Below are 71,002 nucleotides of genomic sequence, written 5' to 3' on the forward strand. Positions count from 1 at the left end.
ACAGGACAAGCAATAAGAGATGTGAGAATATGGAAGCTGAAGGTGTAACTGCCACAGACTTCACCTATGTTCTCAAAACCCATTTATGTCACTGGACAGTAACTTTTCTCACTTCTCTTGGTCCTGTGGCTCAGCAAATGGCCCAAATTCAAGAGTGTGCCGTGGTTTCAGGCAAAGGGAAAAAGCGCAGAGATGACAGCACAGTCGCAGAGCTATTCAACAGATGGTCCTGCAGGATTGTGGCCACCACACATCCTGTAAGACAAAAAGGAGTAGTGATCTGCATCAGGCAGGGCCGTCCCTCCATGCATTTTAGCTTGAGAGCACTGAACAATTTTCCAAAGCTTGTAAAGCAGAATTTCTACATGCTACTCTTTCTCCTCGGCCCCACTCAATCTATCTGTGTGGTGGGATTGCACCAATTCCTATGATACAGTCCTCTATAGATATGAAAATGGGAATGTGTCTTATTGGAAAAGTGGAAAAGAAAGAGGTTGGACATAGATAAAAGCATGCAGAATGATGTCCACCACAGTTATACACATCACTGTCTTGACAGAGTACATAATCTCACTCTAATCTCGGGAAATAACTCTTTTCATCATGTACCTATTCACTAAAGACCATCATAGCTGGTGTTTCACAGTTTACCGGTACTCAGCCTTTGGAGATCCTGTAATCCAGAAGATGAAGGGTATAATCAAGACTATCCCAAACAATGCCATTATCCTCCTCAAAGCTAATCTGCTTCTTCAGATTTGAATCACTGTGTATGAATAATATTCTTTTGCTTTAGTTCCCTGCCCCAACTCTTATCAGGCCAGATGAATTCTAGTATGTGGGAATGAATGATTGAGGTCAGGAAGGAGAATAAGACCATTCCTTTAATGTCATCAAGCTGTTAGGTCAGTTTAGCTGTACCAACCAGTTGTACCCAAGCATAATTACACATAAGACATACGAATGTACCAAAATAAAGATGAGATGCACACTGCATTTTTTTCCATTTCTAAATATGTCCATTAAAAAAAAAAGTGGGATGGGTAAATAAGTTATTCATAAAGGTATGTGGAAAATGAGTACCAGCAGGGGCGAAACAGCAAGTTTCCTGTTCTTCGTACCTTTCTGCCTTAAATTCTGCATCTATTAAGTACTAGAGTCACCATTAGCAAACACAGCTGCTGCTTTTCTCAAAGCGCAAGACTTTCTATCGTTTGGATCCCGCAGTTAATGCTCGTTTCCGACCAACCTCCACCTTTCCCTTTGCACGCAACTGCCAGCATTTCATAGTTAATCAGGACCTAGGGCAAACAAAAGTCAGTGTGCAAAGGGAACGCACTGAAGAGAGGCAGAAACGATTTTAAGAAGGGGGGGGGGTGAAAGGGTTGCAGGCCGGCGGAGCGACCCCTTTCGGGACACGCGGCCTGACAAGAAAGCCCGCGGTGCCGGCGCCCCTCCCGGAGGAGCCCCGCGGCTGGCGGCCGGGCGCTGCCCCACAGAGCAGGGCGCGGCAGTGTCCGTTGGAGCTCGTGCCGCGCGGGCACGGCCGCCGTCACGCACGCAGCCGTTGCCGCTACCAACGGCCGCTCCAAGCGCGAGCAGCGCGGCGCAGCGCGACGCACGCGCAGCACCGCGACCGCCAGCCAATCCGCGCTCCCCCTTGGCGCCGCCGCTTAGCCCCACCCCTCCCTTTGAACCTCGCCTATCGCTGCGGCCTGTTTGCCTCGGCCAATCGCCGCCTGGGTTCCCCCGGCGCCGCGCCTGCGGCGGCCCAATGGGCGCTCGCGCTGCCGCCCGGCGCAGAGCGGCGGGCGCTGGCGGGGGGGGAGGCGGCATGACGCAGCGAGTTTTTTCCTCGCGGCGCCTCGCGCCGGCTTTTCGGCGGCGAGGTCGCCGCTCCGGCCTGTGACGCGTGACGCACAGGTACGTGAGGGGCTGGCGAGCCCGGCGGTCACGTGAGGCGGGCGCCGCCGCTGCTGCCAGGCGCCGCGGGTCGCGCGCGGTTGGCCAGTCGCTCCCGCCGCCGCCCCTCCCCCGCCGCATGTCGCTGGCGGCGCTCCGCGCTCCCTGTCACCCGCCCGCCGCCCTCGGCCTCGACGACTCCCGCCCCCGCCGCCGCTACTACGACCGCCGCCCCAGCAGCCGCAGCCGCCGCCCTTGATGTGGTTCGGGGCCGGGCGGGGAGAAGATGCCGCCGTCCAAGTCCCGCAAGATCGCGATCCTGGGCTACCGTAGCGTGGGTGAGCGCGGGGGGCGGGCGGCCGTTGGGCGGGGGGGGGGGGGGGCGGCGTGGCCGGCCGTTGGGCCCGGCGGCCGTTGGGGCGGAGGTGCGGCGCGCTGCCCGGCGCGGGCCCCGCGGGGGAGCCCCCGGCGCCGCCGCAGCGCCCTGCCCCCGCGGCAGCAGGTGCAGCGGCGGCGAGGGCCCGGGTGCGGGGTCGCCGCGCTTTCCGCCGCCCTGCGCCGGGCCCCGGGGGGTGCCGGGGCGCCGGGAGCGCGCAGCCGCGGCGGGCGGCGCCATGGCGGCGCCGCAGAGCGCTGCGGGCCCGGGGCTGCGGGTCGGGGCCGCCGCGCCTCTCCCGTGCCCTTAATAGGAAGTTTAACTTTTCTTCCTCCCGCCGCCCGCCGGTGTGGCGCGTTTCAACACCTGCGTGAGAAGGCAGCGGCGCGCTCGTGGCACATCGTGGAGAAGCGTTTCCATTTCCCTTTATTTATTTATTTATTCCCCCGAGAGCTTCCTGTCTCGCTGAGAGGAGCGCGATCGTCAGCCTGCTGGCAGTTAGGGCATCACCCCTTTTGGCAGGCTTGTTCCAGTTCTCAGCGTCACCCCCCCCGCTGTTGTGTCTAATGGAGGGATCGGTTACGCCAAGCCCTTTTAGTACTGGTAATTGTGAGCCCTCGAGACAGATAATGGATGCAGTAGATATCTAGAGTGCTCCAGTCCTGCTGGTTCAGAGAAGCTGTGATACAACTCTCACTAATTCCCCCCAGATGCTTCTATACCTAGTATCTAGAGCTTTCCTTGGAAGTGCTAAGGGGAAACCAGCCTGACCTTCTTCTTGTCTGGTGCTGATTTCTGGCATCTTTCTCTATAGAGATCCAGTTGTATGTAGATGCTGCATATCTGCATCAGTAGTACAGCAAAGAAATAGCACCGTAGACCTGGTTGTGCTGATTAACGCTATGGCTGTGGGCTTGTATTGAATCTGCGAGATGTCTGTTCACTGAGCGTACAGCATAGGGTCATGTTGCTCTTGCATGCTGCTTCCAGTGGAATCCAATTCAGACTAATCGAAGTGGGAGAACTTCCTGGAACCATCCAGCATCAGTCTATAGTAGCTGGCAGTTTTTCTATAATTGCCCACACCTGTGATTTTCTCTTCTTACATTCATGAGGCTTTGATGGAAAACAGTTTCAGATGTGTCAACATTCAGGTTCTTAAAACAGAGGTAGATAAGCCTTAATACAGCTGTCTTAATCAAATTTGAAAACATATATCAATACTGAAGATAATGTGTGGTTGGAAAAAAGTGTGTGATTGAAAAAGTTAGTGATGCTATTGTACTGCTGTAAGAGGAGTTTCTACAGTAAAATAACGGCTAAATTAATGAACTGTCTTTGTATACACTCAGCAGAAAAGAACCCTGAAAACTAAGCTTTTTTTCTGAGATAAAGTAAGTAGAGGTGTTTCTTTGATGTTTTGTATGAAACTGCACAGTGACTTTGAGATGCGATGATGTAAAAAGGGTGCCGAGTTTGCTTTTAAAAGTAACAGCTAGTAGTAGACTGGTCACTTTACATAGTATGTTTGACATCACTTATTGCAGTTTCATTGTTTACCTTGTGTTAGGTTTTCTGTTCCCTTTTTTCTTTGAGCACTGATAAAAACGAGTAATGGGCAGAGTAAGTGGGAAGGAAAAATTAAAGTTGGCTTATGGGACTGAGTGTAATTGGAGCTTTGTCTTTCAAAAATGAAAGTCCAGATTTCATCTTTCAAAGATGGAAAAAACAGAGCTTTGGTTTTTCATCTATTGACAATGCAAAGCAGCAGTCAAATAGTTAGGTGATACTAGGATATATAATCAATGGAGAAAAACAGGGGAAGTAGTATGTTATTGCTGATCTTGTCAGTGGCGCAAGCTAAAATGCTTTAAGCAATAATACTTATACAAAAAAAGCTTCTAGAAAGAGATGGGCAAGAAGCTATTTAATGTCTTTTAAGACCTACTACTGAACTTCCTCAACTAAAGCTTTCTCAGAGTAGCATGGTATTAGAATTGATGGGACAAAATCAGTTTTATTAGAATGACTACAAGTCATAGGTAAAAAAGAATTATCAAGGGTAATGAAATAAAAACTACAGTCAACCAGAGATTTTTTTTCCCCTCTATTTCTGTGTTCCTAACTTGCTCATCTTGCGTGTTAAAGCAACTCTTAAATATAGGAGCAGTAAATTTCTAATCAAATACTTGCATAAAAGTCCAAGCAGCAGAAGCAGATCATTGGGGTCTTAACTTTCATCTTGTAAAACTATTTGAAAACCAAGAAACTTAAACTATAAGATATAGATCGGGTCCTGTGTGTATCATAGCATGCTTTTTAAGGTCTAGGAAAATGGCTGCTTAGTTGGGCTTTGAAGAAACTTTAAGTAAACCTTGCTTTATATGATGATGATGGAAAGAGTATTATTTGAGCCCTGGTTAAGCAAAGATCTAATCTCTTCTCTTAAGAAGCTCCTTGAGAAAACAGGGGGCATCAGTTCTGGAGGAAAATGCAACTTTTGAATAGAGCTAGTTCTCATTAAAGTGGGTAATAATTCTAAAAGCTGAAGGACTGTTGGAGGAAATGTTGTCTAAATTTCCTTTTATAAATAGAGAGCTACATCCCCTCACCACTAACATTAGTCCTTACGCTGAAGAAACAGAGGCTAACTCAGATAAGTTGTAAAATGTTTACAATTGTATAGGTTAGAATAGATGCTTAGGTAACTCCATGAGTGAAACTGCATGCTATGTGTGTAATTTGCATATCCAGTATGGTGCTTTACTTACTTGTGATTAGACTAATCAGAAAATGGAGACCTTTATTTCCCATGTTTCTTTCATATATATATTGAAATAACCAAGTTTTGATGACATATTTCAAGTGGTGAGCTGTTCCTTATGGTTGATGATTCAACAACTTGGGGGAACTTTCAGATTATGCATGTGTATAATAGTGGACAGGCATATCCTCCACAGGGGTTTGTGAAACTTGAGTCCAAATCCTTTATTGACTTCGTTTGAAGCCTTCTACTTATATTGAACTTTATCCCAGTTCTGTCAGTTAGAATAGCATTTGGGAGTGGTATCTGATGCAGTAATTTCATATCTGAAACTAGTACACATTACTCTGAAGTGCTAATCAAAGAGATCACAGAGGCAACCTTATAAATTTCCATGCAGATGTACTTTCTGGGGGAAGGGAGGCACAGGCAGAGTATTTGTCAGAAACTTGAGGACTTGTCTTTGGTGGAGAAGGCCAATTATATGAGGATATAGAATATAGGTTGTGGCATGAGGCTAGACTAAAAATCATACAAGAATGTCTCCTTTGTGCTTTGCTCAGGCTTAAATTGGTTTTAAAGGAAAGTTAGTTTCCATTATGTAGATATGTGTGTGTCAAAAGTCTCTGGTAGTAGAAATCAGATGGATTTCTCCCCAGAATCTAATAGTTTTGCAATGGGAGGAGCTTGACTTTGGTTGTTGTTGTTCGATAAGTGGCCAGAATGGACCAACTGTGTGAGATTTAACTTGGGGGGGGAGGGAGGGGGGAATCTGTCTCACACGTGATGAAACATAAGATTTTGAAATGTTGCTGCCATCACTAAAAGGAATCTGCATATTTGTGCTTTGATTGTAATTTGTATTTCCCAAATATAATTGGAAATAATGGATTTGTGTGAAAGTATTCCAAGCAAGACTAAGATTTTGGTGTCTGGATCAACTTTTCTGAATCTCTTCAGAATAACAGCCACTTTAAAAAGCAGTGTATAGTTGTCTAAAATGCTTCACCTTCAGTTCGGCTCATTTTTATTTATAGAAGAAATATGTAAATTCTGACAGCAAATGTCCCTATCAAAGAAGAGGCTATTTAGATCATCATGTAAAGTAGCTTCCTGGGATTCTCTGTGTTATATTGAACTGATGGATTTAAGATACAGCAAGGTGTTGTTTGGATCAAATTCTTCCACAGCAGGTTGCTATCTCTGCCTGATTCATTTTTTTTGCTGTGCATACAAGTATTGCTGCTGTATTATAGATAAACTTTCAGAAATCAGAATTCTGTTTCTGAATTTACACCTTCAGACTGCTGATCTGAAAATGCTTTTTAGGTCTGTTTACAGCTCTGAAAAGAGAGTTCAGTTAAGTTATTGGTAACTTACCTATCTTCCAGCTAAATAGTGCCTAGTGGCTTTCAGGTCTATACATCAACCTTTTCGTGTAGGTGGAAAGCAGTCCATACTGCAGTTTGCAGACAGAAGTTATCATGGTCTGTGGATGCAGCAAGCACATAGACGGCAAAAAAACTGTAGTTGAACAAAATTATCTGTCATGTTACAAGTTTGAATTTATTTTGCTCAATACAACTGCCTGAAAGCCTTTCTAACAAACATTCTCTCCCCAACCCAAAGGCAAGCAAAGGCAGAAAAAGCAACATCTTCAACGCACAGTCGTAAATAGTAAGAATAATTAGAACATTAGGACAGAAAGTAGTTACTGGTTTTGTAATTGTTTGAATATTAGGAGTTTGTATTGTGGCAGAGATTTGAGGCTTTGCTTTTAAGTTTCTTCTGAAAGAAGTACATCTGTCAGCACGGTAGTATACCACTCTGAGGAGGTATCCCTTTGATATAGGACAGAGGGAAGTGGTAACTTCAGTAGGCCAAAGTAACTGTTGAGAGGAGAATGAAGAAATTACTGCTGTTATGTGATGTAAATTGATTTACAGAACTGGTTGCATCTTTTAGGATCTAAAGTCCTGAGATTTAGCAGCAGAATTGAGTAGTTCAGGATCCATCTGATATCTAAGGTTAAAATTTTGCCGATTCCCAAATGGTGCCAAGATTATTTTCTTAGTGCTTCCCTCGTTAGGACTGTGTTCATTCTGCTGGGATGCAGCAATGTTGCTAAATGAAATGGCTGCAACTACCAAGGGACTGAAATGAAACTTGAAATGCCAGTTTTAATTGCATTTCGTTTTGACTGGCTTTACTGTGAGCAGTAAAAGTTGCTACAGTGCATTTGATAGCAGTAGCTGGAAGCACTAGAGGCAGCATGTTCAGCTGTAATATCAAGCCACAGTAGGGTTATTTGAGGACACTGTTCTAGTATTAACTCTTAAATTGCCTACTCCAGTTTATTTTAATTGTAATGCTTGCAGTTTTTGCTTGTATATTTGAGTCTTTTAGTACTTGATTACTCAACTTAGATTTAACATCGAAGGAAGAAACTGAATAACATATAGATCCTGTAATTTATAAGCTATGTAAAGTTGAAGCTCTTCATTTAGGTATATTACACTGTCATAAGTGTAGGTTCTGGATAAACTAACCACCTGTGGTACGCACTGCTATGGAAACTTAGTATAGCCACACATTTGGAATTAGAAGAGCAGGCTAAAACATGATAAACTAATGATTATAATTAACTTCCTGTAGCTCTCCTGAAGGTGACATTCAAGGGCTTACTTTAAACACTACTTGACTTAATTGTGCATTCAGTCTAAAATCTAAACAGCTGCTTGAGTTTATTAGGAAGGTCCCACAGAGTTCTGCAAATACTGTATGAGTCAAAATTAACCTGTCCAGGTATCAACCCAAACTATCCTGTATCAGAAGTTGCAAAAATGAGATGCAGTAATGAAACATCTAACTGCCCTCATTGATCATAAAGCTATCTTCTGAAGCACTTGAGGGGCTTTCTTGTGTTTTCAGAGGCCTACATTTGAAATGAACAGCTTAATTGCTGTGAATTTGTTATCATGAGAAACCACAATGTTGTTCCTGAGTTCAGAGGTGGTTGTTGCTTAAAATTTCCCTCTTCCATCCCTAGTCAGGAAACTTGCTTTCACATACTGTGCTTGCACACTGATCAGAGCAGTCCTGCAAATTGTGGGGTTATGGGGAGGGGGGAAGAACATGGAGAAAATCCAAGTTATATGTTGCCTAATAGACCCCTTAGTGAATTATAAGTATTAATTTCAGCAAAAACACATAGGAATGTGTGCCACTTAGGATTATATTCACTGTTTGAGAATTATGCAGTACAGTGGGAGGCTGAATTGTTCTGCGGGGCGGAGGGGGGAGATGCTTGCATTGAAGTTGTAGCAGGGACATAAACTGATGTAGTTCTTCGACAGAGTGCTGAAACTGAGGTGTTTGAAATGCAGCTTTTATCAGGAGACATAACTGCCACTTTCTTTTTTAATTGCCATATAATGAAGGCACATGCAAGTGAACTGTGCAGGGTGGGGTTTCACTTGGCATAAGCTAATCGTACACTGTCACTGGAAGTTGCATATTCCTGCCCTCACCTGTGTGCTGGCACTAGCACGCTTGCAGCCCTCTTACCAGGTCAGAGAGTTGATTTCTTTGAAAACTAATGCAATGAGAAGAGAAAGTTTTTGTGTAGCTCAGCTGCATCAGCTGGTTGGCTGTGCAAATACCAGCACTGGCAGGAGGGAATGGGGTCAAGAACATGGGCTGTTTGGGGAAGGGTGGAGCAGCCTCTTTGTGGCAGTGCAGACTTTGAATCAATCTGACCTATTCTGAAACCACATCTGTAAGTATTTTCCTCTGCTACTTCAGATAAACATGAACATTTTTTTTGTCAACTTTCAACAGCAGGCCTTGTGGACTTGAGTAGATCTCTTGCCAGGAAAAGGTAGTCTTGTAAAGCTGGTAAAGTGTGCGTTAAGGAACCATGAAGAAATCCAGTTTTTCAGGAGTCTTGTTTTAATAACCTTTTCAGTCAAATCTAATCCTTTCATGCAGAATCAAGGAAAGGTAAGGTATTTGTCCTATGGTAAATCTAAACCTTGTTCTGAAGTTGCCAAATTCAGATGATTCTTCAAGTGATGTGACTTGCTTGGAATCTTGTGGAAACAGCTATTTGACAGTAAAGATGCCACAGAGGATCAAAGCCAAAGGTCCAGACTAGCGTGTGCAAGGCATTTAGAATCAGTGGTTCCCCCTTTACTTTGAAAAAGGGGTGGAAAAAATCTAAAGGACTCTGTGGCTCTTCAGAATTATATTCAGTTTTTGGTAAGTTATCCTACAAAATACCTGGTATCTGCAAATACCAGTTGACTCCTCTTTTATATGTAGGTATTTATCAACACTCTTGCAGCATGGAGTTCTGGTTCTTCCTTGGTTTACCATACGCTTTTGATCACTGTACCTGCAAATTTTAGGTACTGTGGTACGAAGGATGCAGGATGAGACAATGATGAAAAATTTTGACTTATCAAGCAAAATCTGCCAATCAAGATGAAGACAGAACAAGCAACAAATACTGTGTGAGCCTTGGGAGCTCCAGCAGGAGGGAAGAGTATTTGGAATTTCTTATGAGACTTCCTAAACCATTAGAGAACTTCTGACTAGAACATGAAGAAGAATTTATAGTTGTTTAATTTGGATGAAATCCTTAAGAGTTTGTGGCTAATGGCCAAAGATTAATCTTTTGAAGCATAAGAGTGAGTAAATGATTTCTGATGGCCTTTTAAGGAATGGAAGACTGATGTGTGACACTCGGAAGGCTTGTTCAGAGAAGTTGCAGTGTTTATATATTAAGTAATTTGAACTGAAGAAATTATCACTATTCCCTGTTGTGGTTTAACTTACATTTTGAACAGTGAAGTTTTCTTTTGGCTGTCTTTTTAATATAACACTGAAGCCTTAATCCATGTGAGGCTAATATTTCTGAAAAGATTATCTATGTTCTAAGTATATTAAATTATGACAACCAGAACAGCATACATGCCAAACCTTAGCTAATTATTTGTATTCTGTGGAGTTCAGAGTTGAACGAATTCTCATTTGAAAAGAGAGAGGGAATACATAAGTGGTCTTCAGTGTGTGGGGGCGCACATTCGTGTGTAAGTGTAATATCAAACCATGATATGAAGAAGTGACTCTTGACAGCATTGTCTCCTGAGTTAGTGGGATGCATCTGTGTAGCTTCAACAACTTGTCAGTTTGCATTGCCAAAACATCATTCAATATGTAGGACCTCCTTTAAATGTACTCTTGCTATGTGCAAAAGAGCTAGGGTAGATAACATGTAGGAAAACTCCATTAAATCTTTACTACAAACTAGCAAAATCAGATGCCTGAAAATAATGTGGTAAAGCATATTTTGCCTTGAGGTTTGGTCGTCCATTAATCATAAATTTTTAGTGTTCTAAAATGTATTTCAGAATAACCATTTTGAATTAAAACTGGAAGTTTCTGCTTTGAAACTTACATATTAACAAGCATTGTGTTTCCTAGTTTGCTGCAGTACTTTTTGCATTGCTTTCTTGGAAATGCCCATTTCTAACAGATGTTTTACTTCATCCATATGGTTTGGTGCTGGTGTGTAAATTCTGAATAAAGGTGTTAGTCATACTGTTTCAACTTAATCTTAAAGAACATTGTTCTCTTCATGTTTGGAGAAAACATTGTCAAATTTTTTGGTAAACCTTTTGTTGGTTGCTAAACTGTAGTCTAAAAATTGTTTAAATACAAGATAAATCAAGTTTTTCTGAGCAGTAAAGGTAGAGATAATGAGAAATTGTCTGAGTGTTTTAAAATCATGTTCGTAATACAGTGTATATCAAAGATTCTTATGCTACCTAAATTTTTTTTCTGCTTGTTTTTCCTTGGCTGCCGAGTAAGATATCTTTTATCGCTAGGTGTGATGGTAGGACAGAGGAGAAAAGTAAGAGTGAGACTGCTGGAACTGTTTCAGTGATGAGCTTGCTTAAATTTCTGCTCGGATGTTGTTCCTAAGCCTAGCATTGAGTGGTTGTGCTTTTGTTGCAACAAACTGCTATAAACGAGTACAAGTTAATGATAGTACAGAAAAATAAGATGATGCCTTGTCTCTTAGGGCTTCCAGGCAAAGAGATCTTAATCTTAAAAAGCCGTTATCCCATATGTAATTTATAGATAATGACAGAACTGTAGAATATACGTTCCTTTTTTTCCAAAGGTAATAAGAATATCCCATTACTTTGGTATCCAGACACCTCTGTGGGCATGGGCTGTATGTCCTGAAAGTTGAAGGGTTTTAAATGTGGAGGATGATAAAGAGACAAAGGACAGTGTGAAAAGGGAATGTGCATGGACCCAGGTTTTACAGACAGCTCATTGTGGGGAGAATTGAACCACTCCTCTCCAGTTCTTGTAGCGTGGAAGTGTGGAAACCAAGAATGAAGGTATGGCTTATTTCCCAAATAGCCAGGTTAAAGAAGTAAGCCACTTCTCAAAGGCTTTGCAGTACCTAGGGTAAATCTTGGCCTTTAATTCATATTTTATCCATTCCTGTCAAATAGATGCTGTCAAGAATAGGCTTGAACATTGAGTTATCATTTAACTGAACAATAGCTGAGTAATAATCACTGCTACCATCTAAGGATTTAATTTGTGTTGGTATGCAAGACTTGTACAGCAGACAAATACACTGAGCTGCTCTGTTTCTTGAGAAGGTCAGCTTGAAGTTAGGATGTCTAAAATTGTAGCCTGATACTGAATTCCTTGTCCAAGTTGCATGGTTGTGCTGAGTCTTGGGAACTGAAGAATCCAGCTTCTTTTGGCAAATACTTCCTCATGTACTAGACCTGGACTGACTGGAAGACGTTTCACTTGTGAAAGACCATCTAAATGTAAAAACAGTTTAATGTAGGGTTGCAAGCATCATCTTCAGTTATTTCCTGGGCTTTTTCAAGTGTGTGCATGTGTGGTGTGGTGGGTTGTGTGGGGGTTTTTTGTTTGTTTTGGTTTTTATTTTGTGCATTGCAAAGGTCAGAGTTCTGTATTGTGACCTTTTAGTACTAGCTGGTATAAAAACTCAGAGTAGAAGAGTATGATTCCAGCCCTAGAACTCATAACTTGAAACACCTTATGAGCCAGCAGATGGATACACACTGGTGTGGAAGGTGAAAAAGCCAGTTGGCTGACATGACAAGCTAGGATTTTATAGTACATTGTAGGAAACAAGCATTGCCTATTCTATCTTCTCTGCCTTATGGCAAGATCAACTGTGTCATGTCATATCTGGCAGATCTTTGGCTTACATTCCCTTAAAATTTCCCAAGGTTGAGGACTCTAAAGATTTCTCTAGTAATCTGTATGGAACTATCCTTACTCCTGCAGTCTTTTTTTTCCTATTGTCTGTCATGCTGTGATTTTAGCATACTGTTACTTCAAATATTCTTTACTGTTAACAGGTTGTCTTTTGTACTCAGTGACTGCTGTTATGTTGACCTTCTAGACAAAATCCTTTCTCAATCAATTTTGTAGGTTTTACAGTGGAGAGTATATCGTACAGGTGTGAAGGAAAACCTAGAAAAAGCATATATGTACAAGTGAAGGAGCCTTGCAATAAGAGATAGTGCAGGGCTGGGTGTTAATGACTAACTTCAGTGATATACAATGCAATGCTGTGAAGGTAGCATTTAACCAATTGCGGCTTTCTTCAACCCAGAAGAGTCAATGAGGGGAGGAACTTCAGGTGTTATGTAGAAGGATCATGCAAGATGCACATAGAGTTTAGAAGATCTAGAATTGTATTGGAGGAGAGAAACTGTGGTAACTTGTCAAAAGGTGGTCTAAAGCTGATGGGGAGAGACAGTATTTGTAGAGGAAAGTACAGTTTCGGGCTTGCTGTTTTTAATGTTGACATGGTTGTGTATGGATTTACAGCAGAGGCTTATACACATTATTAGTTACAGAATTTTCACTCTTATAGCAGCCATGGCAACGTGCTTTTGCTATGCCCAGCTGTTCCTTGTGCTAGTGCAGGAGAATTTAAGTGATCGAAACTCAACTGTATGATCTTTAATCAAGACAATCTCACTGTCTACCTATGTATCTGTTGACAGAGGTACAGTGGAGTTAACCATGTCCTGTCCCACTGGTGGGAGGGAGAGGCAAGGCTAAAGTTTTGTCAGTAGCCCTAAACACCACCACCTCTGTTTTCTGCTAAGAGATCTTAGTGCGTTGGGGTTGGTACCATACTTCCTGGTGCTTCCTGCTGCTTTGGGAACTTCCGGCAGGGCAGGGCTGGTAAATAGTGCTCTGCACACATCCTGAGTGCTGGTGGCAGCACGCTTCCCATGAAAAGTTAGGTTTAGACTGCCACGTGCAGTGCTGGCACTGGTTGGCATTGGGTATATCAGACTTTGGACCGTCAGCAAAGACAGAAAGAGTCTGTTACATCGAGAGGCTACTTTATAGGCAGTTTCAGCCTCAAGGAGTAGGCATGACTTCTGTTGCTAAGGTCTTCTACTGATTATTATGCAGAGTGAATTTGTTTTTTAGCATATTGTAAAAGTATTTGCTGGGACAAATCAGTATTCTCTTCTGGTTTTGTTACAGGTTGGTCAAGAGCTCTGTGGAGCTTCCCTCCAAGTGAGGCTGAAATTCCTTAGTTATGGTTGCTGGATATCACTGTGACACAGATATTGCACTGTCTGCCTGGATGATGTTACCAAGAGAGGGCATATTACTATTATTACCTTGTCAGGATTTTGTCAGGTGCTTGCCTTCTGTCATCCTACAACAAGGGAAAAAGAAACACCTCTGTTAGTGTTGTTCTAGTAACGCCAGCAAGATCCTTGAGGCTGATGATCATATGCATGTCAGTGATACTGTCAAGAAGATCTGGTCCTCACTATTTCAGCTGTATTCCTACAAGTTATCTGGTGTTATGATATGGTCAGGAACAAGCTCCTAGTCAGGCTGGCCTTCGCTTCACCTTTTTTAAACTGATGCCAGGAAAGATTCTCTGACCTTTTCAGAGACTTAGCCCTCTGCTCGGGTGTCATTGTAAGCAGCAGTGAGATAAGGTGGACACAGCTTTGTGAGCAGTGAATACTACCTTGCTGATACTGTAGCTCTAGTCCTCAAACACTAAGAAGAAAAAGTCCTTAGGGAGGACTTGCATTTCAGGGAAACAATACTGGTCAGCTGTAAGATTGAGGTTTTCCATCTTGTAAAGGGTTCTGTGCTATTGAGGCTTTCTCTATTATTGACATAGATCAGGTGGTCCACAAAGTCAAGTGAGGTGTGCAGCAAAAGGGAGGAGAGAAGGGTTTGTTCTGCTTTTGTTGCTGAGTTTAAAATTGTATTTGTCCCTATGTGTTCTAGCTTGTTCAGTGGCATGTTGCTCTACCAGGTGATCTGTAGTGTGAAACTTAATGCAGCTGCTCTTGACTTTAGGCAGTTGAGTAGAAATGGAAAAATGAAAATAATGGCTGCAAACCTGTGATAAACCTAAATGGTTGCTTTATCCCATGTGGTGTGTATAGGATGTAGTTTGTTAACTACTGCAGTATAGTTAGTGAATGTCTGCACAAATGAATGTGAATGTCTGACAAAAGAGCTAGTGCTGGTTACTTCAGTCTGAAAGATTCACTTCCTTAAAGAAGTGCTAAAACCAGTTAGTCCTGATGCGTCATTTTCTATCTTAGAAAAAGGTAATTTAAGTTTTACATCCCAGTGGTCTTTTGCTTCAAGAAAGAACTGAATGGAAGTTGCGAGTTCCAGGGAAACTGAAAGGCTTAAGCTGTAAAAAGAGAATGCAGGGAATGCATTCAAGCAAGATATATGCATTTTTTAATTTGTAATGACATAGAATTTTAAAGCTGATTTAATGATGAAACAATGACTGTTACTAAAAGTATCTTTGAAAGACATTTAATGTTGTGCATGTCTGGTGATCCAAGGTAAAGGTCAGGTTTATTCAGATACCTAATAGCTGCCTGATGTGTGTACAGTGAGAGACTACTTGGCTTCTGCCCAGCAGTAAGAATTGAATTTTGTCTCTTGGAAATAAAAAAAATAAATAAAAAAAAAAAAACAGTATAAAGCTCAAAGTATTGCCCTCCTGAGAGTGTCAGAACTTAAACATTAGGGTCTGATCTTTTAAGTTCAGTAAGTTTCCCTTGAAGGGTAGAGTGTATCAAGTTGTACTGTCTAATATTTAGTTTGGGAATAGGTTGTATACTCCTAAATATGGTAGCAGGACATGCCTGCTAAGTTAGATCTGAGTTTCTTTTGCCAGCCTAATATTTTAGTCAGGGTGCTGTGGGGAGAGAGGTGGAAAAGTGCTGCGCTGCACTGTTCCTTTGTGTAAGAAGTCTGAAGAGAATATAGAGGGATTATTAATCTGGAAGAATATTGGTTGACTATCTTAGATGTGAATGTCTAAATTTCCTTTGTAATTAGCAGAGTCCATGGTGCGGTTTGCCTGACCTACTTGAAGAGCCGTGGATGCAGCCATCTACACATGTATACTGTGGTTAGGTGAGATGAGTGCCACGCATGGCTGCTTTTTTTTTTTTTTTTTTTTTTTTTTTTTTTTTTTTTTTTTTTTTTTTAGCGCTGGAACAGCTTTTCTGTTTCTGACAACTGATAGCAAACACATGGAATGAAAATTGTTTGCTTTATAAAAAGGGAAATACCAGAAAAACTGTGGTACTCCATATCTTTCTGCCAACAAAGGTAACAAGCGGAGATAACTGGAATCTGCACTAAAATGACTAAAACATTTCTACTGCCAATCCTTTGCTGAGGTTACTGACTTAAAAAATGGAGACAAAATAGACATCTGGAAGTGGTAACTAAGCTGTTGCAGCAAAACAACAGAGTTTTTCTCTGAATATTTGCATTGACATCTAGTTGGTGGCAACCAAAAGATAAGTGAACGTTGAGGGAAGAGCACTGCTGCTGAATGGAGCAAGCTTGCTGTTGTGTATCAGATGGGCGGTAAAGCACATGCTCTCTTCTTGCTCCCCTTACAGAAAATCTGATGTAGAGAGCATTGTTAAGACCTCTTGGTTCAGGTTTTGAGAACTCATTCCTGCCAGCTTTGCAGGGGCCTGCAAATATGATTGGGAGCTTGTCTGACTGCGTTGAAATCTGAAGAAAATAAAGGAAGCCATCTAACTTCCTTTCTAAATGACTGCCTCTTGGATTTCTTCTGGCTTACAGAGGAATACCTTTGACAAACCTCAAGATCATCATGTAGTGCAGAAGGAGGGGAAACGAGCATGTGTCCTCTTCTCCCTGAAACTTGTGTTCTTAATTATACACTGTCGCATGGACCTCTTGTTCTACAGTAGGAGTGTTTCTTGCAACAATATCTTGCCTTAGACTGTCAAATATATTTCTTTATATCCTGATCTAGAAATAGATCAGAAGAAGGCAGGGAAGAGTTGTAGCAGTGGGCTAGAGTGCCATAAAAGTTGAGGCAGAGCTTTGTGTTCTCCTGAAATGCTGATCTGCTATTTGGTTGTCATGAAGCTCTTTTTTCATTCTTGAGGTCCTTCACTACTTTACCAAAAGTTGTCTCACTGAGGTCCTAAGACTTTTGCTCTTGCAGGATTATAAGGTCAGATTCCTTCGTCTGTCCTTTAGAAAGCTCAGCTAGCACTTTGACAGGACCACTGCAGTCTTCAGGCGTTGAGAACTGAGTGCGAGTATAATCCAGTACACGGATTGAATGCTAAGTCTGTATGTCGGCGAGATTTTTCTCTGTAAACATCAGAACATCAATTTTATCCTGGTATCATAGTGTTGCTATCGCAGCGAAATCACTACAAAATTGATTTAAAAAAAAACAAAACTACAGCCCAAAGTAGACATGCGTGCCATGCTCGTGAGCGACTAATTCCTTATGTTGAAAAATTCAATAATAATAGAATTAAGTTGTATTTGAGTAAAACGTAAAGTACTCTTAAGTGTACCATTGTCTCCAGAAGTTAGAAACAGAATTCTTTATTGACTGTGGAATACCATTTTTGTAGTAATTAAAATGATTGACTGAACTACATAGCAATGGTCAGCAAAATAGCAAATACATAGCCATAAATAGTACCTGTGAGGGGGGAAAAAAGTCTTACTAACCACAGAAAATTGCTAATAATGAAGACATTTAATTCTGAGATCCTCTACCATCTTGTGGAAAGGTTTTCTCTAAGAATAATGCTGTAAGTTTCTCTGTTACGCAGTTAAACCTACATCTGCTAGGAGGAGTCATTCTATCTCTTTCTATGCTCTGGGGACAAATTGATAATCTGCATTGTAGAAATGTTGATGCGTCTGTTTTGTAAATCTTAGTATTCTGAATTATAGAAGCTAAAGAACCCAATGTTTAAGTTAAACAGAGTGTAGCTTTCAGTACAAAAACTTGACTGTGTACCAGAGTTTCCAGTATCTTATGCACAGTTATGCTCAGCTTATTATGCTTCACAGAGATTAAGTTTATCTAATTTTGTGTCACTGAGCATTTTATTGTGAAATTCCTTGAAGCTTTTTATGACAAAACTTAAACTAGTTTGTTTTATAGGTAAAACTGAGTAGATTGGCTTACAGACTGTAACTTACCTAAGAGGTTAGGCTTGTGGTGTGAATGAATTAACGTTGCCAGCTGTTAAGTGTTTAATAATTAAGCAAAGTACATAATCAGTCTCTTTCATTAAAAAAATGGATTAAAGAAACTATATGGATCTGAAGTTCTAACAGAATAGAGAAGCGCAGCTCTTCAGTAGTTATTGTTCTTGACCCTATTAAAGTGTTTGCTGATTGCTTGTGCAGACCCTTTCTTGCATTGAGAAGTTCTTCCTGGTCAGATAAACTACTCTGTGCTTCCAGTAGCTGTCATTGTGGAGATGCCATGTGCCAGGGCAGCTGAAAAATCAGGCTTGCCCAATGCCTTGCCTGTGGAGCCGTTTGTTTGACTTGCTAGCTGGCCAATTTCATCAGTTTTCTCCTGGGTAAATTGATTCGGGGCAAGCTGGCAGCAGATCTGAGTTTCATCTGGGCTTTCCCTCTGCCTGCCACAGTAAGGATGAAGGGAGTGGGCAGTAGACAGGTGGTGGGGCTGTACCGAAGAGAGGGTGTGTTGTCTTGTGGGAGGCCAGCTCCCAGTGGGCCCGCGGTTGCACATGTTCCTTGGGAAACTGTCCAGTGTCGTAAGGCTCAAGTGTGTAAGGCTAGAACAAATACTACAGCTCTTGTCCAAAAACGAGAAAGGTGAGTAAAAACCTTAATTCAGCAATTGTGTTTTGCCTTCCTGACTGCAGTGACACTTGAAACTGATGTGCTATGGCCGCCCTAGTCAGAGCACTTATAGGCTGTTCTGCTCTATTTAGTGTGTGCTCTGTTGTATGAACAGGAGTATAGCAACATTATTTTTTTGAAATGTGTCTGAAAACTCCTTTTCTGATTTGACAGCGGGAAGCTGCTTTCTCTGCGACTCTAGCATCAGATGATAAATAATGAATTGTGTATGCAAATATCCTTCAGATACTTCCAGACAACTTTAGTTGTGCTTTCAGTCACGTGGGACTTGCATCCTAGACACTTGTAAAATCCATTCTTCCAAACTTTTATCTTCAGTCCTGTTTCTCCGTGAAGAGTCAGTACATTTCCAAGACTTTGCTTATAACTCCTTTGCCGCAGGTTATCTGGTGCTTTGAGTTAGTATTCCTAGTATAGTTAGAGGAGTCATCCTGTTACCCTGCCCCGGTGTTGCTCTTTCTTGATCCATTCACGCCTTTTTCCTGGTCGTTCTAAGCTCTCTGATTCTAAACAGAGAATCAAGAGGTTAAACCATTATCTTCTTCACTAAGATTTTGCAGGTGCTTTTTCATCTTAAATTCACAAGTCCGCATCAATTTAGTGAACTGCTTTCAGCTGCCATTTCGCCTTGCTTCTGCTCATGGTGCTTCACCTTTTGGTCTCAACAGATATTTATTTTCCATAAAACTCAAGGACAGTGGATGCACTAAAAATATCAGTGTGGAGGATAATACAAGAGAAGGTTCAGCAAACTAAAAAGCATCTGGCGTTTGCTCCAGATGAGGGCATATTAGAACTGAGCCTTTTTCGAGATATGCACCCTTGAGTAACCAACTGCTGCTGGTGTAAGCAACCTGACTCCAGACTCCTTTTAGTCCTTTTAGACTGAAATCTGCTAGCAGCCTGCCTACGAACAGATTGCAGTGCCTCCCCGCGCACCCCATGGGGATGCGGTTAGCACATCCCTAAGAACACAACTGCGTGCAGTTCCTTGGCCTGTGCCTCAGAAGTGTTACACTGATATTATAATTCTCTGAAAATATTTCCTGATCTTTCTGAGGAAAGAGGAGATGGGAGTTAAACCTCAATTTTCCTCTCCATGAGCATAGTTCAAAGGCCGGGACTAAAACCTGTGGGGCAAAGTTCAAGCGAAGCCCTTGTTTACATGTCCCCTGTGCTTCTTGGGCATGGGCTGCGACAGGGCAGTGGGGTGTTAATGATCTAGGTTTTGAATTTCTTGTGCCCCTTTGGAAGTCCTGGTTTAGTGAGATAGTGTTGCAGGCGCTTATCCCAAGGGGGTATGTGGCTGAATCGAGGACTGTGAAGTGCTTCCCTATGGCACACCTAGAAAAAGTAGACATCCTTTTGTGATCAGAAACACATCATTACCGGAAGACTTGTTGTAAAACTTGCAGGGGGTTAGCAGAGTGTTGGAATACTGCTTTTGTCTTTTTCTCTTTCCTCCTTTTTTACTCTTGGGAGGAAAGCAGTAATTAACACAGCTGAATGTTAAATGCAGCATTTTTTGTTGGCTCTGGCTTTTTTCTAGTATTCATTTTCCAAACTTAGTAAAGACAGTGCAGTCAAGTCTTTTGGTCAGTTTTGAAGCCCTCTTACTAGGAAGAGGGAAAGGAAAATTGTTCAGATGTGATGATCTGCATGACTATTCTTCCAGATACCTGAAGATAAAACAGCCTAAAACAGGAATAATTAACTTCCTGTTTTAAAATAGAGGGTTTGTGGGTTTTTTGGTTTTGTTTTAAGCCTGCCTGTATTTTGTTGACAAAGAATCTGGAAGCATGAACTTTGAGTAACTTCTTCATAAGCTTATACACTGAAGAAGAAATAGCTTGAAAGCTCTTTTAACTCCTGTCTAAAATGTACAGTGTTTCAGAAAGTTCCTCAATTGTATAATCTCAGTTCTGGTACAGCTGTGCTTCTTCCTTACTAGGATGACTTCAGATGAACATGATTATTTTTTCTCTTTGATTGCTGTTGCAATGCCTGCAGCACAATGTTCTCTGTAAACCGATCCAAAATATGTAAGATATCTTTAGTTTCACTGTTAGTTTTATTAGGAAATGATATCCAATAACTTCATTTGAAAAAGCAACTTTAAAAAATGGCACACAACTTCTTGAATAGTTGTAGCATGAGTAAACTGGCATGGTTTATAGGAAACAGCAAAGGGATAAGCATTGCAGAACTGTGCAGTGATGTTAAAATAAGCCAAATGCTGAGTTCAGGAAGGTTACAGGTGTACATTAATTAGAATATTCCAAAATGATGATACTCCTGTAACATTTTCTTCCTTGGTTATGATTTCTTGGAGAAGTAAATCCTGGAAGTATTGCAGTTAATACAGGAATTAACTTTATGTGTAAATATTAAACTGAGCTTCCCTTTGCATCAGTTCTGTCCTTGTACCTTATTTGTCTGACTTGTAATTTTCAGAATAACAAAATGACTTGCTAAGCATGCTGATAGCACTGAAATCAAATGTTGAGGGGTCAAGAGCCTTGCATGAGGAAGCAAGAATGGAAAGGAAGAAAGCTGGAAAACTTCCCCCCCCCACCTCCTGGAGGAAGGCTTAGGAAAGGGTTTTTTCCTACTGCAAGGTATAAACATAGCATGGTCTAAGCACTGCAAGTGAACACTATTTTCAAGTATTAATTGCTTTGGATAAATAGTTTTACTATAAACTAGTTCACCCAAAACGTTGGTTATTTGTGATTTCACTGAAATACTTCCCCCGAGTGGGGTGTTCGTGATGGAGGCAGTTGATAGATTTTAACTTGAGGTCGTGTTTTGTTTGCAGTTCTAGCTGGTGAAAGCATAAAAGCGTGAAAAATATATTCATGTCCAAAAGTAGCTAGCACACTTGGCAATCTTTGTAAGATTATATTTGTCCAGTAAACACAATGTAATAGGATCTAGTAGATTCCTGAATGTAGGAGGTGTGCTGTAATGGAAATCGTGTTAAGACTTTAGTCATGCTTTGAAATGTCTTTATTTGCAAAGCTTTTAAAGGTGCTTTTTATGGTCAGTGTGTATCTGGTTCACATTTTAGTATCTTGTAAAATACTTCACAACTAACTTAATTTTCCTTTTTTTTTTTCTGCTATTAAATACAGCATTTTGCATTACTCTTTATTGGGGAGAGGCTGGGTGGGTTGATCGGATCAGGATAATTGAAGTTGGGAAGGTTGAGTTGTCTGCAAAAGTCGCTCTTAAATTGCTTTAAAAAAAAAAATCTGATGATGCCCCCTCTCTCTTTTTATGCGTAAAATACAGCATCTGCTAGTCTGTTGTAGTGTGGCATGAAGAACATGAATAAAGAGGAATATACTGATCTCAAGAATTTTGAGATGTCTTCTGTGACAAGAAAGATGTCTAATATCCCAGTCAAACTAGTCAGTCAAAACTGACTAAATTTGACTAATTCTTTCCAGTTTCTAATTTTCCCTGCAATGACTGAAAATTATTCCTAGTTTTCCCTACTTCTGGATGAAAAATGTTTCGAGTATAATCATTTGCCTTATGAGAGTAAAATTAGCCTTATGAGATTTGGATGGTGCTGCTTTTAGATTGGTTTTTAAACAGGAGCCTGAGCTATGCTATAGGACTTATTGTAAAACAAAAGCAGAACACATTCTGAACTTTAGCTTTTGCACTATTTTTGGTATACATTCAGACGATCCAGTTGCCAGAAATAGGCACTTAATTAAAATACAGGACAGTTGTCTTGTACAGATAGTTTAAATGAACCATATAGAGTTCATACTGGCTCTTATAAAAACATTAGTGTATCTGCTAGTAAATGTAATGTGGTAACAGCCTGAAGACTTGTCTCAATACCGATTCTCTTCTCTTGCTTTACAGGAAAATCTTCACTGACGATTCAGTTTGTGGAAGGACAGTTTGTTGATTCATATGATCCAACCATAGAAAACAGTAAGTAAATAACTGACAAGCAGCTTTTCAAGTGTCTTCTCTAAATGGCACTAACTCTTATCAGAAATCATTTTGATTATACATATTATTTGTGTGGGCATTTACATATTAATGCTAAAGCTCATTAATTCAACTTAACAGTTAAAGTAATCTTTTAAACCAATGGTCACCACGCTTACAGCGTTGCAGTTTGGAGATTGTTGTGCGCATATTTCTCCAAACAACTAAACTACTTTTTTTAACACAAAAGTAAAAACAAACCAATCTGACTAAAATGTACCTGCTTCTTGTATTATAATATGTACCTTGTTGAACATCTGCTTCACCTAGGATCATTCAGGGCAATTCAAATCAAGTATGTCATACCTTTGGGCAAAGGTGTTGCTATGTGGAAGTATTCTAAAACCTCAGATTTCTCATTTGATCAATATATCTAGATGAATACAAAACGGGCTATTCCAGGAGCAAATGACTACCTTAGAAAGTAGACAAACTATAGTCATGGTAATGTGAACTTTCTTTAAATTGCTCATTTCCCGTTGCATGATAACAAGCCTTGTGCACAATCAACTTGCAGCAAATACCGGGTAACTCACCCCTCTCAAGTGAGATAGATATATATAGATATATATATATATTTTCCCCCTCTCTTGGCAGTTGTTTTAATATTAGTGCCTTTGTGAATAGCTAGCATAGCGGGTAAGTAAAGATACTAATACTAAAAATACTGTCAAGAGCAACAAGTCACTTGAGAGGCGAGTTACCCGGTATTTGTTGCAGTCCAGCCACCTTCTTATGATCTAGCAGTGGCCGTAAAATACTTGAGCAACTTGGTGTTATGCTGGGGTAACTGGCATAGTTTTAATCATCTGGGAAGCAAAACCTTGCTTTCATGATGGTAACCCCAGAGCTTGTATTTTAGTGACTTCTGAAATGCAGTGGTAGTACACATATTTACAGATTTGGACTTGTGCAATAGGATGTTGAGCTTGTGTGTTTGTCTGGAAATCTGAATGAAGTATCAGGAGAAAAAGGTTACTTTTTTATGTATATCCTAATAATTAGAACTCAATAGCTATCACGATATTTTACTCAGATTTTACTTAGTTTTATTGTCTAGAACTAGAATTTTAGTTATTACTTTTTGAAGAAACTTTTAACTTTGCTATGGCAAGTGGATGACTTGCCCTTTGACCCACGTGACCTTTTAGTCCTTATATGGGTGTCATTATTAAATGCCACTATTCAATCCTGTTATTAAATTCCACAATCCCACTATAATTTGTTAGAATTGTAATTAAGATTTGCTTTGAATTAAAAATACTAAAATAAAAAAAGCTATTGGGTATTAAGTTTCTGCATTTTAAATCTTAACATTGGTGGGTGGGTATTTTTCACTGTCTGTAATATGAAAATACAAAATGTTTAATTTTATTTTAGTTGTATGCAGGTATATGGAAGTGAACTAGTAAAAAGCTTGAGAGAAGGGGCAGAGTCTCTCCAAAATACTGAGTGAATCTCTCGTTTCAGGATTTTGACACCTTGGTACAAGACTGACTTTTCTGATCCTTTGCAGGTTCTTGTGTGCTGAAGACTCTTGTATGGCGTTTATAACCGCTATGGTCTATAGTTGTGTCTCTTTCATAGCTTTTCTGAATGACTATATGAAAAGATACTAACTTCAAACATCACCCAGATTTAATCTCCACCTGGATTTGGTTAGAATCTCTAAGGTGTCTACTGTGCTTGATGATATACGTGTATATATGTATATAAAGCATTCAGCTCTGGAGGAATTCTGGGTTTATTTGATTCTTATAATCTCTACTGGTTACCTGATCTCAATTCTGAACATTAGGTATGTCATGGCTTTAAAATTTATCTGGGGGTGGAGTGTCTTGAATAAGCTCGTCTTTTTCACTTGTTTTTTTAATTGCTCAGAAAACAACCAGCGTTGTTCATTTGGCGAAAGTCTTGTGATCTGTGGCGTGGCTGAAGGAATCTGCTTTCTGAGAGGTAGAGAGTTGGAGGGCATTTCTTGCATCAGAACTTGTTGCTGGGGAGTAGGGGATGAAAATGGAAAAGATGTGCCCCGAGGTTCAGAACAGTAGGAAGTCTGTCTATTCTCTAAGCAGTGGAAGGCCTGATAGGGAGAATGTTTTAAAAATATTTCTATGAATAACAAAGGAAATAACACTTTCAGATTTGCCATTGAAACAGAAAATATATTGAGGTTTTCTTCTTATTATTTTTTTTTTTAAGAAGGGCATGTGAAACTGCAGTTTTGATCAGATTAGTATAAAACCATTCTTTTGACTCAAATTTGTAATCTTTCTAAAATGCTTTTTCTAAATACAAATCTTTGATCCATCAAATTTTCTGACTCTTTCAACTGTATGCTTTTGATTCTGTGCAGGGTCAGAAGACACTGGAAGAGTGTTACCAATTCTTTTTTTATTTTCCTAGCTTGTATTTTTGAATCTGTAATTAACAGCACTAGTAAAAGGGCTTGAGAATTCTAGCTCCTGTGCTAGGAGTGGAGCTGAAAGATGTTGCGTTTTTCCAGTGTTTCATAGTAGTCTACAAAATCTTCAGAACTTCCGTCTAGTGGTAGTGTCGACTGTAGTGTCACAAAACTTAAAATGAAAAAAATAATACCTAGAGAATTCTGTGTGTTGTCTGTTTTGACTCTAAAAAGTCGTTACTGATAATTGGTATCATCAGTGCTGTTAAAATACTGTAGGATACTGTAGTATGGGAGTTCTACATTCTAATATTCACTAACACCAAATGGTGCACCAGAGTTAATATTTTTATTGCTAGTAGCTTAGTCTTTATAATGTATGTGTTCAAATGATAAGACTGGCACCAAACATTGGAGTCTGAAGCTCTATAGTTGAGCTCTTGTTGGACAAAGATGCACAGTGTGCAGGCCTTCAACTGTAAGAGCATGACCTAATATTCTAGTATTTTTACTTTCCAGTGTAAAAATCTTTACCTTCTTTGGTGGGAATGGTACAGGGAAAATAAGCTCATCCGATTTATTTCAGTGTTCATTAAAGTCAGCACTGCTTCACTGTTGCATTTGCCTTTGCCTGTATTACACTAGATCCAGAAAAGTTAGTTTACCTAAGTTAAAAAGCATGTTGAATTCAGCTGCTTTTAGCAAACCTGTGCATCAGGAAGAGTAACTTCTAGGATTTTGTAGCAGCAGTGGACATGAGAGTTAATTATGTAGCAAAATAAAATTTCCTTTTCTTAAGGTCCCAACAAGAGTAACACCACAGTGCGCAGCTATTCTTAAGGCAACCAGCTTGAAGAAATAGTAGAGCAATTCCTTGTAGAAGTGTTGGAAGGAGAAGCAGAAACACGGCAGAGCGGGAGTCTGTTTGGACGCTGAGCTGGACAGAGCGTTGAGGCCGATTAGCTCAGGCATTCTTTTATTTTGCACTCCCGCAAAGACTGAAAGGATTTAAAACTCTTAGATTTTATTGGAATAAAAACTAGAATCTTAATTTGAAACTCAAAGCTGATAAATAGATCGGAAGGAGTAGAAAATGAAGATGTGTATATGATTCTCACTCTGCCCCCATCTTTGCAGGGTTGTCCTTGTTCATTATTAATTCAGTGACTTTGCATTGCAGCAGACTTGGTTCGATCCCGCCAGTCTCAAAAAAGTTCTTGCTCCAGCTCCTCTGAGGCCTAGCTGGCGGCTTTTTGCTTTTCAGAGCAGTCTGAGAGGTTCCTAGCACTGTGCTGTGACGCCTTCCTGAGGGGGGGAAATGAGGCTTCTGAGAAAACCTGAGCATAGCTGTATTGCATTACACGTCTCAAAGGTTATAGAAGATGTCCTGGCACATTAGCAACAGGTAGTGACACTGGAATGAAGGTAGGATAGACTCTGTTGGAGGGCTGCAGAAAGTAATAGCTAAGGAACTCTTACAAGGTGGCTTTATTGAGCAATCAGTTAGTAGCTCCGTGAGAATAATTTTATGCCACTTTCATACCTTTACTCAGCGCTAGTGATTGCAAAGCCTATATCTGTGTGCTTGGCACTGGTTTCTTACCATAATGGCTTGTTTTCAGAGCAGCCATCATTTGAGTTGTGTGTGGAAATCATTTCACTCACATTAGTCTAATTGAAATATCTTAGGGCAATGATGATCAGCAGCCGATGGAGTTGCAGTGTAGGTTACGCTTCCACTGTCTTTTCAGAGCTGCAGCACCGTTCAGGGCTGCGCTTGTAATTTCATCAGCAGTTTCTCTGACAGCAAAGCGGCCTTAGTTTCTTTGCGACTCTGCTGTTCGCTGCTACCCCCTTAACTGTATGGATACATGTGTTTGGTGTTGTGCTATTAACTGCATCACCAAATTCTTTGAGTTTCAGCAGTGCGTCAAAACTGTAAACAGTTATTCACATATCTGAGGGTTAGAAAGCAGCAGTGTGGGAGCAGAAAGAATAGGCGAAGGTGGGAACTGCAGCTTTCTTCCTGTAATTTACACTCGAATCATCTGTTGCAGTCTGTAAGCACGTCCTATTCCGAGATGTGGGTTTCAGCTGAGCTAAAACAGGCTTTACTGATACTTCAGCTGGCTAACAAAGTTTCGCAGATGGTCACATTATGGTTGCGACTGCAGAGATTGTTCTGGTCTGTTGAAATCTGTTCTTGCCATCCTGGGAAGAGCTGTAGTGTGCCGTAGCTTTTTACTGATCATGTTATTGGTGGTGTTTGTCATGCCAATAGGCACAGTGGGGAACAGCATGTCCCAGAACGGGAGGTAATTGAACCAGAAGGGAAGACTTCCTCAGGGCCAAGGAGAGAAACGCGTGGATCGAGTAGTTGGTGTAAACTGTTCAGTTTACTAATCGCGCTTAATATGGCTTTCCTGAGATCGATTTCTTACCAGGAGCATTCTTAACAAGCTTCAGCTAAGAAATGGGAGTTATTAATCATGAGTTCATCGAAACAGGTTTGTGTTCAGGAAATAGGCTGTTCCTAGTGCTAGAAGTCTGCACTAGCAGTTCCTCTTAGCCAGTCTGTGGCAACTCCTCCACTGTTTTCCTTACCCTAGCTTTGTCACGGTTTGGTTTTTTTGGTACTGATGATGATGCCTTTGCTTAGTTTATTCTAGGCCTCTCGAATGGTCTGAAAAAGCTGCCATCTGTCTCTGTCCCTTTTTAAATATTAGCTTCGTAAGCATCTTGAGACTACTTTGCAGAGTGCTTTGATATGTATGTAACGTGTCAAGAGACTAGAAACTTAATACACCTGTTAATGTATTGTGTCTCTCCAGATGAGTCTTTTTTCCCCTCTTATTTGAAGCAGTGATTTTGTATACAGCAACCTTGTGCGTTAACGTATGTTCAAAGAAACTGTTGCTTCTGTTCCCACCGTAGTATTCATATAAGGCCAAAAAGTAACTGCTGTTGGGGACTCTTGCTTCATAACCCTAAATTTGTGTGCAGTGATGACAGCTGTGTCCTGACCGTGACTTGACGGTGGCTTGTCTGCTCTGTTTGCACATGATCTGTAGCTGACATACCTCTTCAGGGATGGACAGGGTATGGTAGGAATTCCCTTGTTGAGGCTTCATTCAAATCACGCTTACCAGGAATGTGATGGAATCTATATGTATGCTTTAGGCTGTTTATTTAGACAGTGCCAAGCCAAAACTAATGCGGAATATCTATTGAATAACCTCTTTTTAAAGAGGTAAGTTTAAAAAATCCCTTTGATTTACTAGGCACAGTGAAAACGGGCAGCCTTGGATATTCCAGCGTGGAGTCAGCCCACTTACTCAAGATAATTTTCACATTGTGAAGACTTGACAGAGCACAAGCATTGCTGGGGGGGGGGAGGAGGGTTGGCTAGCTTCAATTTATAGGAGACTGTTTAAAAAAAAAAAAAAACGCAAAAGGAGTAGGCAGGAGATAGAACAGCTGGACAGAGAGCATTCAACTTTACAGCTTCTGGGAAGCTGTTAGACCGTGTAGGACATGGTGAGTATGTCACTTCAGTGTTAGCTCTTGCCCCACTCACCACTGTGCAGAAAGATGCGGTTTCTTGTGGCTGTTAGTACTTGGGGAAACTGCTGCCTCAACCAGAGGATGACCTAAAACCTTATTGAGTATATCAGTAACGTTCAGTAATAGTGCTTTAGGTGAGTGCCATGCTAAGGCCAAAATGAAGCTTTGCGCTGGGTTTGTGTGTTCTGGTTGGTTCAGCTAATGCTCCATAGTACATTATACTTAGCTGTAACCTTGTTTGCTTTGGTAGCTGCATAACACAAACACTGAGGAAAGCTGCTCAGCTCACAGCGTGCATTGGCATTTCACAAAACCTAGGGCGAGAAGCAGTTCTCATCTTTTTTCGGAACTGAATGTACTTCCTGACTGAGGAATAAATAGGCTGGTAGCGATGGCAAATGTAAAAGTAACATGTGGTGAGCTTCTAGCTACATTTTGATTATTTGGGTTTAGCATACTCAAAGTTAGGCTGTGTGTGTCTTGCCCCAAAGAGTGTTTTTTTTTAATCGAGATCGTTTGTCTCATGGTATTTCCGTTTAGGGAATTGATCTTGCTGAACTACTTTGAAACTGGGGAAAATATCCTGTGTTCAGTTTAAAGTTAGCTTTGATGCTAATGGTATTTAAGTGTCTCAAGTTACCACAAAATACAATTGCCCTGAAGTCGCTTTGAAATTCATGTAAAAATCTTCTTTGTTCTTTACTTTAGAGTTATTTAAAATTAAAAACTGCTGCATCCAGTCTGGGAATCTTCTGAAATTTGAAATTGTAAAGTAAATTTCTTAGTTTCAGTATTTGCGATAAGATAGTTGAAAGCACAGCCACCTGATTTAGTCTCTTACGGCTTAAAACGTATAACTAACATTCTCTCTCTTAATGCTTAAACTCTCACTGGTACAGAGCAGTGATTACTGATCTGTTCCTTGCTTATAATTCTGAAATGTGTTTGTATTTCTTGTTTGTTCTAGCTTTTACAAAACTGATCACAGTAAATGGCCAAGAATATCATCTTCAGCTGGTTGACACTGCTGGCCAAGTAAGTAATCTTTTTCTGTTCGAGTCTTTCTTCAGAGTTAAGACAACGGGTATTCATACTCCAGTAGAACTAAATTGGTAGTGACCCATGCGTTCAAAACTGAAGTTTAATTTAAATGATGCTGCCTCATTGTTAAATCACCAAAGAGCAATGTTTTTATACTGTTTATTTAAAGGCTTCTTTTTTTCCCCCCTGTCTATTGCTGTCCAAACAGTAACTATTGTTTAAAGTAGATGATGTCTTAAAAAAAAAAAAAAAAAAAAAAAAGAAGAAGGAACTGTTTTAACTTGAATGTACCAAAAGGTTGTGCTTGTAAGTAGCCCCCTTAATGTTTATGGACTAAACTGACAGTCCTGCTTTAGATGGAGAACGTCAATTCAATAAACTGGCCAGAAGTTGTTCGTGACTCCATTCTTTTTATACGCTCTAGCTACACCACGGTGATTTTGTATCCATGAAATGTTCCTAAGAAGTAGACAGAAACGCATATAGGCAGTACTTGTACTAGCTTACTGGTAGCCTGGTCAATTTGTTTAAATTTTTAATAAAGTGATGGTTCATGCATGCTTCTGAGCTGTAATGAAGAGGACTGCAGGACGAGGCCCTAAACAAGTGTCCTGTGGCATGGTCAGTAGGCTTCATGCAGTACAAGTATTCATTATATAGTGCTGCTTGTCAGAGCTTGTAGGCGAGTGCACATTCCAGGCACAAAAATGCTCTGTCTTTTGAAAGACTTTATTAAAAAGGGGGGGGGGGTGGAGGAGCAATGTTAAACCCCTGTCTTTTTATCCTGAATTTAGTATTGTTTACATGATCTTGCCTACTGTGAGTTTCTGATATTTTGCCTGTGGGTTTTTCAAAACTGAGTAGCATTAAATAATCATAGCATTGACAAATCCATTGCTAGTACTTCAGACTTTAAAGCTGCAGGAGGACACTGGTTCGTAGCTGGGGGAGTATTCAGAAGGGTTGTAACCTTCTAGGCATGATCGATGCCTTTCTTTGAAGAGGACTGTAGGACTGAAGAATAACCAGGCGTTATTTAGGTATTGTAAGCTTGTGCTGCCCGGTAACATCGTATCCTTTTAAAATCTGTCGGATAAGCCCAAAGTGATTAGAAACACTGATACTGACCATACCTAATGGGACAAGCGTTGTATGAGAGGGGATATTCTGCAGAGGAGAGTGAGGTTGCGAGATGGACACACTGTTTTGGAATAGTTATCTATGAAGTGTGAGTAGCAGAGCAAACTCGATGGGCTTTGCTTTGTGCTAAAAGCATGCTTTCCTTACTTTTACAAATGGTGCTACAATTTGAGAAGCAAAGTTTCTCTTTCAGAAAGAAATGGCATTCTAAGAAGGCAATGTAACCGCACCAGTAACATACCTCTGTTGTGCGGGTTTATTTTCAAGGTTGATTTAATGTTGTGCAGTATTATAAAACTCTCTAATTTTTTTCCACTCTGTGGTTATTTCCAGATTTGATCCTTCCTATGAAGGACTTGAACTTTGAGTTCTGGCTCATAGGGTTAGAGGGAAGAGAAGATGCTGGGTTATGGAAAGCATGGTTTGAACAGATCTCTTCCCAAATTCTGTCTTGCTTAATGATCCATAGGAGTCCTCATGCGTGTATATAGCATAGCAAAGATTATATTGTGGATTTATGTGATGTACTTAAAAACAAAGTTACAGCCACATTGTGTTGTCTCTTACCAAAGTCCTTGATTTGACTCACGAATTCCAGGAAGCGTACTGGTGGGGGTGTGGTTGGCTTTTTATTTATTTATTTACTTTAACTTCAAATAAGCCAAAAACTTTTGAGTCACGAACTAGAAACACTTGAGGTTATGGCACTTCTTTTTTTGGTACCCCTTTTCTGTCCTGTACCGCTGTACCTTTTGTGACTGTCTACTCAGATTTCCATAGTTCAGTAAAACAGGTGTTCCAGTATGGGATCACGGAAGAGAAGTGTAAGAGCATATCTTATCTAAACCTGTCTTCCAACTGTGGCAATGCCAAGGAATTCCAGATAAAGTCAAATAACTGGAGTTGCACTTTCACCTGTTTTACATGCAGACTAGCTCGGGTCCCTTCTGTATTGACTTTTGGATTACACAGCCAACTGAAGGAGCAGTTTGGCATTTGAGTAAAAATGGGGATGGGTTGTCCTCAGTGTGTAGCTATAAAGGCAAATAAGGGCATCTTTTGTCAAGTGTTATTCTAGAATGTTTTTTGGCTGAATCTGTGAAGAAGTTGATTTAAAAGGGTTTTTCCCATTTGCCTGTTAACGGAAATTCGATTTCTTTTAGCTGTCTAGATTTAAGCTGAATGATTGCACTGCTCCATCTGTTTGGTCATGACAATATACATTAGAGGTTATGTGATTTTTAAGCTAAAATTAACATCTTAAGAAGCATAGGTGAAAAAAATTGAGAACTTGTACATTAAGACATATGGTTATTGTCAAAAATGTAAATGTTCCCTGAGAACATCTATTAAAGCATTTAATTTGTTTTTTTAACATGGGATTCATAGTATTTGTGTTGCATTTTCTGCAATCTTTCAATCTTCTTTCAAAACTACTGGTTCATTAATCTGTTAGGTCAGTGTTTTCTATATGGGAAATATAGAAACAGTGATTAATTTTTTTTTATGAAACATTTGCCATATAATAAAAACTTCTAGTTCTCATAAAGCAACTAATAAATAATAATTCTCCCATTTACAGTTGATAAGCCTTAGTTGGTTGATAAGCTGCAGTTGCTCAGTTCCTTGCAGGTGCAATTTTGGTGTGATCAGTGCCACTTAAAATATCAAGCTGCTAGATCCTGTCTTCAGCTGTTGAAATGTGGAATTTGATTGGAATGTATCACTAGCAAGATAAGAGGTGTAATTGCTAATTAGTGGTAATTCTGAGTGGATGTTTTGTACTAACATAAACTGATAATTAAGCACAGTAAAAGGATTGGGAATAGCTTTAGCTGATCCATAGTCTTAGAGGGAATAAACCAGAAAGGCTGTGGATTTTTTGTTTATCTATTTATTTTTTTAAGAGTATACAGACTAACTCAGGCTGTGCCCCAGGCTTGCTTCACTTTCTTTTAATTTGGTAAAGATTCCGCAGTTGGCATTATGATGGAAAAAACCCTCAATTCTTGAAGTACTGCATATACGAGAAAGTCATGCACCTCGCATCTTATAAATACGACTAACTTAACTGCTGGTGATCTGCTAGTATCAAGTTCTGAACTGTGGCAGTAAGTAACTTTTAAATGCAATATTCCTTCCTCAGGATGAATACTCCATATTTCCTCAGACGTACTCCATAGACATCAATGGCTACATTCTTGTTTATTCAGTCACGTCAATAAAAAGGTAATAAAATCTGTTATATTCTCATGGTTCAGGTAGCAACCAGATACATTCTCGTCTCAGCTCCTGGTTTTGCTGTATTTTCTTTACATGTGTATAATTCATTTATTCTCTTTCCCTTATAAATAAAATGGAAATAAAAATCAATGGCTTTCCAGAAACTTCCCCTCAGATCCAAATGTCACAGGCACTTTGCTGACTAATAAAAAAGATACTGTGTAAGAAATGAGAAGAACTGAACTGTACTGATGAGGTGTAAGTAAAAGTATGTAGATTGATTTCAGGAATAAGTTGAGTTCATTGCTCTAGCATCAGATAGAAAGATGGACTTGAAACTGAAACTGAACTGAAAGGGCACTGTACGCTTTTGTGAATTAGTCAGTCAGCTGGTAGCTCAGTCCCTCAGCCTTGCAGCTTCTTACAGTACTGAGATTTCTTTGACTTCCTATCTTGGCTTGTTCTTGTAAATCATCAAAAACTTCCATACAGATAGCAATAGAGGACTTTTGGCCTGTGGACTAACTCCTGCCCTGTTGAAGCAAGTATCTTTTTGACCAATTTTCCAGAGTAACTCTTCTGTCCTCATAGCTGGCTACAGTCTATTCTGACATGAGGACGGATTCCATCATAACTGGAATCCATCATTTGCTTGTAAGAAGTATTTTGACCTTCTTGCAAGGTTTTGTCAGCTGCCATTATTTTGTCTCCTCCCTCTGTTTTTCTTGCTTTGTTTAAATATTAGTCTGAATAGGTCTTAGTTTTTTGGTATTGTACAACATCTTCATTATGATAGCTAAAATAAGGATTAGTTGAAGGTTTTGAGCAAAACGATTAAGACCTGAGACTGTTCACCTCATCATTAGGAGGGTAAGAGAGTGCTTCCTCTTCATGCATAACACCTAGTTCTCCAAAAGGTAAAATGGAAACTCACAAGCTTTTATAAATTGCATGCCTTTTCCTCTGAACTGGACAGAATTGGGCATCTCAAGTGCTCTTATCGTAGACTACCATAAAACAGGTAGAGCAACTTGATTTTTTGCTTGCTCATTGACTGTTCTGTGCTTCTCAAAGAAGGCATATGGTCTGGTTATAAACTTCTATTTCTTGCAAGGCCTTCAGTGTTGAACAGGTGTTAAAGATAAGAACCAAGAATGGAAGATTCCTAGTTGCAGAGTAGTAAAGGAAGACTGTGATTTGGAGGAAATGCAACAGGTGTTACACTTTAATCTAGAGATACTAAACTACCTAACTTTTTTTTTTTCTTTCTTTCTTTCTTTTTTAAGTCAGAGATTCATTATTGGTGCTGAGAAACCTTGTATGAAATAAGAGTTAGTATTCTTAACCTTAAGTGGGGATTCATCCGCTTATCAATCAGCATTTTCTCTTTACTATATATGTGGCACTGTTGGACACAAGTATCTGACCAAAGTCAACATAGATTGCTTGGAGGCTTCTGTAGCTTGTGCTGTTCCCTGATCAGCAGCTAAAGGACTTGCTCTTTGATAGTTACTGCAGTCTTTGTCTGATGGTGTCTTGCACTTAGCAGCTCCTTGAGCTTAACAGCCCAGATAAATGAAAATTTGTTTTCTGTGGTAGCATTCCAACACTTAAATAGAAACCAGTTATGGTGAAAATACTGATAGAATAAGATATGTTAAGATTGCAGGTGGATACTGTATTCATCAATATTTTAGTCTTAATCAACTTATTGCAAGTTTTTCTTTCTTCCTTTAAACTTCAAAGCATCAATAATTATGTCTTGTTTTATTACGTTATCTTGTATTCTGTACTAAGACAGTGTTTAGGCAATAGAACAGATCTTCCGCAGTACTCCAGCTCAGATGACTCACCTGGGCAGTCAGATTGCATTCACTGTCTTGGTTTCTGTCACTTGGGTCGAAGTGTATATATTGATCTGAGTATTGATCCATCAGGGTACCAGCTTTGACAGCAAACAGTACAAATATCCTTTAAAAAAAAAAAAAAGTATAATCTTCTCTGCTAAACTCCAGTGGGAAGTTTAAATGGGACTTGAGTAAAAGCTAATGCCCTACTTTTTTAATATTCCCAGACTTTCAGCAGCAAGGTTACTGAAAGGCTTTTGCTCTAGTTTAGCTTAATTAAATTCCAGTTTTGTATCTTGCTAAGTTTCATGATTTTGTATAACACATTTGTCTGACAGTTTGTAAATTTTTGGTTCCCTTCACACACTGATAATGTTTACTATAACACTATTTGCTCGACTGAACTGGAAAGGATTTCTTATGGTCTTCAGACCTCTTGCTGTTTCAGGACTTTGTTACACTCTTTTATGGGTTGGTCAATATCTATTTTAAACTCTGCCCCTGCACCTTCTTCTACCCTGATTAGTTTGGAAAGCTTTCTAAATCCTTCAATTGATCTAGTCAAGCCAATTTCATTCCTGGCAGGTCTTAGCAACTTGTTTCCCTGTCAGTATTTTATTTGAGTTTAAATAGTGCTTCTCTTTTTGTCTGCTTTGATCTCTTAATAAAGGTCAGCTGTTTCTCCTTAGTCTTTTTAGCTAAAAACTGAACTCTTGAACTATACTAGATAAGCAGATATACAGAATTGGGAAATGAAGAGCCTTAGGAATGCGAAGAATCGTATTTCTATAGAACTTTTAGCAGAACTATACACTGGAACCTCAGGTGAGGACTCACTGGTGTCCTGCGCAAGGGCATGGCATTTTCCAGCTCTGCTGGAAACAGTACACCTAATAGTGAAAAGGAAGCAGTGTATTATATTATACTAGCAACTCAGTTATCCTATGGCTAGTACCCTAGATCTTCCCTGTGGCTTCAGACTAAGGAACATATTTGTGGTCTGTAGCAGATGTTTTATTTCTTTCCCCTGTTTCTGTTTGCAGGGTCATCTAGTTCTACTTGTAGTAATGCCTCTGAACTTTGAGCAAGCTCCAGTTAACTCATATTTTTTGAAATAATTAGAAGAATGTGAAATCTTTTCCAAGACCAGTTCTCAAGACCAGAATTTCACTAATAGCTTTTCAGCATAAGCTGTTTGTAACTTCAAGTCCTTTCATTGATTCCTATATTTTTTCTATTTAATATGTAGCATCATACCTGATTTATTAATAGTGAGTTGTGCCAGACTAAGTCACTTTTTTCTTTGCAAAGAACTCATTTCCTTAACAGGAGGACTAAGAGCTGAACATTAAAAAGTGTTGTGTTCTAGCCTACCCCATTCACTTACATATGTTGTCTCTAAAATTACTGCTGAAGTCGGACAAACAGAGCTAGCTGACACAAAATCCTTTCTAAATATATAGTAACCTTTCTTGTTTCGGAAGTGAGAATTTTTAATGATTTAGATAGCTTGAATAGCACTTGTAGGCACCAGTTCTTTCAGAACTGTGGGTTGGAAGTATATTTGAATGCTGCTCTATTTTTAAGTGTCTGAATTCTAATTAAAATGCAGTGCAAGTCAAGATACTGCCTGTGGCTAACAACCTTGGAAGCTGGAAAAGTTTCAGTCACTTCTTTGTTGCAGTATATTTGCGTGTATAATCTGTGAACCTGTGCTTCTCTCCTTAAACAAAACTGAATTGTGCACTTCTGTATCAGTATTTTTTTTCATAATGTAATTGGAGGAGCACAATGTCTACTCTTTAAGCCTGTTTATAACTCATTCTGAAAAGCACTAAATGTCGAATGCAGTGGATTTTGTTAGTGAGGCTTTAGGGTTCTTGGCATTTCGTAGTACTGCTTCTTATCTCCAGTCATTCAAACTTCATGTACGTTATAGGTGAACAGACAACAAGTATTTGAATAACCACTGTTTCAGTATCATCTTGCAGATCAGTTTACTCATGTTCCATAGAGAATTATAACTCGGGCGACTCTTGCCTTTCACGTGCATGAAACCATAGAATTCTATATGAACGAAGTTTTCTTAAAAAGTGATGTATTATGTCAAGGCAGAGTGCACTTAACTGGATGCTTCTTTGGAACTGTGCTTTAATTTGACATGCTCATCCAGGCTTGTTGGAATATAGTAGTTAAATTTCTTACTGCAGCTACAAACCAGATTGGGGTGGGGAGGGGGTGGAATGCTTTCTTAGTGCTCGTATGTTAGATGCATCAGTCCTAAGTAATGTTACTTATTTCTGCAAGTATCATAACTGGGGAGGCTATAATGATAGGCAGTAGACTAGCCTTTTGTCATTTCTGGGACCATTTTGTCTGTTGTACGCAAATCAGTAACACTTTCAGCATCTCTGAAGTTCTGCCACTATACATAGAATAGGTTTTAAACACGGTAATCTACATATGCCATTAATTGCTTGTGTATTGGGTATTAAGGATAAACATTGGAGTGCATGTGTGACTTCATCCCTTTATTTTGCAGTTTTGAAGTGATAAAAGTTATCCATGGCAAGTTATTGGATATGGTGGGAAAAGTCCAGTAAGTAGTGACACTTTCATCTCATTTCATTGCAGGCATGTTACTAGTACTTTGTTCAGTATACTATAACTATTCTGAAGTTCTGAACTTTCTTTCACAGAATACCCATTATGCTGGTTGGAAATAAAAAAGACCTGCATATGGAACGGTATGTGAACTCCAGTGTATGTGAAATGTAAGACAGCAGCAGGCATTCCTGTGGCTGCAGTACAGTAGTTTTGTTCTTGGCTTTCCATAACTGAAATAAAAATTGAAGGTTAAAATAAGGTGCTGGCAAAGGAATTGTGTCCAGAACGTGAACTAAGAGCCATGAACTTTTGTTCTGATGTTGATTCGCACTATGAGATTCCAAGGACAGTGGTTTAACACTTGGTTTTCTTCAAAACAACCAACCAAAGTGTATTTTTCATAACTGTAAAACACTAGATGGTATTACAGATTATAAAAATGAAACTGCTTTGGGACAACTGCTCTTCTGGGTCACAACAGAGTTTTACCTGACCCACTAGTGTATTTGACAGTAGCCAATAGCAGATGCTCAGGATCACAGACTTCACAAAACATTCCTATTATATGTATGTATATGCTTTGGTTCTCTGAGGACTTTCCTGAAGTATTGAATTCCAGTTCTTCTGCAAGTTAAAAAGAAACACTTTTATTTTCTGAACTTTTTCTCTTTGGTCAGGGTGATCAGCTATGAAGAAGGGAAAGCTTTAGCAGAATCCTGGAATGCAGCTTTCTTGGAATCTTCTGCTAAAGAAAATCAGGTAACAGATTAAGATTAACTTTATTTGAATAACAACATAATGGGATGTCTCTGTAATCTCACTCAATAAAGGAAGCTAAAATATATGCTTGTACTCAACAGATAATTTGTGTAGATGGTTGGAAACAAAACGGCTGTCTGCATTCGGGTTTAAGTATGCAAGTTTTTTCCATGTATCTGTAAACGAAAAAGGGAAGTGAATAACTGAATGCTTAGCTTCACTGAAGGTAGCAGAAGAGTTAGTGACAAATGAAAACTTGAATCTGCATTGTGGGTGGGACAGGGTCTGTGGTCCACTACGGTTACCTTAAATAGTGAGCTTGTGGTGTTGCAGAGGAGTAGACTGGTACAAGGGGAAGAACCTTGTGTTTTTAAGGTGCTAGGCAAGACTTCATTGCTCTAATGTGAGGAATAATGGTTTCATGAGCCCCTGACAAATCAAATAAAAATTACAGCACAGCAGAGGCTGCTCGACACTATTGTGAAACAGCTGTAGTCAAGTTGACAGAAGGCCACAATCTGACCAAATACGACCCAGACACACTTACACTTGTTGGTTTCCTATCAGAGAAAGAAAATGCTTAATTACATCTTAAATAGCATCCTTTTTTTCATGCTTAAACTTGCTTTAACATACCTCCTGAATATGTTTTGGTATTTGATTTTGTTCCTGTGGCTGTTGATAATACTTCAACTGTCACTGATTTGACACCCTACTTATGTAAGCTACAAAGATTGCTAATTTGGACTTGAAGTAATGAAGAACTGCTGTTGCGTTTTTTATTTTTGTGTGGATTTTTTGTGTGTTTTTTGTTTTGTTTTGTTAGCTATTGCTTGCAGCAGCTTGGCATAGTCAATACTCTGCTTTTTGAAAATGCAGAAATATGATAGGGTCAAAAGGACACCATCAGGCTAGTTTGAAACAAATGAGTCTGTATTAGTCCTTATGCAGAAGAAATGCTTTGTCCTGTGTTCGTCCTGTGTTTAACCTAGGGTATCACATCCTCAGCCTCCTGGATAATCTCAGCACAATCAAATGGTTCTAGAGCTAGGACAGAACTTGTTTAAACAGCCTTTCCTTCCCTCCTTCCCATCCCCCAAAGCAAAACAAATAACTTGTTTGATAACTTCTAAAACTACTGACAATGAGCAGTTGTGTAAAGTTGCTGGAAGAAACTTTTTTTTTCCTCCAGATGTGGATGATCTGGATTTAGTTTATCAGTACTTTTGTTTCTGGCTAAAACTTGTGTTAACCTTGTCAAAATTGGGCATAATGAAAATATGAAATTTCTCAACATCATCACTATACTGCTTGAGTGGTTCAAATGCATATTCAAGAAAGCTAACTTGCTAACTAACTAGTCTAAAGAACAAATCATTTAAAGTTCATCTTTTTTTTTTTTTAACAACTTAATACTTCTATTGCCTGGACTCTTTTTTTTTTTTGGTACATGTTCAGCACATATAAGAGTCTACTAATTCACATCTTACAGTGTATCTTCCTGATAACTTTGTTATCTTACTCTGAAATATTACTCTGAAATTCGTTCTGTCTGGTTCCAAAAAAAAAAAAAAAAAGGTCTGGGTGTATTTATGCAAAAAAGCTGCAAGTTTTATATGATGCTTGGCATGTCTTGCATATTAAATTGCTGCACTAACAAAGTCCCATTGACTGCCATGTATTTATGTGTGTTCCTCAGTCCATGGAATGGATCACATGCTTCAGATTGTCTGTATTAAGTTATGCTGCCGGCTGAAACTTGTACAGCAAAATTTGTAGGCTTCATGGAAATAGGGATGATAACTGTATGTCAGATATTCAGACTTCTGTAAAGTCCTGTACAAATTCAAAGAAAAATCAGAAGTTCTGTTAATTCTTGCTGTTAAAGTTGTTTTTACCATGTCTTCTGTAAGCATGATTACTGCATAATGCAGATTGTTGAAAGTGTAGATGTTGTCTCTCTGGAGACAGAAGCAGGTGCTTGAATACAGTTCCTCCTTGCTGTGAGTGGAAAGTACAGTGGTAAGGTCATGCCTCTTACATAATATGCTTGGTAAATTTGGCTGGCTTCAGAATGTAGAGGGATCATGTGTCACTTCTGAGATGGGTGCCCACAATACTGAGCGTCTTTCAGGCCATCTGGTGTGCTTCCTCTGGAGGTTCGGGATGTACAGAAGAAAGCGTGAAGGAGTTCAAAACTGGAGCAGCTGCCTTAGCCTTTTAGCAAACAGTTGCTGAGGAGTGCTTATCTCCAAGGAAGGTGGAAAATTATGGTTTGAAAGCTAAGTATAAAGTCTAGGAGAACTGAGGTGCTAGGAGAAAGAGGAGGCAATGGATAGGTAGCCAGATGATATAGTGTCCCTTTTTAGGAGTTATATCACAAACATCTCTGAATTCATGGCTTGTTTCCCCCAAACCATAATTTGACAGGATCAAAAAAGTTTATATATAGACCTCTATCAAGACAGAACCTCTTCGCTTACTCTGGAACTGTATCTGGTTTGGGGAACAAAGTGTTTATTTTGAACTTAGTCACAAGGCTTGTCAATTCTCCTGGTATTGATTGTTCACCTTATGTAAGTCCATATTCTCAAGAAAAGAAGTCTGCAGACACTTTTTTCTTGGAGGTTCATCCAGATCTTGCCTGACTGGGGTTGGTACAGCAAATGTAACTTGTCTATCAAAACTAAGCCTAAACTTCCAAAACTGTGCTTCAGATTCATTTTACTTTGAGAGCTAATTTAATGCTTAAGGGGATGAGCTGAAATGGATTTGGAATTTAGAGCTTAAGAACTTAGACAGAAAGGTCAAACCTTCCTGGGTGGGGAAGAACTCTGTTAAACCTTTTCCTCTGAAATCTGTCCATCTGTATTTGGGGGACAGAGAACAAAAGTATGGTGATTTATAGTACAATGGTCTGAAATTGGTTTGGTATTTATTCTTCAGTGGTGAAGAGTTCTCCTTGCTGCAGAGGTCAGCTGATTCCAGTTTGGCTATATATGTTTTATTCTTTACAACAGCTCTGTTTGCAATGAACTGCTGAAACTGGAGAAGGTATTTCCATGTATTAAAGGATGTTCCCTCCAGAATAGGCTCCTCTCGCCCTAAAAGGGGATGGGAAAGTATTGACTCTTACCTCTTTCTGCTTTTGCCAAAAAATCTTGATCAGAGCATCTGTGGAGTCATAGGACAATATTCCTACCTTATTAGGCAACTGGAATGGCTCTGCAGATTAATTTAAGCAAAGTAGACCTGTTCTGCCAGGAGTTATCAAAAGATACCACATTCTGGAAATGGTGTGGTAGTCACAATACATGGAAAGTGAGAGGCACATGGATCAAAGTTGCAGTGGAGATAAATGTTAGTGGTTGGCAAGGGTTTCCCAGCTCAGATATATTTGAGGCTCTCTATCAGCCCTCCCATACTCAGGTGACTCGATAAGACTTTCAGAGGAGCCTGTATATCAGTCATATAGGCAAACTGCTAGCCTTTGAGAAGGCAGTTCTGTGACTTAGTGGAAAAGACATCTTTTGGATTACTGCTGAACTAGAAAACATTAACCTGATTGGTAAGCACTTCTTACGAGACCTGAATCTTGCATCTTTTTTGGCAGACTTCACTGTGAAACTCATCTTTAGGTTGAAAGTATGTTTAAGGGCATCAAGTATCTTGTAAGCAAAATATGAGGTACATGAGATCATGCCCTATTAGGCCCTGGAAGCTAAAGTCAGAAATTAAATTAGCCCGTCTTCTTTGGACCCTGAATGATCTTGTCCTATTTCCTCTCAGGCTGCTTAGCTATAACTGGATATGTTGTACTGCTTTGCATCTATCTGGCTAACTTTAGGAGCTCAGAGCATTCTTGTGAACTCCCAACATTGTTTCATCTAAGACATAGTGCAGTGCTTCCTTTTCCTCTTAATCCCAGTAAAAAAGGGAATGATTTGAAATACAACCAGAATCCAAATTGGTCTTAAACTCAATTGAAGTTGGAAGCCAACTTCTACTGGAAGAACTTAGGGAGTAAAGAGCAACCAAATTGTCTTCCTCCAGTTGGGCTAAACTCCTTAGATGAACTTTTTTTAGGAGGGGGAGTGACAAAGGTATCTACCTCTGACCAAAACAAAATCCATTTAAAAAGCAGTTGCTTGGGCATTGCTTCTTTTCCAAGAGTGATTTCATCTTCAGGCTCAGAAGATGCAGTATTTAGTGTATGCTATAAAGCAGTTTGGGATTTTAGCCCTATTCCAGGAGTCTGGAATGTTTTTGTTTAGGAGACTTTATTTGGACTGGCAAGGGATGGGAAAAAATCTCTTCCTTACCTTACCATTGTTCAAGTTCCTTTGCCCAGTCCTGAGCCAATATCAACTCGTGTGAGCAATTGAGAATTTACTTTCTGAAAAAATAAAGTAGTCTCATGCTTGTGTGTGTTTTGTTTTTTTCTTTTCTTTAAACCCTAACAAAGGATGAGTTGACTATGGCAGCTGTGGACTGGATCCTGGAGTTTGGATCTTACTGCATCGGCTCCTGGCAGTGTGTTCCTGCCGAAAGCATTGCAGCTCCCTAGCTGTCTGTCCCGTTCATACCGAGGGGCACGTGTACAGAAGCAGTTCAGCCTCTGGTGGCTCTTGCGCGCAGCAAGGTGCTGCGTTCTTTAGGCAGCATGTATTGCCCAAGCTAACATCTATTCTGTTTCCTCAAGGGAGAAGGTAGCAGAAAGCCAGATGGAAGCATTCAGTAGGCTAGATGTGACCCACATTTTGTAATTGGACCATATGGAGTCAGATGTGTGTAAAGGCTGGCTACATTCTTTACTCCTTGCCACAAAGCATATAAACCTTACTGTGTTGTTTAAAAGCAGTTTCTAAAATTCTTCAGCCTTGTTGGGCTGAATTACGGATTCCTATGGGTTAGCTGTAGCACAGTGATTAAACCTGCAGTGAAAATGTATTTTGTATGAAATGGATTAACAAGCCCTGTGGCCTACTCCATCCGAGCTGTTCAAACAGTGTGTTTCTGACAGAACATACAGCTACTTGCTTCACAGAGTAAGTTGTGTTTTTAATAGGTGTTTTTAAACAGGGGTATAAAGAATTTGTGCATTAAAATGAAGCTATTGAAAATGTCAACTCTAAGTAATGAAACATTGGTGCGGTATATTTGTAAACCAGCAAGTTTTCACCAAGGGAAACTCCACTAGTTGAGCCAGTTTGATACCAGCTGCAGTCCTGTCTGTGGTTCTCCTAGAATCTGATTTGCACAGGAATTGTATTGTGCAGTTCTAGGCTAATAGCCACTTCTGTCAGATTCTGTTTGGATTGCAGGGAAACTTCATTATATGGAGGAATATTCTATTTCCAGCCGATTAGGTATTTTAAATAATTCCTGAAGTGATACTGTGTACATGTGGTATAAGTACAGGAAATGTTAAAATTCATTCTGATCTTGTTATGATTACTTTAAGATTTTGCGGGACTAGTTTAGTCAATGGGATTAATTTGGAAGTGATCCAATTAAGAATTATACCTTGTGGAGGAGGAAAAACATCTGCCAGGTCAAAACACATGGTGATAAATCACAGAGTGCTCTTCAGCATGCTGATTAAAAACTAACAAAAAAAAAGTCTTTTTTTATCCTTTCTTCATAATGTGATTGCTTTTACATAATCAATATGCTTCCCTTTTTTAAAATAGTGTATACACTTGGTATTCATGAAACTGATGGCTAGAATTAGATAAACTGCAAATGACATGTTAGGGTTGTTAGGGAACCATCACCAATCATACGGTACTTCAGTATGTGAATCTTTAATTTGGAAATGCTGTAATATAGACAAGCACTTCAGCATTGTATTTGACTGTAGTATAGGTTTTCATTTTAAATTACTTTTCAGAGATCTTATAGGGATGTTGCCTGTTGTAGTTTTGGATATCTTGATGGATGCTAGTAGCCTTAAAATCCCTTAAAACTGGGCATGTCCTAAAAAGAATAGATTTGCTATGTATGGTATTTATTACAAGTAGCACTCATGATTTTGTCCCAAAGACCTTACTCTCATCATCTTTCAGTATCTTAAAAAACAATACAAAACCAAAAAAACCTAACTATGCTTAATCAGCTTCTTCCATTAAAATCTGCTGAATCAAATTCAAATGTCTTGCAGACTTGATAAGAAAGGATGCTTCAGTAAAATTTTATTTTCATGGGAAATTATAGCTTTCCATCCAAAAGTGTTAATTTGTACTCACTAACATCCTTGTGTCTGGGGGAGGTATTACCCTTCTGAGCCCATGTGCTGAGTTTCATGAGCTGAAATTTCTGCATTGGAGAACCTGTTCCACTAGACTGCTTTATTTTAAATATGGAGGGAGAAGACTCAGTGTAGACCCAGTGGAAATGGTAGCAGGACAGGTGACTCATGTAACTCATTTCAAGAGTAGTTGCTGTCTTGTTTCTGAAGGAATAAAGGGACAGTGTAGGCATAATTCATGATTTTGCAGAGAGACTCTCTACAATCCTTTATATTCCGTAAAAAAAAAAAAACAGTAAGCTAGGATATTGGTGTAAGCCTGAACACATTAATAATAGCTGTTTTCCAGTTCAAGCTGTTTCAAATATAAAATAAAACACCTGTGCTGTCAGAGCAACTTTATCGAAGGGTATTGCTTAACATTAGATATTGCTGGCTTGCCTTATGTTTCCCCTCGTGTTCTTGCACCGAGTCAAATACTGGGGTCACCTACAGATAAGATGAGGACATGGCAGTATATGAGAGACTTGGCTCTTTGCAGATCAAGTATGTTAATGTAACCCTCCTATGCTGGGCTGTGCGAACTCAGTGCTTGAAGCTGAAAAATCTGCCTTTTCTTCTGTAGTTACATGGAGTCTTAAAGCTTGCTTGGCAAAAATAAATTGGTTTATTTTCTGGAGAAGCGAAACATCGAAATCGTCAATGCTGTCAGTCACTCAGCACAACCTTTCTATTTAAAACACTTAAAATATAAAGCAGAATTATAGTAATTAGCTCTGTTTTGATATGACTCATTTCAAACTTATTTCTACCTGCAGTGATAGAGAAAATAGTTGAGGATTGTTGTGGAGAAGGGGATTACACTCTCCTTCCAAAAGGCTGTGTTCAAAACTGAAGTTACCATGTTTTTCCTCTCGGCTCTTTGACTTTGGAATAAGATTTGAACGTACTTTTATCTGTTGGTGTAGCCAGTGAAATTGTGCTGTGAACTTCTTTTTTTTTTCCAGTAAGTAGTAGTTTCTTCCTACCTACTAATCTTGTACTCTCTCTTTGCAGACTGCCGTTGATGTTTTTAAGAGGATAATTTTGGAGGCAGAAAAAATCGATGGGGCAGCTTCACAAGGGAAGTCTTCATGCTCAGTAATGTAATTCCACTGCAAAACACGAAAACACTGGGAATACATTCTACCTGAAGAAGCAAAACTGCCCATTATCTTTAAAGATAAACTATGCTTTTTTTTTTTTTTTTTTTTTTTTTCCTTTCTGTTAACCTGAAAGACAAACAGTTGGTTTGGAGCCTTTCCCTTCAGATTATGTTAAACTCTGACTCCTGTGCAAATGGCTTCACTTCCATTTTCAAATTTTAAGCAATCATATTTTCAATTTATATATTGTATTTCTTAATATTATGACCAAGAATTTTACTGGCATTAATTTTTTCAGTGTAGTTTGTTGGTTAGAATAATCATCAAAATGATGCATATTGTTACACTACTATTAACTAGGCTTGGATATCAGTGTTTCTTTGTGTTAAATGTATACTTGTAAATAAAATAGCTGCAAACCTTAAAGTTCTGTTCATAATTTTTTTTGTTAATTGTCCATGTTAACTTGTTTTTGTGAAAAATGTTCACCTATTCACCTTAAGAAGAGGAGTGGGATCCTTGAAGCCAGTGAATTCTTGAAGCCAGTGACTATTGCTAGAGAGTTGCTTGCTAGTGATCCAAACTGTTTTTGCTACTAGAACTCCAGGCTGGCTGAGTAGCTCAGCTGTTCTTTGTGGCAGTTGTTGGAAATGAGACACAAGTAACACCTTTGTCTAATTTGGAGGGAAGTACTTGGGTTGCAAGTCGAACAACCTGCACTGTCTTTTCCTTCGTGTGACCAGAAGAGTCGTGGACTAAAGGATGCAGAAATCTGTCACAAGTAAGTGGCTAATATACACCTGCGCTACAAATCGTTCATGTAGACTTGTAACTAGGAACACTTTCAAGATTGAGTGGATTTATCCAGCTCACAAATTTAGACTTGCTTAAAAAACAAAAATGCCGTTTAAAATAAATTGCATGTCTTGAACAAATTGATGTGGGTTATTTATCATGTATTTCTGTACTTCTTTTACATCCAGATGTCACTGACAGAGATGAGTGGTGGTCTCATGGCAGCCTGGCCTTTGAGAATGTCAGGGTTCCAGTGCAGCTTCAGCCAGCTTCACTTAACCAGCTGCAAGCTTTTGCTTGGTTTTTGGACATTAGACTTAACAATATTGAATCTCTTAAGTCTGGAAACAAACTATTCAAGTATATAAAAAAACCAAAAATGTGCAGTTGACCTACTTTGTATAGAATACAACACTGAAATAGGAAAATGCTGTATTAAATGAAGAGTGTTTCTCATGCGTTTCTGTTCCCATTGAAGACTTTTGATTTCTGGCAGGAATAAAATGGAATAAAAACTTGTAATGGATTTGCAACCAGAACTAGCTTTTGCATTTCAGGCAGTGCTAAAAGATACAAGTTCAGCATGTCTCATCTCTTCATTTACTGCACAGGGGTTCCCTCATATTACTGAAATTGTTTAAAACCATTGGTTAACAATTCTCATGTAGGAAAACTTACTGTTTTCTTTGGCCACCATGAGATAGATTATTCTGATTGTTCATCTGGCTTCCTGGCAAAAAGTTGTTCATTCTTTGCAATTAAGCTATTGACCAAGTTTTTTGAAAGCTGGTTTCTGTTACCTGAATTTTCATAATTTATGCCAAATACAGCTTCTGTAGATGGATGATTTTCATACGTGATAGATCACCGAAATTCAGCAAAGTCAGAGGGCTCATTCCAAGAAAACATGCCTTGATTTCAGGATCAGACTGATCTTGAGCTGTGCATAGTTTTCCTTCATGAGAACCTGCAACACTGGAATGAGCATAGTTTGGCTGATAATGAAGATGCTGAAGATTTGGAAGATGATCTTCAGTGGAACTCAGGACAGTACGTATCTGTTTTGTAGCGTCCTTCGTTGCCTCATCATTAGGTAATAGATGATGTGTTGCATGATCAAAGTCTTTGGCATTGCATCCTGGACATAATGTCAATGGAGTTATGACTTCCCTTAACTGTAGACATAAGTCTTGAAATAGGCAAGTTTAGTATCTAATTTCTGTGTCTTGAAAATTGTCATCAAAAGCTAGGAGTTACAAAATACCAGAAAACTCAAGCAGCCACATTTACTGGTGTGGTGGGTTGTTTGTTTTTGTTGTTTTTTTTTGTTTGTTTTGTTTTGTTTTGTGGTTGTTTTTTTTTGGTGTAAAGGCTGCATGAGAACTGATGATCTCTCTAAAGCCTAAAAAAACCACTGCATTGATGCTTAAAAAGTACTAGCTGCTAAGGCTTTATATGGGATGGATGAAGAAATGCACAACCCAAGAGTCCTGGGATAACTAAGTCTAGTTTCCAGAGAGTGAAGCTTTGGGGGAGAACTTCAAGCCAAATGCAGGCTCTCTGAATTATTTGCAAAGAGAACTTCCAAGACTTCCCACGCACAGTACTCTGAAGTATGAGCTGGTCTTGCATTTCTTTCCTGCAATAGTTGAAGAATCACATTCATCAACCTATGTTGTTTTCTTTGTCCTATCACTGGCTCATTCAGTAAAATAGTCAATTACTCCACTTGTCCAAACCTTCCTTTGCTAATAAGATCTAAAGAACAGCCACGTGCAACAGTCTTGTAGTTTTAATGAAACGTGTGGACAAACATGATCACTGAACTACTTGCATTTCAGTGTACAGAGATTTCAGTTGACTTCTGAGGATGGCACCTTCCAGCAGTTACACAGCCTAATAGAGGTTTCAGCAGCCTGATGCTTCCTTTACTAACTTACAAGTTGGCACAGGTTGGTTTTTTTTTGTTGTCGTTAGCCCTAAAAGGGGATGGGTGCCCTTGGAAGTCCTATCTTCAGTATCAGTTTATCACTTCTGTACATAACGAACTGCTTCTTGCATGGACTCTGTAATTTTGTCCAGCAACTGCTCCAGTTCTCCTAAAGTAAAGATTCTTGAGGATTGTGACAAATGATGCATGGATTAAGAGTTAAATCACTCTGGAAGCAAGAAGTTCTCCAGCACAGGCTAGGAAAAGTTTGATATACACTTAATGGGGCCCAGCCTTACTTCTAGTGATGATCACTGGTGAAGGAGAAGGTGCAAAGGTCCGGTTTCTGTTGAGAAAACAGGCAAATTTCAGCTACCGTAAGTCAAGTTAAATGAGCATTAACTTGACTGGATTTAAACTTCTGCAGTTGAATAGCACCCTTCTGTAAAGGAGAAAACATGCAAAGGAAAGGCGAAAATCTTGTATTACTTGCGCTCCAATCCAGCTTCTTGCTTTGCTGCATGAATACTAAGAAAGCTTTCAGTATGCTGAGCTCGAGATAGTGCTCTGAGCAGCCTTCAGTCTGCTGAGAACCACAAAACCTACCTATGGGGCAGGTGTAACTCCGCAACGAGGGTGCATCGCAGGCAGGAGGCCAGTATGTGATTATTCTTTCCCTGTCCCTGTTGATTCTGTGCACAGGGAAGTTTATCCCTCCTGCTAAACCTTGCGATGGGGAAGGCTTGAAGGCAGCCAAGTGTGGCTCTGAAGCATCATGCCTAACCTTTCTTCTTCTCCCTTCAATAAAGGTGCTTTGCGTGGTTGGCGGTTGGTGAACGCACTTTGTTAGCAAGTTGTGGAAGTGAGTTTACTGCTCCTGTGTGTCTGCAGTAGTGGTATTGTGTTTGGACCAAGGAGCCGTATGTTGTTCCTCAACCAAGGGCACAGCAGTGTGGACTAAAACTGGACTTTGCTTAGGAAGTTCTTGCAGCATTGGAGGAAATAGAGAAAACTTCAGGTTTTCCATTTTTCAGCTTCTCTGAACAGAGAAGTTCCTGCATCCAAACTTATGGCCCGGAAGTGAATAAGTGCCTCATGCAGTGCTATTGCACTGAAATGAAAAGGGTAGCCTGTGTCATGACATATTTTATGTTTTCACCTTTTAAAAGAAGCATGCAATCTTGCACCTTTGTAGCTAGAGCTCTTACTGCTACTTCGTGCAGGTGTTGCAGGCTGCCGTGCCACCGGGGCTTGGTACCTCAATGCCACTGGGCAGGAACATGCTGGAGAGTGACCCGGCGTCCACACCCATGCTTGTTGGGCTTATATTGCTAATTAACAGTTTTGCTGTAACCTCTTGAGAAGGAGAGATCAACAGGTTCTAATTAGGCCTTATATAATCAGTACTGCTCATCTTCAAACCACTTTGCTAATGCTGCCTAATCTTCACAGTCTCATCTAATAAGGTCAGAATTACTCCCCATTTACAGCTGAGGAGAGGGAGAGCCTTTATGCAGTTGGCCTTAACTCATCAAGGGCACACAGGAAATGTGGTTAAACTAGGTCTAGGTGACAGGCGTTCTTGGCTTCTGGCTCTGCCCACCCTTTGTGTAGATGTTATGTTTCCCTAATGAAATCCTTCCTTTTGAAACAGAAGAAAACTGAAAGGGTTTCACCGGAAGCTCTGGGCTTTCTGGCGTTCTCCAAGAAGTCCCATCTCAGTCCACTTGTTCATCTGGCCCAGCTTGTTGAGATGTGCAATGAGCTGCACTAGTGCTGATCCCTAGGCAGAATATTACTGAAACTAGGCTTTTGCTTTTTTTTTTCAATATCTGCCTCTCATGCTGCTAGTAAATATTTGACTGAGTCTGACCGGTTGTGCAGAGGAGGAAACTAGTTCTTCAGAGCATAGAAATGCCCCATTCTGTTTTCTAACTCCTTTGGTGGAATTGATCTTGATTCATAGTGTCTTGCAGTTTGTTTGGGGTTTTTTTTTGTCTTTTTTGTCTTTTTAATCTGATATTACTAATGATAAAGAACTTGTTAACTTGCTTGAAACAGTTCTGAGACTTTACTGAAAAATCCTACCAGCTCCTTCTCTGAAGAGCTGTGCTTCCAGTTAGGTTGCTTTTCTTTTCCTCTCTCTGGTGACAGACTGACCATTCTTGCCATATTACTTTATTTAGAAGATGAGATTTTTCCTGCTGCCTCTTTACCAGAGGAAAGCTTCACATTGGAAGACACGGCTGGAAGAGCATGCTACCTAAGCTAGCATTTTCAGGGATGTGGGAGACAGATGCTTAAAGGGAAGTGGATGGATCAGGAGAATACTCGACCCTTTCCCTTCCTTTGCACTGTCATGCTGTCTTTGTTTCCCGTGTTGGGACTGACTCTCAGGACCTCTTCAGAGGGCTAGCGCTCATCTAGCACAAGAATTTTCCTATCTGTAGAAAGTCTCGTATGATGTGTGCCTGGCCTCAAACTCAGGGTGCCTTGCTTTAAACCAAGAATGAATAAAATCAGCCTAACGAGTCAATATCAGCTGCTCTTGCTTTTACCAGCCTCACCCATTTTATAGAATAGATAGGTGTCCATCCTGCACTTTCAGAAACCCAAGTGTGCTGGCTTCCAATACAAGGCTGAGACCTAGGATACCACTTGCTGTCTTTCCTGCCAGTTTTTCAGTTCTGCCTCTTAATGCCAAATTTGCTAGGGAGCTCCTCTCTCCTTCCCGCTCCCTTCCATCCTTGGCAAGCCTGGAGATCCTGCTGTGAAACTCTTCCCCCCCCCCAGGCCCTGCTGAGAGCAGAGCGAGCTGAAGGAGAGGTTAGGACCAGGACTTCTCCTGGCAGCTACCAGTTCTATGGCGAGGGGCTATTTTTCCTAGCAGGACCCTGGCCAGATCTGCACCACGGCTCTGTTACAGGGTTTCATCAGGCATTAGGAGGTCTTTCCGAGTTAGTTTTCCATGTGGGGCGCTGCAAAGCGTTGTGTAGCACAGTGCATGTGGTGGATGTACAGTATAGGCACCTTTCATGGAGGCGTGCTCCAAGTGACCACCGGCAGCTGCTTTGGCTTCATACTTCTGCAACGAAGACAGTGCCCAGTTGTGTAACTTGTGAAGTCACGTGCGTAGCGTGGTCACAAAAATATTCCCTGGCAGCTGATCCTCACTTCCCAGCAAAGAGCAGGCAACGTATACTGCCGGTGGGGGGGTCACACTGGCTTTCCTTTCTCTGTTTGAAGGGTTTGCAGAGATGTTTTGCATTTGCTATAACTGCCCTTCCCAGCAGCTCCGGGAGGCAAGACTCGGAGGATTTGCATGTTGGGAATGGGTTGCTCATCTGCAGAAATGAATGCTTTGGCAGCTGGAAAGAGGTGGGCTAGGTTTTAATCAAGTAATGCGGTTTTAAAATAGAAACTCAGCTTTGAGTCATAAAGATAGTTTCTCCCTCTGAGGTGTGTCGTGCCCTCAAGTAGCCCACAAGATGCACTAGTTTTCTTCAGCAGTGAGCCAAAAAAAATCACTAGCCACCTGCATTATAAATCATTCCAGGTAAGTGTAAATTGCTATTAGGAGTAGCTAGGCCTAAGGCTGATAGGATACACCCATGCGATCTTAAACGCTTCTGAAAGTATGTTTTTTTAATATGCATTTTCTCTTTCTAGTAATGCCTGAAATGTCATTGCTGCAACAGGAAGATCGAAAAGGGAATCATCTCCTGCTTTCAATAAGCAGATGCGGAGAAATGTAGGAAGGAAGGAGACTGCAATAACCTTTGTAAAATGAGTGCTAGGTGTTGTTCCGCATCTCGTCAGCTAGAAGTCTTTCTTACTAAGGTGAGTGAAGAAATCTCTTTTTTTCAAGCTAGGGGGCCTTTTAAAAGCACATTCTTTGTGCCTGTCCTTTCACAAATCTTAAAAGCTCTAGTAGAAGCTGGAGCGTGGCCCTTTGAGAGAGTGTGATGTTAACTCCTTGGCTATTGCTCACTTAATTATTATTTGCGTGCAGTTGTGCTGACGATATTAGGTGCCTCTGAGGAGAGGAGAGCATAACATGGTGCTAGAAGATGTTCCTGTTTGTACTAGCTAGGTCATTCCTGAAGATTCACCTGCAGGAGTCGCGTCCTGCTCTCTTGAGGAAATCTTTGCGTCAGAGAAGAAGTAAGCCTGGTTTCCTCCTACCTTAACTCCGGTATTTCGGCGGTATCCTTCTGCTGGCACCACCCAGTGCTGCAGATCTTCCGTCTGTTGCAATGCAGGCCATGGGTGGCTGCCGGCGGCTGCTGAGCCGCACAGAGAAATCGCCCTGCGTGAATCCTACGTCACGCTCTCTAGAAACATGCCGCGGTGTCTCACGGCTGCGTTTGGAGGACTGGACGTATGTATGCCCACATAGCCTTGCTCACAGCCCATGGGCAGGTCATGGCAGGCGCCTCGCCTGCAAGAGACCGTGCACACGCGGGCACGTCGTGAGCGTTGCGTGCCTGGCCCCTGTGGATACGTGGTGCGCCTGGGTTCGGAGCCAGGCCGGCCTGCCTTGGTGAAACTTCATCCACCAGCATCCAAAAATCACTGCGTTTGCTCTGAGCCTGCCACTGCTTTTGTGTACCTTGGTCCTGGACAGCTGTGCTTTGTTTTTTATCGTGGCCGTATCTATTTCCATGATAAAGCAGTGCCCCGTAGGACCTGGTCCCCAGTCACCCCCCAGCTGAGAAGGAAGACAGTCCCCCAGTCTCCGGGGGGTATCCATGCCCCACTGCTCCGACACCCATTTAGTTACTGCAAACCTACTGCGCCCATAAACAGTACCGGAAACCTTTCTAGCGACTGCGTGAACAACCCGCTCGCTGCATTCGCCTTATTAGCTGGCGTTCCTCTTAGAGAGAGAAGAGGTTTGCTTGGGAAAAGGAAAAGGCTGCTCCCAGGTGCCTCCGACAGGAGTTGGCTCCAGGAAGGGCCGCACTGGCTCGGAGCAGACGTCCATCAATGCAATATCCTATTTTGCTGATAGCATCTGCCTGGAGGCGAATATTAAAACTGGGGCAAGCGAATAACGGTTCACGCGCGGCCGGCTGCCGGCTATAAAGGGCCTCGTGGATTGGGGCCACCAACCCGGGCTGCAGGAGATGGGCAAGAAGACAGCAGCTAAAACACGGGACAACGGGGCGGGCTTTGGTGAGCAGCCGGGGGCCCCACCGCCTCGCCAGCGCCCAGATCTTTGTCATCCCCCCCACACTCACCGGTGCTGCGTTTTTCCACTGCGTTAAGATAATAAACAGATGAGGCTGAATGTTACTGGTGTAAAAAAAAAACCAACAACAACAAATCAGAACTACCTCAATTAAATTGCCCTGAAATGAAACCGTTTCTGCAGGTTTAGCAATCTGAGCATACTTGGAAAAAACAATACTGTTTTGGTCAAATGAGAGGTTTTGTTTTGACTTTGAATGTTAACATTTTTCTAAATACAACAAAAGAAGATCTCAAAATGTTCCAGACTGAGGGAGGGAATTGACTAAGATAAAGTTGCGACTTTTTTGCCTTGTAGGAACATTTCGGTGTTTGGATGCGGCCAGGGCCACTGCGGGGTGATGGAGGCGGCAGGCAGGGGCAGAGCCGGTCCCTCGGCTTCGAGGGCAGGCCAGGCAGCGGCACGCGAGCGCCGGCAACCTCTTGTCCCCTCTGGTAATTGGGCACGACGAGGCCTGAGCACCCTATGCCGCTCCGAAACCTGAACGCGTTTATTCTCCACCTGAGATATTGGTACCTTCAGCGAAAGAGCCCGGTGTCCTGAGCACGGGGCAGTCGAACACCCGCTCGCCCTTCACCTGCGCTCCCCCTCCTCCCGTGTCCCGCCTGGGCTGTGACGCCTGGGGACATCCCAGGCTCGGCAAAGCGCTGCCCAAGCTCCCACAATGTCACACTGATGCAAAAAACCCCACGCGCGAGGCCCACCTGGGCCCTTTCTTTGTGAATCTGCCGGGTGCAGGCAGGGTGGGAAGGCAGCCCACGGCACCAGGGACCATCAGCGCGTGATGCAGCTGGGGTCGGGGCAAAGCCCTCGCACGGGGGCCCAGTCCCAGGAAAATTCAGTGGCATCCAAGTGCTTGGTGCTTCCCAAGAATTTACTGCAGACTCCAGCACCCGCTCGCGTCCAAGGGCTGCTCGGATTGCTGGTTTTGCCCTCTTTCATTGGCAACCTTTGCATCCTTTGGAAGGAATTAAGGGACTTTGTCTGGGATTTGGGATTTGCAGCTCCTCCATATTCTTTTTTCCCATTCTTTCCAGCTTTTCCCAATGGTAGCTTCTGTGTTGTTGCACATCTTCAGCGCAGGTTCTCAGAGAAATGAGAATAATGTCGTCGCACCCACTTTCTGTCTCTCCTTAAATAGCTTTTGAACCGGCCGGACGACTAACAACGTAGCAGCCGGGCAGCAACCTCAGGAACGTCAGGTTCCCACGGATGTGATTAAAGCTGGCACCATGCGAGAGACAGGAAAAATCCCATCATGGCCCGGAGCCACAGGAAACAGGCTTTAGCGGTTCCACGGCTGCAGAAAAAAACCTTGTTCTGCAGGAATATTTGGCTTCCTTGGTATTTTAGGGTGACTTTGTGTTGAGCGTTACGCTTCTCCTCTCCCCCTGCAGCAGCTTCTGATGCCAAATAGGGAGGGACCCCGCACGCGACTCTGACCCCAACTGCAAGGGATAGCTGGGCGCAAATGCCAGCGGTGGTGTCACCTTGATGCTACCCAACCTGCAAGAGGGACATGTCTTCTCCTGCCCCTCCAGAGCACGAGGTGACTTTGCCCATCACGGTGCCACTCGGGAAAGTCCCCGGGCGCCCAGGGCTGCAGCGTGGGAGCCGCTGTGGCTCAGCCCCGTCCTGCCCACGTGGACGCGACCTGCTGCTGCTGCCTGAAGGACGCCGGTTCCCGTCACGTTGCTCCTCTGAGGGCAAATTTCAATATGTTACTACTTTTCTCGCACCATCTGGAGACTAAATCAGCACCTAGAAAATAACACTAGTGTTTTAATTATTATTTTTTAAATTAGATTAGACTTTTCTTCAGGATTTCCTGCTTCCCATCAGAACATTTACATGTAACCGGCATTTCTGGCCTCTTTTCTGCGATGGCGGGGCAGGTTTTCCCGGGCCAGTCAGAGACTGTACACATCCACGTTTCTTTTTCCGACCGCGCACGCCACCCCTCTCCTTCCTCCTCCAGCAAATCCAGGTAAGAGCGACGTCTTCCGCCTCAGCCTACGTGTGCGCGCACACATGTGTATTAACTTTTGCATCTTAATTGAAAGGGTGGCGTATGTTTAATCTCCAGTAATTGCATTCTTTCTTCGTGAGTGCTCTTTAATCTTAAAATGAAGCGGAAGCAGGGCGTGAGGGCTCTTCCAGCCCTCTGAAATAGTATAAATGAGTAATAATAATAAAAAAAACACTCCTCTAAGCACCGTGAGGGAGTAACGTGTCTGACACGTGTTACGTCTGACAGGTCCGCGCTGCCCTGGCGTGGGGGGAGAGCGGGGTCCGGCCATGCCAGGGGCACGGTGAGGGGCTCAGCCGGCTGCCGGGCATTTGCCTTTACCCCTTCGCAGACTGGTTTGTTGGTGCGAACTGGTGGGGTTCATGGGCTGGGGCTTTCCCTTGGTCTTCGTCCCCGGAACAAGGCGGTTAAAGGCTCTGGATGCTCTTACAATACAGGGAAGAGTGACACAAAGCAGCGTTTCCTTGAGCTGGTGTTCAAGATGTCAGAACGTGAAGGCCTACGGCAGCAGAACTAAATGGGAAACACTACTTTATGGCCAACGGCGTAGCTCAAAAATCCCTCTAATCCTGAGTTATACATGTGTCTCGGTGCTTCAGCGCTGCCGGATCGGAGCATTCGTAAAAATGACAATAATGAATAACCCTGGTGAGTTTTCAAGCCCAACCTTTGCACTTCGGTCCTTGGCTTTCAGAGGTGCCATTTAAACAAGTTCAAAGGTTGGACGAGAAGCCATTTTTCGGACGGATGAAGCGCAGTGTGTTATCGGTAAGGAGCCTTCCAAGGGCTCTTGCTTTCGGCTGCCACGCTTCCATAGCGGGGAATAAGCTGGGAAAAACCAGCAGTCTTCTAGTAAAGGGAAGCAAACCAAACACAGGGAAATCAGAAAAGAGCTGCACGTTGCACTGTGGCCTTTTTCTTATTTTCTTGTTGTCTGTTTTCTTATTTTCTGGAAAAAAAAAAAAAAGGGAAAGAAAAAAAGTCCTTCAAAAGGAGCAGTAAACGTGCACCACTCATCAACCAAAGCGCTGCCGAGCAAATCTTTTGTTAAATCGCCTGCCCTAAATCAAAACCCTGGACTCAGCAGGCCCCGCTACCCGAAATTCTGCCTGCTAAGCACGACCGCGTAAAGCCCCCTGCTCCTGCCGCGTTGCCGAAAAGCCCTCGCGCTCCCAGCCCGTCTCCCCGGCTGATACACAGCGGGGTGTCCGCCGTTTCTGTACATCACAGTTTGGGCTCGGCTTTTGGTTTTGGAGAGCAGCCAGCAGCAAATGTCTCAATATTCAGGAAGAGTAAGTAAAAACCCAACCGCTTCGCTTTCGGCGTGGGGCCAGAGAGCCGGAGTTTTCTCTAGGTTGAAAGAACAGGTTAGAAGAACACGGCGTCGGGTGATACGGAAGCGATGATACCGGAAGCAAATTAGGTAGGAGGCATGGGGAGCGGAGGATGCAGCAAAACGAGCTGTGTTTTGAGCATGGAGCATCCTGGTTAAACGTTTGGATTAGCACTGTTTTTAAGCGAGGCTTCCTCGGGGCTGCGAGGAGCGTTGTAAATGCGGGATGCACCGCAGTTCTCAGAAAAACAAACACTGTCATCAGAAAAAAAATACCAGCGATGGTTGCGTGTTGCTCTTGCAACCCCCGGGTCATCGGCGTGCTTGAACCCGGGGTCTGGCTGTGCCCCCGCGCCTCACCTGGGGTCTGTTCTCCTTCCTCGCTCCAGGTCGCCTTCTACGAGGGCAAATGCTTCACCGGCGGAAAGCTGGAGGTCTGCGGGGCCTGCGAGAGCTTCCAGGAGAGAGGCTTCCCCAGCCGGCTGAGCTCCGTCTGCGTCGCGAGCGGCGCCTGGATCTGCTTCGACCGCGCCGGCTTCCGCGGGCGCCAGTACGCGCTGGAGCACGGGCACTACCCCGATTTCCACCTCTGGAGCGGCCCGTTGGGATGGTGAGTGACGGCGGCCGGCTTTCCTGAGCCGTTTGCTTTCGCTGCCCGAGCACCGGCGGGAAGGAGAAGCAATTAGACCACGTTTGCCGGGTTAACTGGAGCCGCGTGATTAGGCGTAATAAAAATCTGCCCTCTCCAGAAATAACATGGCCCTTTGAGGAGGAAATAGCCTTCCGGGGAAAGTTTATTCCCCCTCGCCGCCCTGCCCGGAGCGGTCTGCGCAGACTCGCAGCTTCCCGGGTTCCCGGGCGAGGAGGAAACTTGTCTCGTGCCTCCCGCAGCACGAAACCCGGCGGCTTTAACGGGGCAGGGTTTTCCTGCGGCGCTCAGGTGAGGGGGCAACGTCCGTAGGGCGTCGCGCGCCTTGCCTTTTTCGTGCGAGGAGTTAGGAAACGCTCACGGGGGAGTTAAGACTGAGGTTCTTCGTCCAAAGCAGATCTCAGCCGTGGCAGCGTGGCCTCCCCGTGGGCTCCCCGAACTTGGCCAACGGGGGATCCTAACGGCTGCACAACGCTGCCCCGTGGGGTAGCTGCAGCGCTTCCAGCAAATCTTACTTGAATTCCCTGCTATTGCCAAAATGGAGTAATCTAGGACTAGAATGAATTTTGTCCCGGACTGGATACCCTCCCCTTAAAAAGCTGATGAAGCTTTCGACAAACATCGCTTGGAGGAAGGTTTAACTGGGAAGATCGAAAAGCAGCAAAGAAAAATTCATCTGGTTTAGTTCTTCCCACTTGCCTCCCACATCTCCCGTGGCCCCCCGGGGCAATGACCAGAGCGGTTTATTTTGGGGACGGGAAAGCCGTTCTGCGGAGCGGCCGAGGCAAGCCACCACGCGTCCTTCCCACGCTGCAGCGCGGCGCGGCCGCCGAGGAAGCCGCGAGCGGGGCCCAGGGCCGGGGCCGCGGGAGCCGGGCGCGCGGCCGCCCCCTTCGCTGCCGCCCTTTCCGCTCCTGCTCCCGGCCCGCCGGCCCCGAGGGGCGATCCCCTTCCAGACGCTTGGGAGCTGCAGCTCGGGGGCGTTTTGCACTTAACGGCCTTTGCTAGATATATGTTTCTTCCGTAATGCCGTCTGGGTCTTGCACAGGGCTCCCAAAATGCGGCATCCAGGGCGAGTGCGCGTCCCTCGGTCCACGCGCAGAGGGATGCGCTGCCGCTCGCTGCCGCCGGCCCCGCAGCCTGTCCCGGTACCCCGCACTGCTCTCCTCCCTCCCCGGCCCTCTCTTTTTCCTCTCAGATGCTCGCGAGCGTTTGAGGGCGTTTGTGCGACGCGGCTTCGGCGAGGAACGTTTGGTCAGGCGCCGTAGTCGATCGGCTGCTGCGGGGAGCGCCTGCCGCGGGGGGGCTGCCGTCCCTGCACGGCTCTCCGTGCGCGTTCACGCTGTTTATTTGAAAAATACATTAGGCACTCCTTGGGTTCTGCTTAAAAATATCCTTGCAGCTAGCTCTGTCCCGCATACCTACGGAGCAGCCTGCAGAGTCCTCCCCGGAGGAATTTACCTCGTTTCACCCCCAAGGACTCACATGGCCGCGGCTCCGGAAATGTTTCTTTTTCTTGTTTCTGGTTTTTTTTTCCTTAAAGAAAAGCACAACAGCTCATGTAAGTAACTGCAGATATGAGTGGAACTGGAGTCAGAGTCAATTAGTTTAGGGAAATATTCAAATATTTTTGCATATTTGGGGTATATATTTTTTTCCGCTGCGTCTGTATTTTCTTGACTTTCACTCGTGCAAGGAGCCAGCGCTCCCTGCGTGGCATTTTGGTTTTGGGCTTGTGTGAGCGGAGCGAGAGCAGGGGAGGTATTGGAGGTGTTATTTGCAAAGCGTGTATTCGTGAAGGACACCGTCGTCTGGCGAGGGGGAGCTTTACAGATAAGAGAGGGGGTACGTGTGGCCGAGTGCAATGCGTCCCGTCCCGTGAGCAGTCTGTTTGCATGTGAAAAGCAGCTGCAGAAAGGCGTAGATGTTTGCAGAGATGAGCGTTTTGTGGATGTGTGTTTTGTCCGGTGGTGGTGTGGTTTGCTGGGAGATGGCGAGACCCTGTGTGCTCTCCGTGCGTGCGTTGGCACTGTTATTGTCGGACTGGTTTTCACATTTCCGTTACAAAGTACCCTCACATCTTTTTCTTTGTCTTGCAAAAGCCGGGGAAATAATTCGATGCATTTTTTTGGTTTCCTCAAATCCCTTTGTCCCCAGCACGGAGAGCATTACAGAATCGAAATATTTGAGGGGAACCGTTTCAGCGGTCGCAGCCTGGAGTTCACCGAAGATTGCTCTTTCCTGCAAGGACGAGGCTGGGACAAGAACTACGTCAACGCCATCAAAGCGTATGGCGACGGAGCGTAAGTAGCCATGTCCGTGCAGGAATGCAATTGCTGCGCGGCTGTGGTTTGCGGCGCGGGCTCCCTTCCCCACGCGCCCTCCTTATCGCGTACCGAAGGAGTTGCAGCAAGCCTTGGAGATGCCACTTAAAACGGATGTCATGGAAAATCCTGTCAATGTCAGCAGGGACTTGGAGCAAGCCTAAAAATGCTAATTTAGCATATGGTTTTGAAAGACGTTTTTTGGTGCCTCAGATACTGAGTGCCAAAGAAGAGCTGCTTCAAAGGGGCATGATTTTTAGAGGGTGACAGCTCAGCACGAGCTGCAAGAGCTCTGAGACACCTCGTTAAGGTGCCTGAAATGAGGCACCTAAAAGCACTCTTCTCTTTTCTTTTTCCTTTCTTTTTTTTTTCTTCTTTTTTTAAAGTTTCTGCGCATGTTTCCAAACACCTCCTTAAAACCAGCCACAGGCTCCCGTGGGCTGGGCCTGGGGAAAGGTCCCTGCCTGTTGGGGAAGGGCGGCAGCTCGGAGCTACGCAGTCCATGACTTTTGCTTTTTAAGTGGCATCTCTGAGGCTTGCTGCAACACTAGAAACATCCTCCCCTCTTCTGACAGTTAAAATTAGGCAGCAGCAGCTCACCTCAAATTAAATTGTCTCGGAGAGACAGTTCCAGTTCAGCAGTAGTGGATTCAGTACAGCAAGCGACTGTTTGGCTTCCCAATTCCTGAATTTGGTGAGGGACCATAAGTGTTTGATAGCTTTGGATCAAAATAGTCACATACACGAGTCTCTGGCACAGCAGGTTCCAAGCCAGCGATCTCCAACCCCCAGCCAGGGTCGTATGAGGAGTAGCTCAAAAGTTGAGGCTTTCCATGGAGATGTGGAGCTGTTTGTTCCCCAAATCTGGCCCAGATTGGTGTGGGGAAGCCCCAGCTGATGGCCAGCATGGAAGAAGTTGATGGTGTCTCTCCAGCCTCTGGCGGTCACGGTGTTTGCATGGCAAAGCCAGTTCCTCTTGGCAGAGGACCTTTCCTCAAAACGAGCTGTCCTGGCCTCCTTGGGCTGCTGTGGCGCGGAGGTGGGCTGCCCCGGCGTGGGGCAGGCTGCTCACCTGCTGGCATGGGGATGAGTCCAGGCTCAGAGAGCAGCAAGGGAAAGGGGCAAAAGAGGAGAGAGAAGAGCAAGAGCGAAGGTGCCCTGCGCGCGCGCGCAGTGCTTCTCTGCCAGTCTCGAGGGGGCTGGAGGTGGCGCACCCAGTTTGTGATACTGGGCACTTTCTGCCCACGGTGTTTTTTCCCAGACTAGGAAAAGTCTGTAGCGTTTTGAGACTGTAACGTCCTGACAGCAAGCGTCATGCAGGATCCCTTCTAACTCAACCAAAAACCTCTGTGTTTCCAAAAAAAATAGGCTTTAGTGTCAGGCAGTGCTACTTCATTAAAACCTAAGCTAGCGAGCAGAGCGACTAGCTGCAGACGGAAGCAACGGCCGGCTCACGGGCGTCCACCAGGGACCCCATTAGTGCTGCGCAGTGATGTGGAAGGCGTTCGGATACTGCCGGGAGGACCAGCAATATAAAGCCAAGAGAGACTCTGCGAGTACTCTGACAAGAGTTTTAGACCAATTATTTACCACCCGTGTCCCTGTAGTAGAGACTGGAACTTGAGAAATTGGGATGTTATCCAGAAACCTTTGAGCACTTAAACTTTTCAGACTGGTTTTTCTCCCCCACCCCCTGCCAAGTATATAAGGGCCACAAAGCTTGCTTCCCTCGTACATGAGTCTAGACTGTTGGCCTGCCTGCGTTATCATTAAATGACTTCTCAACGGCTTGAAGTAGCTTTAAGAAAGCAAGAAAAATACTGAAAGGACTGTGGCACAGTTGCATCTGGACCATGAAAAGACGGTCACTGAAAGTGCGTAGGATCTGTAAATGCCATTAAACTGCAGTTTGGTGCAGAGCGTCCCGCTGGTGGAGGTACTGCCACGGAGAGGTGAGACTCGCCAGGGAGAGGGATGGGAAGAGCTGACCCAGCGGAGCCACAAGGACACTGAGAGAGCCCGAGAGGTAGGAGGAGGCAGCAGGTTAACTCCAGCCTTCAGTCTGGTCTTGTTTTACTTGGCTGGATGGAGGAATCGACGTTTTTCTGCAGGATGCACCTTGCGAGGAGAAGAGCTCAGCATGGGTTGGGGCGTTTATATCCCCTGCTCCCGTGGGCGGTTGGCGCGGTGGCACGTGGCCCTCTCCCCCCAGCCCTGGGGCAGCACTTCTCTCTCTTCACAAGAAACACAGGATGGGACATGTCCCACGGCTGTGTAAGCCCAGGCCACCTCTGAGGACATGTCCTCCCAGACACGTCCTCAACCGTTTGGGGAGCAGAGGAGACGGGTCACCGGAGAGGAGAGGAGCGTCGGCCACGGCTGTTTCCAGCATCTCCCCAGACACTTGCTGGCAGAGAGCCGGCATTGAATTTGGGTCAGTTTTATTCAGTGTGCACTAAAAGCAGATGTGAAGCAGGCTGACCCACTTTGCTCCTGTCCTGCCCACTTCTAGCAGCACCCAAGTCTCACCCTGCGTCAGTCTGAGATCATTGCTAGCTTGTATAATACTGTGCAATTTTCTGCAGATCCATTTATCTCCAACCACTCTCTGGAGGTGGGAAAATCTCCTTATGCCCATTTTTAAAAGGCGCAAAGGTGAGATGTGTCTGATAAACCCAGGGGAGGAAACAGACCCTAATCGGATGGCCTGCTCTTTCCCTGTCCTTTAGGCCAAGCTGCTCCCACAGAGACTGAGGGGTTCTGTTATCCCCATCTGTGATTTTTCCCAGTTACTCCCCTAGTTCCCCCTACACGATGTCCGTTGGATACAGAAATATTCTATTCCTCTCCAAAATCCGTATATGATGTCACGTGCCACTAAATAGCTGCTGCCCGTGCTACCAGCAGTGGCTGGGTCTGCAGGAAGTGATGCCAGATCGACTGGAAACTGTTCCCGGAGAGAAACGTCTGCCACCGTCACTGCACGTCTTGGGGCTGAGGGTGTCCGGCACCCTTCCCGCTCTGCATTCGGAGCTCGGGAGCGCTACCCCCACACATACAAATGGTGGTGACCGAGCTGTTAAGACAGCACTGGAAATGAGAGCTATTTCCTTGCAGTTTCTAAGATGTCGCTGCCTACTTTGAAGCTGTTGCAGTTTGTAGGGAAAGGAGCTTTGCCGTCTGCATCCCCATTCCCACCAGCAGTATCCTCCGTTATCATAAATTCTCCAGTATCATGAATGATATAATCTGGCTTTATGTGAGAACATGTGCTGCTTCTCCTCTTTGAAGGCTCAGTCACTCACAAAAGATGGTTTAGAAATAATAACTTTATAAAGCCAAATTTTTTTAATCTGGGAGAGAATACCCAATAAAAGGATTTTCTAAACTACAATGACATGGCTTGAAGGAACCAAATCAAACATTTATTCTGCTGAAGTATTTGAGTGTATTAGCATTTGGTAGAGTTCTTGCAGTCAGGCTAGGAAATTTCGGAGTGGGAAGTCAGCCGTCGCTGCTTCATCACTGTTGGTGCCTGCTGGGCATGGCACCCATCAAAGAGCTCTTTTATGGCAAATCGGTGTACTTGAGCAATTATGAGAGCGTATCGTTTGACTAAAACGGAACCTGTAGGACTGCCCTGTTTAAGTAGTAACCTGCTTTGAGATTTTCTCGTAGATCCAACCCATCAGCTGGTTTTTGAGCAAGACAGGATGCTTTTCTGGTGGAGATGGTTTAGCCCTGTGCAGATTATTGGTTTCTTCATGACACCTGAAATTCTCAGGTCTGTGGTATACGCGTGGGTAAAGTGGGTGATACAACAGTCCTTTCTAGCATGCAAATCCAAGCTGTGGAATCCACTGTAAACATCTCATTGACTTCAGTGTAGTTGAATGTTCGTACTAGTAATGAATTAGGCCCAGTGTCCTTCAGAAAAGACAGGCTGAATTTTTTTAGGGACAGCACTTTCAGAGCAAAGGAGTCTGTCTGCGCCCAAGCTGGCCTGCGTGTGTTCCTCTGTTCCCCATCTCCTCTGCACTTCTTTTTGTCTCTTCCCCTTGTGACAAAAACACCCTTCATATGGAGCAGCTATAGAATGGAGAGTGGGATTTATTTCAGTAGGAGTCTTTGCTAGTTTTTCAGTGTAAGCAGCTAATTTTGGCTTATAGGGCCTGGGCTGGTTTCGTGCAAGTTTTATTCCAGTGTCCTCTGGGTTTATGTGTTAATAAAACACAGCAGAGAGATTTTTGAGGGTTGTTTGCTAAGCGCCTGAATCAGCTGAACCATGCTGGGCTTCAGGACTGGATTGTCTTTTTTCTGGGCTCCTGACTAACTTGATTTCCTCTGTTGCTGATGGTCTCAGAGAATGTAAATTTTAGGAAATAAAGGAGCAACCAAATAAGCCATACAAGTCTTCACTCATCACCATGTACTGCCAATACACTTCAATCCTTTCGGCTACTCTGCTTTTCCTTTCTTTGCAGCCTTCTCCTAAGCAGAGGGACAAACCAGTGGGCTCTTATCACCAGACCAGTTTGTGCAATCTGCTTTCATTTACCCCAAGGGCCTGTCCAGTTCCCACCAAGCAGCAGCGTGGTCACAAGTCAAGTGCCTCAAGAGAAACACAGAGGTCCTGAGAAGAACACAGCTATGATGGGCTGCTCTACCCCCAAGCACTATTCCCCTGGGTCCATGAGCTGTTGAAAGATGCCCTAGAGCAGAGCAGAGCTGGAAGAACTCCTCTGTCCTGTTGGGTCACTAATGTCCTGTGTCCATAAGATGAACATCCCTGGACTACCACCATGTAGTACTGTCAATAATGCTGGGTATCCTCAGCAGAAGGGAGTGAATGGCAGGTGCAGAAAGTAGGCAACAGCTCTTTTCAGGAGTGTTTGAGGGACGGATGGTGAGCTGATGGAGCACAGAGGCCCATGATTAAGCAAAAATATGGAAAGGGATGGAGAAAGAAGAAGAAAGTCATAAGTGCCTTATGAAGAAGGCTAGGATGAATTCTAAAGGAGGAGGATAATTTTATAACTTGTTCTTAATTAAACTGAAGAGCTTAGCACCCCCTGACAGTGCATAGCAGGATATGCGAGGAGGGACATTTCTGCAGGGCAACTTGCCATTACGCCCACATGAGCACTGGGCAGCCTTCATGTACTGGAAAATGAGTTTCAAAGGAAAGTCTAAGGATGACTTTGTAATTCTGGTCAGAGTATAAATTGGTTGCAAAAAGTGCCAAAGAATGAACTTGTTTGTTTGGCTAAGGCCAAGGATAAGGATTCAAATGCCTTGGCTGAGCACATTTCAGTGATGCTACTTGCTTGTAGAAAGGGGTTGTGGAAGCACAGGCAGCATGATGGAGTGGGATACCATACAGATGTGCACCCCGTGTGCCAGCTGTATTGGTGCTGCAGTAGGCAGATGGGAGCAGGGGCCCACCACAGTCCAGCCCAGTGTCCTCTCAGAAATAGAAGATAGATCTAAGTATTTCCAGGAATGTGTAAAGTAGCTCAATTAAATACCCTAACACTTTGCATTTTCTTTATAATGCCCATGGATGGCTTGATTTGCAACTTTTCTCCTAGGATTGCAGCTTTTTGCCCTGGGTCAGACTCAGATGAGTTTGTCAGCTATTGTTTGACTTCGAAGGCTGAACAGTCTTTGCCCTGTCCAGTGCTTAGCTGGGTTTGTCCTTGGGAATTCCACATACATTAGGTCCCAACCAAGATGTCATAGCTGAACTCCTAGCAAGTGATAGACTACAGAAACCAAATGATTTCAAATATTTCATTTGTGCTCCACTATTTTTGCTGAGCCAATAGGTGGGACAAACAGCAGGGGTCCTTTTAAATTTACCTGTGATCTTGGGAAGAGAAGAACAAGGTAGAGATGAGAATTTCAGTAATGATGGGGTGGAAACCAGGGTGTAACACTATCAGAGCAATGACATAATTTGGTTAACAGGCATGGGAGATTTAAATAAAGGAAAGGGGTGAAAGTTGTGGCCACATTAAGATCGTAGAATGATGCAAACTGGAGGAATGAAGGGAGGAAAGAGCAGCAAAGTTTGTCCCTCTTGGCCACCAGAATTGCTGCTGCCTTGGAGACCTTCAAATGGAGGAAGATATGTTAACGAAACTGGTCAAGCTAGCTGAAGAAGTCAGGCATGCCAAAGTCAACAAGGGTGTTGATTGATGCATCTGTTTGACTATGCTCCAAGGGAAAGTGGTAGTTAACTCTGGAGGTAGAGATTAAGTGAAGAAAACAGAGCCAAAACCTGATCTCTGTTGGAAAACATCAAAGAGAGGCAATTGAGAATTACTAGCAGAGAAATTATTAAATATGGCTATAGAGAACCAAAGTTCCCATTATAGGAAGGAGGTAAAATGCATTTCAGCTGTTGCAGTAAGGACGTTTCTCCTTACAGTCCAGAACAGATTTACCCAGGGAGCTAAGAGGACTTGTGTCCTTTGTTAGCACTATCGAGCACTATACATGTGTTTGTTTTACATGGTGAAACTGCAGCTGGGTCACCTGCCCAGCACGATCCCTGCTCTTGCCATAAACGGACCATTCCTACAGCAGCGTGAAGGGGGGAGTCCCTGGTCATGGAGGGTTGCCTGAGTGAAGGAAGCATCCTTTGTGTTCAGGTGGGTGCTGTACGAGAAGCCCAGTTACCGAGGCCGTATGTACGTGGTGGAGCGGGGAGAGTTCAGCAGCTGCCACGAGTGGCACGCGCAGAGGCCAAATGTCCAGTCCATCAGAAGAGTCATCAACTACTACTAGCGAGGCGGTTGTAGTACTGGTGGTGTCCTGCTGCAAGCCGGGGGCTCTCCTCCCTTCCTGCTCACTGACATGTGGAATAAATTCTTAAACATCAGCTTCGGGCTCTAAGTATTTTTTTTCCCCCTCACTTGCATGACTCCAGGGGGAACTGTAACCTTTGTTAGCTTGATTTCCACACTGTGATTTTACTTTTTTATCATGCAGTAATTTATAAGGAGGACAGAAGGGTGACGTGACAGGCCTCCTCCCAGCAGGACACCAGAAGTGGTGGTGACAAGCAGCTCCAGGACACCTCCCAGTGTGCCCCCTTGCTGTGGTTCTGCTCTGGCATGTGTTCGCTCTGCCCCAGGACTCTCAGTGCCTTGAGGAGGGTCACGTTATGGCACGTGTGTTGTGAGTGCACAGCAGTTGGAGGAGTGGGTGCCTGCTCATGCTGCTTGAGGGCGCGTGAGTCTCCTGTCAAGATTTGACAAGCTCGCGGGGGCTGTCTGAGCGTGATGGGCTGGTCCTCATGCAAACATGATAGAAATCATTGTGCAGCTTCATCTTGACTTAGTTTGACCTTAGACTGGGCACACATTAAGAAAATATACTGAAAAAATTCCCGGCAGGCACAAAACCAGAGCGATCTTCTCTTTGCCCCCAGATCTGTAAGCCTTTCTCTGCCAAAATCCACTGACATTTTGAGGGGGTGCCCGGGAGGAAACAGCCACAGCATTGTCATATTTGGCACCACAATCTTCCTCTCTTTCTGTCCCTCAGGCAGCAAAAAGGCGCTCCCAGCCCATTTCCATCTTCAGTTATTTCAATGCGCCCCATCCCCATTTGCCGCTTGGCAGCTCTTCCTTGTCTTCTGCGCATGGCGGCGTGCCGGGATGGTGCCGAGACGCTAGCAGGGCCTGCCTGCCTGCTGAATTATTGACTAGCTGCTACAGCTTCTGAGTTCCCAGTTGCACTCAGCGCCCAGAAGTCAGGTAGCCTTCCTTCCACTCAGTTGTAAGCCCTGTTCAGTATTAGCTAAGAGGGTTCCTGGCTATCTTGTGCAGGATCTCTTATCTATACCTGTCTTATATTTATTCTTTTCACTCTGTTACTCTAGAGCTGTTTAGGCTCGGCCATTTGATGGTCCTTGACAGGTACTGGCACGGTGCCTGCAGTGCTGAACCCGAGCTTCTTCCCCGCCAGGCTTCATGTTAATCCACCGGAAAGTCTGCTTATCTAACCTCTTTCCCCAGCCCTTCGAAGGGATGTGAACGAGTCTGACAAGCCCCCCAGGATATCGAAGCACAAGGCGCATGTGCCTTCAGGGCTGCTCTGCTGTGTGGGTTTGCAACGGAGAAGAGCAGCCAGGGAGCCTTCCCCTCGGAGCGAGGCTGGGGAGGAGCAGGGGGTGTGCATGGGACAGGAGGGTGGCTGGCGCTGTACCTGCATCCCGGCTTGACATCAGAGCTGGCTGCCGTTGGTGAAGGAGGTCTAAGAGATGCTGCTGCTAAGATTCACTCCCTGTCTGCCTTCCCCACTGGTGCCTTAAAAAAAAATTAAATAAAAATGATTTTGCTGCATCCTGGATGCCCAAAGTAAATCTTTTGGCATCTGTAACTTTCCAAGTTTGCTTTTCGAAACCTGAATCAATTGATGCTTCTTTGGATTGTATTTCATCTTTCCAGTTAAAGCTGCTTTACCAGCAACAGTAGTGGGGCACAGCTGGGCCTGTGCCTATGTGTGCAGGACGTGTGATGCTCCCATGACGTAGTGGTACCATAGGTAGAGTTGCATTGGCTGAGGTTTGCCCCAAATGCACATACGATATGCATGTGTAACAGGGGTATGGGGGTAAGGCACTAGAAAAAAACCTCTACATTATGAATTTAACAACAGTTTGGATGATGTTTGCCTCATCAGTGATACAAGTGATTATGCCCTCTTGTAAACATCCTACAATTTGGATATCTTCCCCTACTCAAATCATTGCAGAAGTGCTATAGTTATGCCAGAACAGCTCTGTGTTGCAACGGCTATTTCCTCTGTTACTTATAGTGACATGTGGTCCATTGGAGCCTTAAAAAAAAAATCTAAGCATCTTTAATGGATTGCAAGGTATTTCTGTGTCAGAAAAGAAGACAGGGAAATGATTCATTCATTGAGTGGGATGCACAAATGTACAACTCACGCATCAACTCTTGCGTATTTCATTTTCTTTTAATTAAATGCAGCTTATGAAAGATTTTAGGAGTCCTTCCAGGATTAGCATTGCTCTTGCTTCATGAAGACTCTAATTGGCTCCTGAGCTCAATGCGCTCTATTAAAAGTTAATATTCAGTCATATGCGCTGCTCTCTGTTGTGACCTTCTTGCCACTAATCTGTTAAAAAAAAAAATCCAACTGTGGTCCTGAAGAGAGACAGACATGGAATCGTGACTAGTTTTAAAGGCTGATTGTCATTCATTTGAAGCACATTCAATGTCAACACGGTGCAGCGCAAGGGATAAAGAAGCAAAGGCTTTAAAATGAACCGCAACTGGAATCCCTGCTGCTCTAAGTATTCTGAGGATGGAAGAACAGAAAAGAAAAACCACAAGCAAGCAACCAGATTTCCCTGAGAACAACAGACGATGCAAGACCAGAAGTTTCACACACCTCCGTTTCTTGACACATGGTGTACCCAGTCGGTGTAGGTAACTGTCCCACTTGGGCTAATGGGGTCAGACCTGTGAAACTGCAGAATATTCTGCTGCATGAGTTCAGAGTTCAGTGGTTCAAAGCCCCTTGTGCGGGCCAGCCCTCAGACGGAAACACGGACAGCCCCCCACTTCCTTAGCGGTGCGTGTGTGACCGCGCACGTACACACAGATGCACAGGCTGACTCAAACACACAGATCCTGTGTGCAACCACACTTCATCTGTATGCTTCAAACTTGGGATTTGTTTGCATTTTCTAGCAGATTAATACTCCTTATTTAAGCTGTGGAGGTACGTATGAGCCCAAGTCATGGACTAAACCGTGCAGTGTGCTAGGAGTAAAAAGCACAAAAAGGGCATTTCCCGGTTAATCTATGCTGCTGTGTGGAACGCTGTTCATAACCAGCTAGCATTTAGCCATCTATAGCACATCTTATGCATGTCCGTAATATGCCTAGAGACCAAATAACCATCATTTATTAACATGTGATATCCCATTTATGAACACACTCACAATGCAAAGAGCTGTTCTCATGGGCACACTCTGAAAACTCCTCAGTATACAGACGTCTAATATCCCTAAAAACTGTGAGCAGGGAATTGAAGTCCATCTGCTTTTTTCTAGGCTTGTTGAAACCTAAATAGGGTGAACGTGGGCCTGATCCAAACGTTGATGCTGCAGGAGCGTGCATCGCGTTGGCAGCGGGGGGATGTGGCTCCAGTTCTCTTCCTTTTCCCTCCCCCTCCTTGCTAAATCTGCACTTGTTTAAAGGACAGAACGCACAGCTCCCATATGTATGCTGGCGGTTAGGGTTTTTTTTAAAAAGATTATTGACATTGCTCCAGTCTGAGCTGTGAGTTTTCTGCATATAAAACGTAAATGACAAAAATGCCAGCTTGATGCGAAGTGAATATGAGCTTGTGCAGTGGAGGCTGGAGCTGTATACGTCATTAAACTGTATGCCTGAATGAGTTCTGCTACGTGCACTGAGGAGGCAAGCAATGGATTAACTAAATTGGAAACTATTCTGCAAAATGCTAGAGATAAAACAAAGACTCAAAGTGAATAAAAGGAACAAGTTATTAATTATGGGAGTGAGAACTAAATGAAATCAACTCCAGCTGGAAAGCCAGGAAAGCCCTAATAATCGGCATTACTGGGCTTGGCCAGGCTGCTGCAGAGTAATGTTCAGAATAACTCTGAATTACATCTGGCCCCAAAGCAAATATCTCCTGCCAGAATGCCTGTATACACGAATGTCCTTTCTCTGTAACTGGATAATATGGGAATTTGATGAAATATTTCTTTCGAAAGAATCCTTGGAAGACATCTGAGCAACTGCAGCAGTTTTTCATTGCAATATTACCCAGTACACATATACATAGCAAAGGTGAGGAGGAAACTGCCTGCTGGTCCACTCTTGGGATGTTTGGTGTTGTCAAAGCTCAGATCAATCTCTGCTAACTGCTTACACAGGCTAATGGACCGCAAACCACCTCCCTTTCCCAGGGAATTCAGGAGGACTTATCTTACTAATGACGCTGCCCAGTGCTCACACCCTCCTGTGCTTTCTTCCCTCCTTCTCCAGAGGCACCTACCTGGAGCTGGCAGAAGTGCGTTCACTCCTCAGTGTGTGCTAGAGTTGTACTTGCAGTTTTTTGAGCAGAAAGTCTTGCTCAACAGGGACCTCTGTGATTACAGAAAGGCAGTTAACAGCTTTGAAGGACGTCCCTAACCTCTAGAGCCAGGAGGAGAGTCCTGGTTGCTGTTAAAGTCATGGTAAAAATGAAGAGGGGAGACATCCTGATACTCTGGGAGGATCAACAGCTCCCATGCTTCCTCTGGCTTGTTTTTAGATTTCTCTTCCCTGTTATAATAAGGTGAAGTGAAACCTGA

At 42.8% G+C, this 71,002-nt stretch overlaps 2 protein-coding genes across 2 annotated transcripts; both read left to right on the forward strand.

The window, feature by feature from the left end:
• Positions 1-1,949: 1,949 nt before the first annotated feature.
• On the forward strand, positions 1,950-45,746 carry RHEB (Ras homolog, mTORC1 binding). Its single transcript, XM_067291969.1, has 8 exons — positions 1,950-2,240; positions 22,209-22,280; positions 29,276-29,343; positions 32,636-32,718; positions 37,102-37,158; positions 37,259-37,306; positions 37,844-37,925; positions 45,232-45,746. Exons 1-8 carry the CDS (start codon positions 2,189-2,191, stop codon positions 45,322-45,324), a joined length of 555 nt encoding a protein of 184 aa, XP_067148070.1. The 5' UTR covers positions 1,950-2,188; the 3' UTR covers positions 45,325-45,746.
• Positions 45,747-56,599: 10,853 nt separating this feature from the next.
• On the forward strand, positions 56,600-66,497 carry CRYGN (crystallin gamma N). The gene is made up of 6 exons (XM_067292200.1): positions 56,600-56,620; positions 57,051-57,271; positions 58,359-58,458; positions 58,677-58,871; positions 59,468-59,613; positions 66,291-66,497. The coding sequence occupies exons 1-6, from the start codon at positions 56,600-56,602 to the stop codon at positions 66,424-66,426; spliced, it is 819 nt and encodes a 272-aa protein (XP_067148301.1). The 3' UTR covers positions 66,427-66,497.
• The last annotated feature ends 4,505 nt before the right edge of the window (positions 66,498-71,002 follow it).

This window comes from Apteryx mantelli, chromosome 2, assembly GCF_036417845.1.
Source record: "Apteryx mantelli isolate bAptMan1 chromosome 2, bAptMan1.hap1, whole genome shotgun sequence".
Taxonomy (NCBI): Eukaryota; Metazoa; Chordata; class Aves; order Apterygiformes; family Apterygidae; genus Apteryx; species Apteryx mantelli.

What these genes read in the sequence shown, in the direction of transcription:
- CRYGN (XM_067292200.1), top strand. Translation starts at nt 56,600, where the DNA reads ATGTCTCAATATTCAGGAAGA. An exon ending in TGGAGCGGCCCGTTGGGATG is followed by an intron (nt 57,272 to 58,358) that starts GTGAGTGACGGC and finishes GGTCTTGCACAG; the next exon opens with GGCTCCCAAAATGCGGCATC. An exon ending in AGAAAAGCACAACAGCTCAT is followed by an intron (nt 58,872 to 59,467) that starts GTAAGTAACTGC and finishes CTTTGTCCCCAG; the next exon opens with CACGGAGAGCATTACAGAAT.
- RHEB (XM_067291969.1), top strand. Translation starts at nt 2,189, where the DNA reads ATGCCGCCGTCCAAGTCCCGCAAGATCGCGATCCTGGGCTACCGTAGC. An exon ending in CCTGGGCTACCGTAGCGTGG is followed by an intron (nt 2,241 to 22,208) that starts GTGAGCGCGGGG and finishes CTTGCTTTACAG; the next exon opens with GAAAATCTTCACTGACGATT. An exon ending in CTTCTGCTAAAGAAAATCAG is followed by an intron (nt 37,926 to 45,231) that starts GTAACAGATTAA and finishes CTCTCTTTGCAG; the next exon opens with ACTGCCGTTGATGTTTTTAA.